The sequence below is a fragment of the Staurois parvus genome, unplaced genomic scaffold, assembly GCF_062004578.1.
Source record: "Staurois parvus isolate SC_StPar_1 unplaced genomic scaffold, SC_StPar_1.0 ptg000208l, whole genome shotgun sequence".
Taxonomy (NCBI): Eukaryota; Metazoa; Chordata; class Amphibia; order Anura; family Ranidae; genus Staurois; species Staurois parvus.
This window is the reverse complement of record NW_028318004.1, coordinates 889930-962018: the sequence shown is the minus strand read 5'-3', so window position 1 is coordinate 962018 and position 72089 is coordinate 889930.

The following is a 72089-nucleotide window of genomic DNA, read 5'->3' as shown; positions in this document are numbered from 1 at the left end:
ATATAGTAGTTGGGGAGTAAATTGTGTACATTTTAAGGATTTTTTTTTTCAACCAGCAAAAACTATAATAAGTACCTTTTTTCTTAATTGATAAACAGCTATCACATGACCCAGCTCTTTCACAGCCTGTCTGCAGGGAAACAGTGGCAGGAGAAGTTTCTAGTCCTCTGCTGCTGTCACATGTTCAAAATAAAAAAAAAAAAACAGCCTTTGAGATACAGAGTCGTAGAATACAGTCTTAGAATAACAAGTGGGTGAATCTTCCATCAATCAAGATGTAATTGGTAAATATTGGATAACTAGGTAGACAGTTTTGCAGACATAATTGGGGTTGTACCCAGTCCTGCTATTCTGAAAATCATCATTTTCCTTTCTATAAGCAGGTGCCCTTTAAATTACAATTCCTTTGTGAACCAAAAGAGAACAGGGTAATTAATGAGCATTTTTGATGGAAGCAGACAAGTACGGTATTACAGACCTGTAATAAATAAATAAAACGAATAAAACTAGTTATGTACACCGCGCTGTTTCATGCGTGATCTCACATGCCTCTCCTTGCTGCTGATGTTTATTCAAAAAATAAATTAAAAAATACGTAATATTTTGTACTTAAGAACATAGTTGTTTTGCAGTCCTTGTGGCTTCTAGGAAAGAATCTTCAAGAGTTAAAGTTCTCCGCACGAGCTGTCAGTCATCTTCACATTCTAGAACGTTATTTTCAGAGAAAACATTGAATGAATTAGTAATGAAAGATTGCAGGCCAAGTATAATATTTATTTGTATCTTTTTCAATGGAATCCAGGGCTCAGGCAGAAGACATGGCTTCAGCATCATGATGTAATGGCTGGAGTTTCCTGAGCGCCTACACTCCAGTTGTTCAGTAATGAAGTCACTTGTCTTGCCTAATTATTAAACAGGGAGAGCTTTGCTGCAAGAAAAAAAAATTGATTTCTGTTTCTTATGTTTGAAATGTTAGAGCCTTGTTTGTACCTCTGTCCTTCAGAATCTGGTGGGCGAGGGAAATTTACAGAAAAGATCTTTTCCAAGCAAAATTTAAAGCAGGTATTTCAAGCTTCAAGTTGAATTCCAGAGCACATACAATCATTGAAATGAATTCCTTAACCTCCCTGGCGGTCTAACTAATCAATATTTTTGAATGTCAAAGCGGTACATTGTTTTGCATGGAAATTTGTTGTTTTATATTGTAGGCCTGTAATTCTTAGGAATAACTCACTGAAATCTGTCCAAACAAGAGTCTAGTAAACATCCCGGGTATGATAAAGTTTAAAACACGAAATCATAAATTATAATATAATAAATAATTATAAAAAATAATAATATAAATTGAATTCGATAATGTGATCAAACGAAAAATACTGAAATTTGAAATAGAGCGTCAAGTTCACACATCACTGAGCAAAGTCGCAGAATCGTCGCTGTCGTCACTTGCAGTGTCTGATGACGAATTTCCCCCACGAATCATTATCATTCAAATCTGCAAGTGGTTCTGATTTACTATCGCTGTTCTCTAGCCGGTCTAAAACCACTTTTGACCTAAAGGGACGCTTTTTGGACGCCATGGACGTTTCTCAGTTTCCAGGAGGAAAGAATGGTAAAAATGCAGGCAGGGTGCAGGACAAAGCACTCGGGACAAAATGTATGTGAAATGGTTTGATACAATAATGTTTTACTATCAGATTACAATGTATTGTGTGCATGTCATGTTTTTACTTTTTTTAATCTCCCGCCAGCTCCACCCCCCTGCGTCGCGACGCTTGCAGGGAATGGAGCCCGGAAGACGGATGCCGGCATCGGCCGGAGGACATGGCCGGGGACACAGCGGGAGGATCTCGTGGGATCACAGGACAAGGTAAGGCTCGAGGGATCGCTGCAGTGTATTCCCGAGTGTAGCTCAGGGTTACCGCTTTTGGTACTGAAATTAACCCCGAGCTACACTCAGGATTACCGCCAGGGAGGTTAATAGCTACAAATGATATAAATCCACTTTGTGTGCACCAAATGCCTTTGTAAACCCAGATATTGCCATAAAAAAGTAGCAGTGTGTTGTACATGTGCCTGTGCAGAAAGCAAAGTTGTGGGAGGGGTCCAGAAGGCTCCACCCACTACAGGATGACTGTAGTAAACTACAGGAGGGGCGGAGACAAGACCAGTCATCCTTCACAAACAGAGGGAGCAGCAGTGAGCGGTCTTTATTACAGGAAGCTCTGCACAGAGGGAAAGTCTCACACTGGATTACTGCACAGATCTGGAAGAAATACACAAAGCATACCAGGACTCAAGGAAGAATACACAGGACTCTTGTGTTTAGACAATATCTACTTATCCTGGAGATCAGCTTTAAAACCCAACTTGAATGAACCTGTTCCTGACCTCCCTAGACATACAAACCTACATTTTTTTTACATGTTTTTAGCGGCTAAAATCTCCATATCGACTGCCTGGAGATCCCCATTGGTAGACATAGCTGTCATGAAGCGAAAACTCACATGGATCATGTTAAATGAGAAAATGGTAAGTCTGCTTCAGGACCCATGAGAAGGTTTGGGACCAATGGCTTGGCTATTTACAGGTATCACCATCATAACTGGGCGTGCAGTTCATGGGCCGGGGGGGGGGGGGGCTTCTGTTCTATCTCTTTATTCTTCTACTTACCTGTCAATGATTTTGCTTTGCATTGGATGTTTCTACCGCTTTGGTTGATTTTTGTTTTTATGACCCAGCGGGCTCTGAACAGGCTTTAGTACAAAAATACAACGTCTGCCATGATTGCCCTACATTTTCCTCTGAAGAGGGAATGGGACTTGTCCCCTTTTTTAATTAATGTTTTTCATATCTGCCATTTTTGGCATGTGATGGTTTATGTGTCACATTCACACATTTTGTCTTTGTATATATCTTTTTCTGAGCTTTAATTTGTTTATAGCCTCAATATATGTTTATGCACTGTGGATATATATATATATATATATCACATCTGTCTTCCTTTATGCTGGTTAATTCGAAAATCTTCAATAAAGAATTTCTAGAGAAAATTTAGCTCAACATGCGCTCTGTTGCTTCTCTCTGGCTTCGGCAGTCCACGTATGTGCCTTCTCCACTGTTCCCAAGCCTGGGGAGCACAACGGAATGTGCTGGCGCAAGGCGACTGAAGAGCAGGAGTGATAGCGACAAAAAGAGAGGGGCGCCGGACTAAGTGTAGCATTAGTAGTAGCAATTTATTTGTTACTACTAATGCTGCACTTAGTCCGGCGCCCCTCTCTTCTCTCTCTTTGCTCACAGAGTCCAGCTTTGAGGGTGCTGCCACTGATGCTGCTGCTTTTTGTCCATTGCCTTTGGGAACACTCACAGCTTGTTCCCCCCTCTCTCCTCTTCCCCCTCCCCTTTGGACTTTATTGATGTACTTTTTGGATTTTTCAGTAGATCCATTATACCCTCCAGCACCAAATAAATGTATAAATGTGATAGCGCCAAAGTGTCCCAGGAGACCTCTGGCAAACGGCTGGGCGGTACAGCCTATGCGGGATGTAGAATGGGGCTAGCTAGATGGGGGGGGGGGGTGGCGTCTCGGCGTTGCTTTGCTGTCGGAGGGGGCTGGATGCATGGCAAGCTTCTGTGGGACACAGAGAAGAAAGACAGCTGATTTTGTGTCCTTATGCACAGTGGATGTTTTTACAGCGGCTGTTTTTGGCTTTTGATATTTTTTTATGCAGCCAGTTAACTCCCCAGCATGTTATCCTATGTATCCATGCACACATAGACTGTAATCAACATTTTTTGGTTGGAAAAAAAACCCAGAACTAGTGGTTTTTTAGCTGTAAAAACACTCTAATGCTGAAAAATGCAGCAAAACGCTGTAAAACGCGGTAAATCATGACAAACCGGCGTTTTTGGACGTTTTCTTAAGTAAAAAAATGGTAAAACCCTGAATGCGAAAAAACCTGGCAAACTGCCACTAAACGCTAATGCAAAAACGCTAAAAAAAAGATGAAAAACTCACGTTTATAACGTTACTTTACACAGCTAATGGTACCAGCATTATTAAAACGCCCCCCAGTGTGCATGGAGCCTTAAAAGAATGGAACACAAATGGGCAAATAAAAGTAGAGGCTGGACTGGTGACTTTGGAGGAGCTAGGTTTGCCGGAGAGTTGCGGAGCTCTGTGGTAAAAGTGAATGGAAAAGAGCCATAGAGGAGAGTGACCCCTACTGGAGGAAAATCAAAAGCCTACAGCATCTTGTATTCCCAGGCGGTCTCCAATCCTAGTACTAAGCAGGCCCAACCGTGTTGAGCTTCCAAGATCAGGGGCATTCAGGGTGGTGTGGCCATAGGTACTACTCAGGCCAGGGGCAGACTGACAACTCATGGGGCCCCCGGGCAATAGGGGATCATGGGGCCCCTGTGTCCTTGCCCAAACTCAAAAAAGCCTATGAAAAAGGTACCAGGGGCATCTCATGGGGCCCCCTACTGACCCCGGGCCCTCGGGCAGTGCCCGAGTTTCCAAATGGTCAGTCCGCCCCTGGCCTTGAGGTTTTTTCAGGGGTGCCTTGAGGTTTCTTCAGGGGTGCCTTGGGAAATTGTCAGTCCGCCCCTGACTCAGGCTCCCCCTCAACCCTCTTCTACTTGCCATGGGCAGCCTGCCTTTCCTTCACTTGCCAGCTGCTGCCTTTTCACAAGCACTGCCGCACACCCGTCTCTCCTCCCTCGCTCACTCTCCTCAACCCCTGCCTCCTGCTGCTTTGCTCCTCTTTAACCTCCTTCCTGCCTGCACAGAGAAAGTTGATTAGGGGTATTTCATCGCGGACTGAAATAAAGAGAAAGCAAGAGAGGGCGCACCAGCCTAGCACATTAAATAAAGTCCATTTTATTGTTAAAATGTAAAATCTAATATACTCACAAGAGTGAAAGACCTGCAAGCATACATAAAATCAGTCCAGTCCCGATAATGAAACAATGCCCATCTCCCTGAGTTTTGCTTATGGGTTTCAAGGGCAGTTACATAGTTAGTCTGGCTGAAAAAAGACAAAAGTTTATCCAGTTCAACCAAAAAAAAAAAAGTTATAATCCTACACCCACAGTTGATCCAGAGGAAGGCAAAAACCCAGCAAAGCATGATCCAATTTGCTCCTGCTAGGAAAAAAAATCCTTCCTGATCCCTGAGAGGCAATCAGATAATCCCTGGATCAACTTTACCTATAAATGTTAGTGTCCAGTTATATTCTGTGTATCTAAGAAAGAATCCAGGACTTTTTTGAAGCAATCCACTGAGCTGGCCAGAACCAACTCTTGAGGGAGTCTATTCCACATTTTCACAGCTCTTACTGTGAAGAAACCTTTCCATATTTGCAGATTACATTTCTTTTCCTCCAGATGTAAAAAGTGCCCCCTTGTCTTCTGTGATGAACTCAGGTGAATAGCTCTACCCCGAGTTCACTATATGAACCACTGATGTATTTATACATGGAGATCATATCCCCCCTTATGTATTATACAGGGAGATCATATCCCCCCTTATGTATTATACATGGAGATCATATCCTCCCTTATGTATTATACAGGGAGATCATATCCCACCTTATGTATTATACATGGTGATCATATCCCCCCTTATGTATTATACATGGAGATCATACCCCCCCTTATGTATTATACATGGAGATCATATCCCCCCTTATGTATTATACAGGGAGATCATATCCCCCCTTATGTATTATACATGGAGATCATATCCCCCCTTATGTATTATACAGGGAGATCATATCCCCCCTTATGTATTATACATGGTGATCATATCCCCCCTTATGTATTATACAGGGAGATCATATCCCCCCTTATGTATTATACATGGAGATCATATCCCCCCTTATGTATTATACATGGAGATCATACCCCCCCCCCCTTATGTATTATACAGGGAGATCATATCCCCCCTTATGTATTATACATGGAGATCATATCCCCCTTATGTATTATACATGGTGATCATATCCCCCCTTATGTATTATACATGGAGATCATATCCCCCCTTATGTATTATACATGGTGATCATATCCCCCCTTATGTATTATACATGGAGATCATATCCCCCCTTATGTATTATACATGGTGATCATATCCCCTCTTATGTATTATACATGGAGATCATATCCCCCCCTTATGTATTATACATGGTGATCATATCCCCCCTTATGTATTATACATGGAGATCATATCCCCCCTTATGTATTATACATGGTGATCATATCCCCCCTTATGTATTATACATGGAGATCATATCCCCCCTTATGTATTATACATGGAGATCATATCCCCCCTTATGTATTATACATGGAGATCATATCCCCCCTTATGTATTATACATGGAGATCATATCCCCCCTTATGTATTATACATGGAGATCATATCCCCCCTTATGTATTATACATGGTGATCATATTCCCCCTTATGTATTATACATGGTGATCATATTCCCCCTTATGTATTATACATGGTGATCATATCCCCCCTTAATCTCTATTTTTCAGTGCTAACCACAACACCCTCCTTGCAGAGAATAAATAGCAGTTAGGGAAGACACCCCGATGTACTCCCCGGAGTCTGCCATAAGTACTATTTATACACTGCAAGGAGGGAGTTGTGGTTAGCACTGATGAAGAGGGCACTGCCCCTGAAACATGTAAGCCACACCTGTCTGGCTGGGCATCATTCCAGTATCGGGACTGGATTGATTTTATTTCTGCTCGCAGTTTTTTCAGTCTTGTGAGAATTTTGGATTTGACATTTTCTTACAATAAAATGATCTCTAGATAATGCCCTAGGCTGATGCTCCTCTCTTGTTTTGTCTTTCTTTCAGTTTGTACTAACCATTTCCCTGATTTGAAGTGGGAAGGAAGGCTGGCAGGGTGCTGAGTTCCTCAGGGTCAGTTCTACAGAAGAAGAGTAGAACCTGAGACCACCCTGTTAGCCTTAGAGACGGGAAACTCATACTCACTTGTAGCACTGATGGTTGTTATTTGCTGTAAAACAAATGAAGACAGGGGGTGCCTTGCCTAGGGTGATAGCTTTATTGATCCAAAACAACATATACTCACAAACATTGTAGAAACAAAATTTGTGAGGACCCTCTTAAGGCCGACGTGTTTCGCGGAGCGGTCTCCTCTTCCTCAGAGTGCACGCCAAAACGCGTCAGCCTTAAGAGGGTCCTCATGAATTTGGGGGCTGACCTGGTGTACTGGCCTCTTTGTATCTGACATGCTTTTGTTTCTACAATGTTTGTGAGTATATTTTATTTTGGATCAATAAAGCTATCACCCTAGGTCACGGGTGTCAGTTGTTGCCAAACTACAAGTCCCATGAGGCATTGCAAGATTGACAGTTACAAGCATAACTCCCAAAGATAGAGGCATGATGGGACTTGTAGTTTCGCAACAGCTGGAGGGCCGCCAGTTTGACACCCCTGCCCTAGGTAAAGCACAAGGCTGGTGCGCCTCCCATTTTCCTTTGTTTTTACAGTTGGTTCCTGCCGGTTTCCCCTAATCCCTAGAGGACAGCAAGGCCAGTGCTGATATTTGATACATGGAAGATGTGTCACAGCTTCATTTTTGTACACCACTTTTTGGCATAGGGGACTGATATATTTCTGCTACAGGTTGTTATTTGCTGTATTGTATTTCATCACTCCCCTTACCCCATGAACCAATCCTAACACCATAAAATATGTTAATTACTTGCGAGCCACTAATAAAGGTTGAAAAAGGATGGCTGACAATATCACATTCTCATACTGTGTATATAAAACATAACAAAAAACTCTACATGTTGCGCTCCCAATATACTACAAATATCAATTAAATCAAAATAAACCAAAAAAATATTTATATCAAAAATACCTAAATAATAACACCTTGATTAAATTATAACAATAATATAAAAAACGGGAATCTCAAAATAATCCCCAGAAAGAAATGTGTTATAAAACAAAAACATCCCTTTGATCATTCAAAAAAGAAAAAAGAAAAGAATTTTATATATATAAAAAGTCCCCCAAAAAAGTGATTGTGTGATCCAAAATGCAATAATTGTGACTTTTTGTCACAAAGCGATTAAAAAATGTTTTTAAAGGGACAGTGCAAAAAAAAAAGTTTAAAGTGCCTCCGTGTTCACCACTACGTGCTTGCACGTAGTGGTGAACACATCCATAGGCCATAGGTATCGCCACGAACATCAGAGCAAGAGCAATTATTCTCACACTAGACCTCCTCTGTAACTTCACACTGCTAACTTGTAGAGATTTTTAAAGCATCACTCATGGAGATTTTTAAGTACCGCAGTTTCACGCCATTCTACGAGCGTGCGCAATTTTAAAGTGTGATATGTTGGGTATCTATTTACTTGCCGTAACATCCTCTTTCATATTTTACAAAAAAATTGGGGTATATATGGTTTTTTTAATTCAAAGGGTATTTTTTTTCTAAACAATATATATTCATTTTTAAAAACTGCGCATTTCAGTTTTCCGCCAAATGCATTTTGAATTTTTGTTTTCGGTGCACCACTATGAGAAACTAAGGTCTGGTTCCCCCGTGCAATGAGTTTGACCATCCACCGAAAGAAAGATCTGCATATTCTCCACATAATGACAGGGTGTGTACAATCTCCATGGGTTACTGCAACTTATCCCGTTGCAGGGCTTTTTTTCGCGGGAACGTGGGGGTGACGCAGTTTCGGCATCTCAAGCACTGAATTGTATGTAATGGAGTGTGCTGCAGTTTCTATTGATGCTAGCTGCAGGGGGATCTATTGTTGCTGGAAGGAATCTGTTTCTGTGGGGGTGTCTATTGCTGCTGGGAAGATCTATTGTTACTGGGGTGGTCTTATTTTGCTGGGGGGGTCAATTGCTGCTGGAAGGGATCTACTCTTGAGCGAGGGGTCTGTGCTGCTTGCTACTGCAGGGTCTATTGGGGAGATCTGTTGTTGCTGTCAGGGGTCTGTTGTTGCTGGATGGGTATTTTGTTGCTGGTGGTCTATTGTTTCTGGGGGATCTATTGTTGCTGCAGGGGGTCTATTTTTACTGCTTTTCCTGTTATCAGTAAAAATTACATATATATTACTTAGCACCACAAAATGATACATGGTTCTATATTCTTTCAAAGGGATGGTACTAGGAGGTGGGTAGGGGATTAAACCAAGGAATGGTGCTCAGAGGTGGGTAGAGGCGGGCACAAGAGGTGACTCAAAAAGGGGGAGTTCCTGCACCTATTCTCTGAGAAAAAAAAAAAGCTCTGTACAGATGTAAGTAATATTATTCCATTATGCTACTTGTGGCCAGGACAGAGGCAAAAGAGGCCCCCCCCCATCAGCACCCTCTCCTGCTGTTGACTAAAATTTGCTCAAGCTTTCTCATTTTATTCTTTAATTGTTTACAAACTATTCTCACACTACAAAACATTCTGAGGCTCTGATTGGCTCCAGATTTAAATGCACCTTAACATCAAAACATACAGGTAGTTTTTGTCTTTTTGATAAACCGTTAATCCCCAGTGACAGGTCCATCTGACGTCTGTGTCTGCCGGCGGATTGTGAGAAAAAAAAAAAAATCTCTACAGTAAATTCCTATTAATGCAACAAGCAGGCAGATAGCATCTCATCACTGCGAGATCTCAAAGAAAGAGATTAGCTTCTTGCTGTTGTAATTCCCCAGCCAGTGATAAAGATATACACGGCCCAATTAAATTCAGGCAATAAAGAAAAACAACAAAAAAAAAAAGTCATGTTAATGAAAAGTATTTTAATCTAACCACAAGATAATCAGCTAACAGTGAAACCGTGCATTAAAATCATAAACATGAAATCATTAAAAGCGAATCGGCTTTGATCTATTTTTAGGATAATGGAATTCCTGTTCCCCTCGGGCGATATACCTGAGCTATTACTCACAACGACAAGCTCCTTGAAGTGTGTTGCAAGCAAGCAATGTCATTTTGCATGTCAGTAAATTCATCAGCACTGTAATTATAATGTGCAGCTTGTAATATATCGTCCCCGTTCCTCGCATGCCTTTTATTTCATTAATAGTATTGTTTCAAATAATAATTATTGGAGTGATAAACATGAAATCAAAGTCTGCGTTTATTCAGAAATGCGTATCATGTTAAAGGCGTTCTCATATAGAAAAAGTGTATTTGTATTTTTAAATAGGTTTACCGTAAATCTATCATTTATGAACTCTATTGAATGCACAGGTGTATTGGCAACTAACCACTTCAGCTCTTACACTTGTACACCCCTAATAACCACGGTACCACATTTCTGCTATGAGCCTGTGTATTGTCGTCAATAAATTGTCCATATTTAAGATAACAAAGTTATAGATATAAAATTTAATTTTAGACAAACTAGGTTTCTTTTCAAGCAAAAAAAATTTTTTTACGCAATCTAGAAAAAAACAAAAAACAAAACTAAAAAAGCATATATTGTATTTGTCTCATTATTATTATTTTATTTTATTATTGCTACTGTAGATACAAATTATTACTTGTATTCTTTCATTTTACTAGTTTAAAACAGGGTGGACAAAAATCAATGATTTTTTTTTTTAATTAAAAATTTTTTTATTTAACCTCCCTGGCGGTAAGGATTTTTCAACAGTTGTCTATGGCGCTAGCCCCCCAATTCCAGTGCCCCCAAAGTCAACTGACCAGTCCTTACTTTTTGAGATATAAGACTTTATGGGTGCTGGGCATGGTAGACAGGGGTCACTTAAAGAATACCTATGCAAGTGTCAAAGTACAATTATCCTTTAACCTCCCTGGCGGTATGATTATTTCAGATTTTTGGTGCTGAAAGTGGTACATTTTTTTGCATGGAAATATGTATTTTTTTTATTGTAGGCCTGTAATTTAGGAATAACTCCCTGAAATCTGTCCGAACAAGAGTCTAGTAAACATCCCGGGTATGATCAAACTTGAAACACAAAATCATAAATTATAATTTAATAAATAATCATAAAAAATAATAATATAATAATAAATGTAATTCAATAATATAATCAAACCAAATACACTGAAATTTGAAATATAGCGCCAAGTTCGGACATCACTGAGCAAAGTCGCAGAATCGTTTTCAGTGTCTGATGAGAAATTTCCCCCACGAATCATTATCACTCAATTCTGCAAGTGGTTCTGATTTACTATCGCTGTTCTCTAGCCGGTCTAAAACCGCTTTTGACATAAAGGGGGTTATTTACTGAAGATGGAGAGTGCAAAATCAGACTCACTTCTGCATAGAAACCAATCAGATTCCAGGTTTTATTGGCAAAACTTAATTGAACAAGCTGGGGTTAGAAGCTGATTGGTTTCTATGCAGAAGTGAGTCTGATTTTGCACTCCCCAGCTTTAGTAAATCAACCCCAAAGGGACGCTTTTTGGACACCAGTTTCCAGGCAGAAAGAACAGTCAAAATGCAGACAGGGGACAGGACAAAGCAGTAGGGACAAAATGTATGTGAAATGTTTTGAAACAGCAATGTTTTACTATGTAATAATTAGAGATGAGCGAATTATTCAAAAATTCGGTTCGGCTGATTCGCCGAATTCGCCGATTAAATTCGCTTCGTGCCGAATATATTCGCTGCGAATTTAACTTATAAAAAGGGTGTTTCTAGGCTTCAGAGAGCCTTTATATTAGTGCAGAACACTGTACCTTTAATTTAAATGCCCTTGGAGTCTGCTGGGGAAGAGAAATAATACTGTCAGTCAGTATGACATGCAGATGAGTGCCGTCGATCTTAGAATCACCGCACACTTCACTCATTTGGGCAGTCACGGGGCCAAAACCAGAGTGTGGAGCCACAGTGTGGCGGTGGAGGCAGCAGCAATGGGAGGCCATACAGCACCCTATGACAAAATGGAACCCACCAGCAGTGTGAGGAGACCTGAAAGTGGCACATGGCAGAGTGTGGCGATGGAGACAGCAGCAATGGGAGGCCGTACAGGGACCCATGACACACTCTGGACCTGGCAGCAGCATGAGGAGGCGGTACAGGGGCCCATGACAGATTACGGGCCTGGCAGCAGCATGAGGAGGCGGTACAGGGGCCCATGGCAGAGTGGCGGAGCGTAAGCAGCTAAAATTGAAGGCCATACAGAGGCCTATGTTAAAAAGTCCCCCCAGCAGCAGCGTGGGGAGACGACTATCAAGAGTCCAATGGCAGAGTGGCGGAGCAGAAGCAGCTTCAATTGAAGGCCATACACAGGCCTAGGTTAAAAAGCGGAAGCCGTCAGCAGCGTGAGCAGACGACAGAGGCACATGGCGCAGGGTGGCGGTGGAGGCAGCAGTATTCGGAAGCCAAACACAGGCCTCGGTTAAAAAGCGGAAGCCGTCAGCAGCGTGAGCAGACGACAGAGGCACATGGCGCAGGGTGGCGGTGGAGGCAGCAGCAATGGAAGGCCATACAGCACCCTATCACAAAATGGAACCCACCAACAGTGTAAGGAGACCTGAAAGTGGCACATGGCGCAGGGTGGCGGTGGAGGCAGCAGTATTCGGAAGACATACACAGGACTAGTTTAAAAAGCGGAAGCCGTCAGCAGCGTGAGCAGACGACAGAGGCACATGGTGCAGGGTGGCGGTGGATGCAGCAGTATTCGGAAGCCAAACACAGGCCTCGGTTAAAAAGTGGAAGCCGTCAGCAGCGTGAGCAGACGACAGAGGCACATGGCGCAGGGTGGCGGTGGAGGCAGCAGCAATGGAAGGCCATACAGCACTCTATCACAAAATGGAACCCACCAACAGTGTAAGGAGACCTGAAAGTGGCACATGGCGCAGGGTGGCGGTGGAGGCAGCAGTATTCGGAAGACATACACAGGACTAGTTTAAAAAGCGGAAGCCGTCAGCAGCGTGAGCAGACGACAGAGGCACATGGCGCAGGGTGGCGGTGGAGGCAGCAGTATTCGGAAGCCATACACAGGCCTAGGTTAAAAAGCAGAAGCCGTCAGCAGCGTGAGCAGACGACAGAGACACATGGCGCAGGGTGGCGGTGGAGGCAGCAGTATTCGGAAGCCATACACAGGCCTAGGTTTAAAACTGGAACCCAGCAGCGTGAGCAGACGACAAAGACGCACATGGCAGAGGATGGATCTGGCAGCAGTATGAGAAGGCGGTACAGGGGCCCGTGGCACAGTGTGGTGATGGGGGCTACAGCAACTGGATGCCAGAAAGTGGCCGATAGGGCTATATACTGCATGACTACATAGGTGGTTTTTATAGTACTTTATTTTGGCCTCCCTCTCAGCAGGTGTGAAAAAGGCCACCATTTTTGAACGGTAGCGAGGGTCCAACAAGGTGGACAGCCAAAAGTCATCCCTCTGTCTGATGGTTATTATTCGGCTGTCGCTACGCAAGCAAGCGAGCATGCTATGGGCCATTTGTGCCAAGGAATGCGAGGGACTCCCTGCCTCCATCTCCACAGCATACTGCCACGGTGCGTCTGGGTCCTCTGTCTCCTCCTCCTCCTCTACCAGATGCTCCTGCTCCTCCACTCCTGTCCGCTGAGTGGAAAAACCACCCATTTCACTCAATAATTCCTGAGCACCAATGTCCTCCTCTACCTCCTCCTCTTCTTCCTGTCCTGCCCCCACAGGGGTCATGTGGCGTTGAGATCTGTGCACCATGTCTACCGCACCCTGACCAGCCATTGTTAACAGCATTTGTTCCAGGACGTGCAACAGAGGAATGACGTCGTTCATCCCATAGTCCTGCCGACTCACGAATAGCGTGGCCTCCTCAAAGGGCCTGAGCAAGCGGCAGGTGTCACGCATGAGCTGCCAATGGCTGACATCGAAGTTACACAGGGGAGTACCTTTATCCGCTTGTAACATCAGGAAATCGGTGATGGCCTTTCGCTGTTCGTAAAGGCGGTCTAACATATGTAGGGATGAATTCCACCTTGTTGCAACGTCGCAGATCAGGCGATGCTGTGGAATTCCGTTCTGCCGCTGCAGCTCAAGGAGGGTGTGCTTTGCGGTGTAGGAATGGCTGAAATGCATGCAAAGTTTACGTGACATTTTAAGGATGTCTTGCAGTGGGATGGTGGATTTTAGGAACCGCTTGACAACCAGATTGAACACGTGAGCCATGCATGGCGCATGGCACAACCTTCCTTGACGCAGAGCAGACACCATGTTCTTTCCGTTGTCGGTCAACATGGTTCCGATTTTCAGTTTGCGCGGAGACAGCCATCTGTCGATTTCTCTGTTCATTACACTCAGAAGTTCCTCCCCTGTGTGACTACATTCGCCAAGGCATACCAGGTGCAGCACAGCGTGACACCGTTGCGCCCTGCACATGTGATATGCCGGTCGGGTAATGGGACTTGGCACGGGGGTGGCGGCTGAGGACACGGCGGAAGAAGAGGTGGTAGAGGCGGACATCTTTGCTGGACCAAGGACGTGCAAACGTGGAGGCAAAAGCGGCGTGACCTGTCCAAGTTGCTGGTGCGGCTGTGCCGGCACCACGTTCACCCAGTGGGCCGTAAATGACATGTACTGTCCCTGACCGTAGTTACAGCTCCACACGTCGGCGCTGCCGTTCACTTTGGCAGAGACCGACATGCTCAAAGACTGGCCCACCATCTCTTCTACATGTGAATGCAGGGCTGGCACTGCCTTTTTGGCGAAGAAATGCCGGCTTGGCACTCTCCACCGCGGCTCGGCACAAGCCATCATTTCTCGGAAAGGTGCTGAGTCCACCACTTGGAAAGGGAGGGACTGCAGCACCAGCAACTTGGACAGGAGGACGTTCAGCTTCTGCACCGTCGGGTGCGTGCTCGCAAACTGTTGTCTCTTGGAAACGGATTCCAAGAAAGACTGCTGACGGAATCCGTGAAGAGGAGTAGCAGGAGAAGGAGCATCTGAACGAGCGGAAGATGCCAACGAGCGACAACTCCCCTCAGCAGAGGTGTTGGAGCCTTGACTGGCTGATAGAGGGCGATTGACGTCGGGTGACGGAGCAAGTAACGGAGCGGGTGATGGAGCGGGGGCTGGGGCAGGCAGAACCGCCGTATCTTTATCACGGTTTTCCCAGGCCACCGAATGGCGACGCTGCATATGCTGACGCAACGCTGTAGTCCCAACATTGGCCCCCTGGCCACGCTTGACTTTCTGGCCACATAGTCGACATACGGCTACGTTTACTTCCTCGGGCGGCGTGACGAAAAATTGCCACACCGCCGAGTAGGAAACTTTGCCCCCGCTACTCCTCACTGGCTGACTGCTACTTCCTCCGTGCACACCGGCACCACTACTGGCCGTGGTGGTAGGCTGCAGTGGAGCTGGTGCTCTACTCCGTGGCCGTTTGGCTCCACTGACACTGCTGCGACCCTGCTGCCTCCTGGGCAACCCACCGACTGTTTTGCTCGCTGGCAAGCTGGCACCCTCTTCTCCTGATGATGCGGAAGCAATAGCCTGATGACGACGAGGCTGCCAAGTGCGATCAGCCTCATCATCATCAATTAGGGTCTCCGCGTCACTACTAGCCCCCTCGGCTGCGTGTGGGTCAGGAGACAGACCTGTCTCTAGACCGGCTACCGAGCCACTCTCCTCGCCAGTACTTCTTCGCCTGGCTGCTGAAGAGGCGGATGTCTCCCCCCGTTCCTGACCGCCCTCTGTTAGCTCTTCCTCACTGTACAGTGGGGCTGAGCCCACAGCATGCGATACATCGCTTGGTGAGGGAACACCAAAGGACAGGGGCAGGTCGAGGACACGTGATTTCAGTGGGCTTGCTCCCGGGCCATGCCAACTAACGGTTGTGTCTGACGTACCCACCGACCGTTGGCTGTAGGTGTCAGAGGTGACCTGGGAAGAGGAAGACGACCGAGTCAACCAATCGATGACGGCAGGGTTGTCGGTGGAGACACGACCGCTGGATGACACCGGGAGCACTGGCCTCTGGCTGCGACTAGTGCTGCCTCGACCCCTTCCTCTGCTGCCACGTCTGCTTGCTCCTGAAACATTGCCTCCTCTGCCACTCCTCTGCGTGTTGTCTGACATACTCTTTAATTCAATAAGCACCCCAAAAATAAAACCGGATTTAACTCTTTGAACGTACAATAGTGGTTGTGAAGCAGAAAGTCAGTTTATTTAGCACAATCGGTCAATTGCAGCTTGCCGTTGGCTGGAAACTGTACGTTTATGTCACTGGAATGCACTAATCACCCAAAAAATATTACCGCCACCCGGCGTGTAAATGAATCTAACTCTTTGAACGTACAATAGTGGTTGTGAAGCAGAAAGTCAGTTTATTGTACACAATCGGTCAATTGCAGCTTGCCGTTGGCTGGAAACTGTACGTTTGTGTCACTGGAATGCACTAATCACCCAAAAAATATTACCGCCAGCCGGCGTGTAAATGGATTTAACTCTTTGAACGTACAATAGTGGTTGTGAAGCAGAAAGTCAGTTTATTTTGCACAATCGGCAAACTGCAGCACCAACTGTGCACGACAGCCACCAAAAAAAAAAAGGGTGTATGTCACTTTAAATTTTCGATTCTTTGATAGCTGTGTCCCTGAGTAACGATTCTGTGTCCCTGAGTAACGATTCTGTGTCCCTGAGTAACGATTCTGTGGCCCTAAAGTCTCTGTGGCCCTAACTCTGTCCCTTAATACAGACAGGTCTGTCTCTCTTGAATGACCGGAGGCTAATGGAGAATTCTAAGATGGCCGCGATTTATAGCTCCACCATTACACAGTGCTGGCTGGCTGCTGATTGGCTAATGCGATCACATGTCATGATTCATGACTCATGAATGCATTATGGGTCAGCGCGCCTTGTCTGCGCGCCTTCCCAGAGATCCCCGCCCCATCTTCTCTGTCCATTTTCTCCTGTCGCCACACATGTCGCCGCCATTTTTGGGAAAATTCGATTCGTGCATCCGAAGTTTGCTAATCTTCGGATTCGTCGCGAATCGAATTTTTCCAAATCTTCGGAACGAATTCCACTTCGTCATGTTCAATTCGCTCATCTCTAGTAATAATCATTTTTTAAAAAATTAAATTTTTAAAAAAATTTCAAATTTGCCGCCGTTTCCGGCGCCCGTACGTCCCGACGTCACAGGGACCGGAACACGGAAGCCGGATGCCGGCATCGGCCGGAGGAGATGGCCGGGGACGCTGCAGGGGACACATCGCGGGAGCGAAGGACAAGGTAAGCGCTGCAGGGACTCCCTATGCAACGCTGCATGGTAAGCCCGAGTGTTACCGCTTTTGGCACTGACATTTTACCCCGAGCTACACTCAGGAATACCGCCAGGGAGGTTAAATCAAATTTTTTTGATTTTTAACAAATTTATTTTAATAAAATTATTATTATTATACAGGATTTATATAGCGCCAACAGTTATATGAGGGCCCTGTTCGTGGAGCTTACAATCTAAAATGTTTTGGGAGTAAAATACTATCTAAAGATAGTTTTCTATTTAAGATACATTAATAATTTAGTTAATTCAGTATGAAAAGGAGCTTAGTTTTGCAGCATGAGGTGTATATTCTGTAATATTTACATTTTCGGTAAACTCATTCAAGGAACCCAAGCTCTGCAAGCGGAGATAACATGCCCTGCATTGATGCATTCAGACAATTTCACAGTAACTATGAGAAAAAACTGAAATAAAAGAATTTGAGTTGTTCTCCAGCTCTGTGTGATGAACCTATTAACCTAAAATCGGTGCTGAGATCGCTGTTTTACTAACATGACAGCTTATTATTCTAAAAAGGAAACCTTCATTTGGTTTGCAGGTATTAAAGATTCTAACTACCAGCAAGAATGAGTCGGATTCCTTACATTTAAAGAGCACCTGTCATTTTAGATCCATCATGGCAGCACCTGTTAGAGGGCATCCACTCACCTGCTGCCACCACATCCCTCACCTTGTTGTGTCACTGCCGCATCACCAGCCGTTCCATTAAAGTGAATGAGACTGTCAGTAAGTCAACAGCGAGTCAGAGGAGGAGCCGCTGCGGGACAGAGATGACAGGTGCTCTTTAAAAAGTATTATTTAAATCGAGCCTTTTCACTAGTGATTTATATCATGATTTCAATCAACTTGATTTAAATCACATCCACCCTGGTTTAAAATGGCACTAAAGTTATGTTTCCAGGAAAAGTATTGCAAAGTTTTATTTACAAACGTAGTAAGGATTTTTCTCACAAATTAAATCAATTAATTTTTTTTTGTACTTTTTTTAATTGCAACGTTAAAAAATATTAAATAACAAAATGATTACAAATGAAAAAGTTTAAATATTATTATTAGAAAAATAAGTGAAAAGTGAAATTACTATTATTATACAGTATTTATATAGCGCCAAAAAGCGCTGTACATTATAGTGGGAGACAGTACATGAGACAATACAGTAACAATACAATACACGAGGGGTTCGAGGGCCCTGCTCCTTGGAGCTTACAATCTAGGAGATTAAAGGCAATTCAAACAAAAAATAAAAAAACATGATATAATTAACTGCTCTGTGCAGTGGTTTTGCACAGAGCAGCCCTGATCTTCCTCTTCTTGGGTCCCCCTCCAGCACCCCTGGCCCTTCCCTCCTGCCGAGTGCCCCCACAGCAAGCAGCTTGCTATGGGGGCACCCTAGCAGGCTCACTCTTCAGCAGCCGCTCTGTGTATCCATTAACACACAGCCGCAGCTCGGCCCCGCCCCCTCTCTTTACTCATTGGCTCACTGACTGTGATTTACAGCAGCGGGAGACATTGGCTCCCTGTTGCCTCATCCAATGAGGAGTGAGAATCCCCGGAGAACCAAGGCTCTCATGCACATCGATGGATCGCTATGGGGCTCAGGATAGTATTAGGGGGACTGGGTGAGCTGCTGCACACAGGTTTTTTACCTTCATACATAGAATACATGAAGGCAAAAACCATGAGCCTTTACGGACACTTTAATGAGGATTGTCACCAGTACAAATTATGAGGGAAAAAGTAATTGTAAAGAATTTTTTTTTTTAGTTAAAATAAAAAAGGGGTTATACTTACCTACTCTGTGCAACGATATTGCACAGAGCAACACCTTACCTTCTCTTCTGGAGTTCCCCGCTAGCTCTGTGCGGTCCATCTTCTTGGAGGTGGCCCCATAGCAAGCCATGTGCTATGGCACACTACTGAGCCAGGCTGTGTGCATCCATAGATAAGCACAGCTCAGCTTGGTCACTCCCCCTTCACAGGATTTGACTGACAGAAGCAGGAGCCTATAGCTCCCTCTGCTGCCTGTGTGTCCTGTGAAACTAGAAAGAGGGAAAAGTGCTGCCGCAGGTGGGACAGCATTGGATCGCTGGAGTCAGGTAAGTGTTTGGATGGAGGGGGGGGGGCTAGACTTTAATGTATAAAATCTTTTGATTTTTGAACCACTTTAATATTCCAATAGGAACACTTGTTCATATGATAACTGCCCAAGAGGGAAACACCCCTCACTTTGGAAAGATCCCCCTCCTATCTGTTGGATCTTTAGGAAAAGAAGTGAAGGGAGATGGGATACAGACAGGAAATATTTTCCTTCTTTTTCATAAGATAGTGAAAGGTTCAAATCCCATCAGTTACATTTTTGCTATTTATGATATTTCCTTCACTTCCTGTCCCTGAGAAGGAAATTGCTACAATGTGAGGCTGCAAAGCAAAATCATTGTACATCTTGGCGTTGACCATTAGAACAACTCAAACATGTTTACGTCCCATACATGGGGTAGCCACTGCCTGCTTCCCAAGGTCAAAGGATAAAAAAAAAACACAGTTTGTCCTTTGAATCTAGCTAAAGAGTGCAAGTACGTTTCTTATATCCGCTCTCCCCGGACCCTGCATTCACTATATCTGTTCTCCCCGGACCCAGCATTCACTATATCTGGTCTCCCCGGACCCTGCATTCACTATATCTGGTCTCCCCGGACCTTGCATTCACTATATCTGTTCTCCCTGGACCCTGCATTCACTATATCTGGTCTCCCTGGACCCTGCATTCACTATATCTGGTCTCCCTGGACCCTGCATTCACTATATCTGGTCTCCCTGGACCCTGCATTCACTATATCTGGTCTCCCTGGACCCTGCATTCACTATATCTGGTCTCCCCGGACCCTGCATTCACTTTATCTGGTCTTCCCGGACCCTGCATTCACTATATCCGGTCTCCCCGGACCCTGCATTCACTATATCCGGTCTTCCCGGACCCTGCATTCACTATATCCGGTCTCCACGGACCCTGCATTCACTATATCTGTTCTCCCTGGACCCTGCATCCACTATATCTGGTCTCCCAGTACCATTCATTCACTATATCTGGTCTCCCCGGACCTTGCATTCACTATATCTGGTCTCCCCGGACACTGCATTCACTATATCCGGTCTCCCCGGACCCTGCATTCACTATATCCGGTCTCCACGGACCCTGCATTCACTTTATCTGGTCTCCCCGGACCCTGCATTCACTTTATCTGGTCTCCCCGGACCCTGCATTCACTATATCTGGTCTCCCCGGACCCTGCATTCACTATATCTGGTCTCCCCGGACCCTGCATTCACTATATCCTGTCTCCCCGGACCCTGCATTCACTATATCTGGTCTCCCCGGACCCTGCATTCACTATATCTGGTCTCCCCGGACCCTGCATTCACTATATCTGGTCTCCCAGGACCCTGCATTCACTATATCTTCCCGGACCCTGCATTCACTATATCTGGTCTCCCCGGACCCTGCATTCACTATATCCGGTCTCCACGGACCCTGCATTCACTATATCTTCCCGGACCCTGCATTCACTATATCTGGTCTCCCCGGACCCTGCATTCACTATATCCGGTCTCCCCAGACCCTGCATTCACTATATCTGTTCTCCCTGGACCCTGCATTCACTATATCTGGTCTCCCAGTACCATTCATTCACTATATCTGGTCTCCCCGGACCTTGCATTCACTATATCTGGTCTCCCCGGACACTGCATTCACTATATCCGGTCTCCCCGGACCCTGCATTCACTATATCCGGTCACCACGGACCCTGCATTCACTATATCTGGTCTCCCCGGACCCTGCATTCACTTTATCTGGTCTCCCCGGACCCTGCATTCACTTTATCTGGTCTCCCCGGACCCTGCATTCACTATATCTGGTCTCCCCGGACCCTGCATTCACTATATCTGGTCTCCCCGGACCCTGCATTCACTATATCCGGTCTCCCCGGACCCTGCATTCACTATATCTGGTCTCCCCGGACCCTGCATTCACTATATCTGGTCTCCCAGGACCCTGCATTCACTATATCTTCCCGGACCCTGCATTCACTATATCTGGTCTCCCCGGACCCTGCATTCACTATATCTGGTCTCCCCGGACCCTGCATTCACTATATCTAGTCTCCCACAGTACACACAACATGGAAATGCAATTATTTTAGTAAATATAAACTGCTAAATACCTTTTCTCATCAGCAGTATAGAGCAGCCTTGTGACTTCTATCATTGTCCAGCTGACACTGGTTAAAGTTTGCAGGAGGAGTTTTATTTCTGCTCTAGGAGGATGAAGAACTCCTGACCTCTGTCTGGACAGTGCTTATTGGCCCTGTGCTGATCGTGTGCACTCTCTCAAGAAAAAGAAATAACTCTCTAGCAGTACACACCAAACTGAGCATGTGCAGAGTGCCCTCAAGGCTCTGTTGTATCAGGAGAATAAATGAGGAACATGGAAGAATGGGAAGATCAGATAAGACAGGATAAAACAGCCTTTTTACACAATGCAGAGAATTAACCCCTTAACTTAACCGTTACTAAACCCTGGACCCTGCATTCACTATATCTGGTCTCCCCGGACCCTGCATTCACTATATCCGGTCTCCCCGGACCCTGCATTCACTATATCTGGTCTCCCCGAACCCTGCATTCACTATATCTGGTCTCCCCAGACCCTGCATTCACTATATCTGGTCTCCCCAGACCCTGCATTCACTATCTCTGGTCTCCCCGAACCCTGCATTCACTATATCTGGTCTCCCCGGACCCTGCATTCACTATATCTGGTCTCCCTGGACCCTGCATTCTCTATATCTGGTCTCCCCGGACCCTGCATTCACTATATCTGGTCTCCACGGACCCTGCATTCACTATATCTGGTCTCCCCGGACCCTGCATTCATTATATCTGGTCTCCCACAGTACACAGAACATGGAAATGCATTTATTTTAGTAAATATAAACTGCTAAATACCTTTTCTCATCAGCAGTTACAGCAATCTTGTGACTTCTATCAGTGTCCATCAGAACACTAGTTAAAGCTTGCAGGAGGAGTTTTCTTTCTGCTCTAGGAGGATGCAGAACCCCTGACCTCTGTCCGGACAGTGCTGATTGGCCCTGTGATGATCGCATGCACTCTCCCAAATAAAAAAAAAACTCGCTAGCAATACACACTAAACTGAGCATGTGTCAAATAGCTATGGTTCAGTCTGTCTTATCAGGAGATAAGACGTTGTCATTTGAACAAGAGGAAGAGCAGAGAAGTCAGGAACAAAAGGCCTGATGATCGGCGTTGCTGATTGTGTGAACTCTCCCAAGTAAAAAAAAAAACCTCTCTAGCAATACACACTATACTGAGCATGTGCAGAATGGCTACAGTTCAGTCTGTCTTATCAGGGAAAAAGACGTAGACATTTGAACAAGAGGAAGAACAGAGAAGTCAGGATAAAAAGGCCTGATGATTGGCGTTGCTGATTGCATGAACTCTCCCAAGTAAAAAAAAAAAACCTCTCTAGCAATACACACTATACTGAGCATGTGCAGAATGGCTACGGTTCAGTTTGTCTTATCCGGGGAAAAGACATGGACATTTGAACAAGAGGAAGAGCAGAGAAGTCAGAATCAAACAACCTTTTTACACAATGCAGAGGATTAACCCCTTAGGTTCCACAGTGAGTATAACAAGCATGCTTTACTGCATATGCAGACTGATTGTACTGTTGTGGGTTTAGTAACACTTGAAGTTCACATGAAGGCGCACATTCCAAAATTCATGTGTCACTTTCCGAAGTATGCTAATTTTTTTACAGTTTTCACACCTCACCCGGCACCTTTTCACACCTCCAAGTGTGTCTGGCGACTAGCGATCTGAAGACTACAAAGCTTTGCATGTTGAGGAATGCCAGCGTGTCCATTCATATGACATTTGGGTCTTTGTGCTCTACTGATCTTTAACATGTAGGGGAATTATCCTGTAATGAGATGGATTTCTCGTGGTGCTCTTTTGTGTTCCAGTTTGATCTTGAGATGCCTTGTGGTAAGGCAGAGAGTAGATGTCTGAACTTGCTGAGGTATGTACAGCTCATCCTTTCATGATACTCTGTATCGGGGCAAACCATGCCTTTCAAGCTGAATACCGAAAATATCTCCAGCCTAATTCACAGATCAGGCAGGTAAACAACATAGCATGCTGCTGTATACATACCCTGCAATGGAATCAGCTGCTGAGAAGGTTCCTGAACCAGTCGGCACGGCTGGACACAGCAAACTGAATTCTCAATGGTCCCTCGAAGGAGCTGTCCCTCTTTTGAGCCCAGGTTGACATATATGCGGTGCGGCCAGGGGCGGACTGACAACTCATGGTGATCAGATATAGTGAATGCAGGGTCCGGGGAGACCAGATATAGTGAATGCAGAGTCCGGGGAGACCAGACAACTCATGGGGCCCCCGGGCAATAGGGGATCATGTGGCCCCTGTGTCCTTGCCCAAATTCAAAAAAGCCTATGAAAAAGGTACCAGGGGCATCTCATGGGGCCCCCTACTGACCCCGGGCCCTCGTGCGGTGCCCGAGTTTCCAAATGGTCAGTCCACCCCTGGGTGCGGCATATCGCATGTGATTTGCACAGGAACCGCACCACACAGCATTCCTGTGCAAATCACATGCAAATTGTGTGCGGTGCGATTGGAGCCATACATTTTGTATGGCTCTAATCACACCGCATCCGCACCAAAAAGGTGCAGGACCCTTTTTTTTGGTCCGCACTAGAATCAGATGGCATGGGTATTCACAGCCATACAATCCAATTCTGCACACTGTTTTGTGGACAGATTTCGGGGTGTTGTTAACTTAACACACACACCCACAGCGGTTCACATGAATGGGGTGCGATTGTGATACGGTGCGCAGGGGCGCACTGACAACTCATGGGGCCCCCGGGCAATAGGGGATCATGGGGCCCCTGTGTCCTCACCCACACTCAAACCACACCCAAAAAAGCCTATGAAAGGTACCAGGGGCATCTCATGGGTCCCCTACTGACCCTGGGTCCTCGGGCAGTGACCGAGTTCCCAAATGGTCAGTCCGCCTCTGACAGTGTGGAATTCACACAGAAAACACTGCGAATTCCACACCAGATCAGTGCGAACCCATGGGCAGCACAGTGGCTAAATGGTTAGCCCTTCCATCCAGCAGGGTCGTGGGTTCAAATCCCAGCCATGGCACCTCCTTCCTGGAGTTTGCATGTTCTCCCTGTGTGGGATTCCTCTAGGTACTCCAGTTTCCTCTCACACTCCAAAGACATGCTGGTAGGTGAATTGGCTCCTGTCTAAATTGGCCCTAGTATGTGTATGTATGAATGTGAGTTAGGGACCTTAGATTGTACGCCCCTTGAGGGTTAGGGACCGATGTGAATGTATAATATATACAGGTGAAACTTGAAAAATTAGAATATCGTGCAAAAGTTCATTTATTTCAGTAATGCAACTTAAAAGGTGAAATTAATATATGAGATGGACTCATTACATGCAAAGCAAGATAGGTCAAGCCGTGATTTGTCATCATTGTGATGATTATGGCTTACAGCTCATGAAAACCCCAAATCCACAATCTCAGAAAATGAGAATATTGTGAAAAGGTGCAATATTCTCGGCTCAAAGTGTCCCACTCTAATCAGCTAATTAAGCCATAACACCTGCAAAGGGTTCCTGAGCCTTTAAATGGTCTCTCAGTCTGGTTCAGTAGGAATCACAATCATGGGAAAGACTGCTGACCAGGGGCGGACTGACCATTTGGAAACTCGGGCACTGCCCGAGGGCCCGGGGTCAGTAGGGGGCCCCATGAGATTCCCCTGGAAGCTTTTTCATAGGCTTTTTTGAGTTTGGGCAAGGACACAGGGGCCCCATGATCCCCTATTGCCCGGGGGGCCCATGGGTTGTCAGTCCACCCCTGCTGCTGACCTGACAGTTGTGCAGAAAACCATCATTGACACCCTCCATAAGGAGGGAAAGCCTCAAAAGGTAATTGCAAAAGAAGTTGGATGTTCCCAAAGTGCTGTATCAAAGCACATTAATAGAAAGTTATGTGGAAGGGAAAAGTGTGGAAGAAAAAGGTGTACAAACAGCTGTCCTGTAGATATCCGTGAACATTAGATGACAGTCTAACAGTAGATCGGGTGACAGTCCAGTTTCTGGATGAGAGCTCCAAATGAACACTGGGCAGCACAGGGGCTAAATGGTTAGCACTTCCTCCTGGCAGTACTGGGTCATTGGTTCAAATCCCAACCACAGCACCACCTGCATGGAGTTTGCATGTTCTCCCTGTGCCTGCATGGGTTTCCTCCCACAACATGCTGATAGGTTAATTGGCTCCTGTCTAAATTGGCCTGTGTATGTATGAATGTAAGTTAGGGACCTTAGATTGTACACCCCTTGAGGGTTAGGGACTGATGTGAATGTACAATATATATGTAAAGCACTGTGTAAATTGATGGCGCTATATAAGTACCTGAAATAAAATAAACAAACGCTGAAACCACATTTCCATGTCCATCTTTCTTCACCAGTTGTCCCACTTTTTGGCTTGATGTACAGTATAGAAATGATAGGAAATTATCATTTAGGGCCAGTTCACACTACATGCGGTTCAATTGCTTTTTTTCTGCATCCAAAATGCGCAGAAAGTCAGTTATATGGTTGTCAATGTCATAGTTCACATCAGTGCTTGCAGTTCCAGTGCGTTCCAGATGTAGAAAAAAAAGTAGAACAGGCTGCATTTTTCCTGCACAGAACTGTACTGGAACGCGGTATGCAGTGGAACGCACATGTCCCTATTTAAATTGAAGAAAAATAGAGGGGAAAAAATGAGCTGAAATGGATAAAAAACACACTGGAACGCATCAAAAATGCACCAGAACGTGCCAAAAAACGCACATGCAAAAACACATCCAGAACGCATCTGGACTGCGTTTCTATAGTGTGAACCATCCTTAGCGTCAGTTCACACTACATGTATTTCAGTTGCTTTTTTTCTGCATCCAAAATGCACAGAAAGTAGGTGATATGGTAGTCAATATCATAGTTCACATCAGTACTTGCAGTTCTGGCACATTCCGGATGCAGAAAAAAAAGTAGAACAGGCTGCATTTTTCCTGCACAGAACTGTACTGGAACGTGGTAAAACGTGTAAAAAAAGCACCGGAGCACACCATAACGCACCAAAAATGCACTGAAATGCACATCCCTATTTATAATGAAGAAAAAGAGAGGGGAAAAAAATGAACTGCAATGCATAAAAAACACACCACAGCGTATCATAAACGCATAAAAAAATGCACCGGAACCGGACGAAAACGTGACTGTGTTTCTACAGTGTGAACTGGCCCTTAAAGTGTTACTAAACACACGACAGTAACATCAGTCTGTATATGCAGTAAAGCATGCTTGTTATACTCACTGTGGAACCTAAGGGGTTAATCCTCTGCATTGTGTAACAAAGCTGTTGATCCTATCCTCGCTGATTCTCCCCTTCTCCTACTGTCCCCAATCCATCTGCTGATAGAACAGAGCTTTGGGGGCAAGCATGCTCAATTTGGTGTGTATAGCTACAGAGTTGGGGTTTTTTTGGTGATCAGCACAGGGCCAATGAGCGCTGTCCAGACAATGGGTCAGGGGTCATGCAACCTCATAGGAGAATCAGAGGAGAATGAAAGCTCCTCCTACAAGCTTTAACCAGTGTTCAGCTGGACACTGATAGAAGTCACAAGACTGCTATATACTGCTGATGAGAAATGGTATTTAGCAGTTTATTTTTACTAAAATAATTGCATTTCCATGTACTGTGTACGACCAGATATAGTGAATGCAGGGTCCGGGGAGACCAGATATAGTGAACGCAGGGTCCGGGGAGACCAGATATAGTGAATGCAGGGTCCGGGGAGACCGGATATAGTGAATGCAGGGTCCGGGGAGACCGGATATAGTGAATGCAGGGTCCGGGGAGAGCAGATATAGTGAATGCAGGGTCTGGGGAGACCAGATATAGTGAATGCAGGGTCCGGGGAGACCGGATATAGTGAATGCAGGGTCTGGGGAGACCGGATATAGTGAACGCAGGGTCCGGGGAGACCAGATAAAGTGAATTCAGGGTCCGGGTAGACCAGATATAGTGAATGCAGGGTCCAGGGAGACCAGATATAGTGAATGCAGGGTCCGGGGAGACCAGATATATTGAATGCAGGGTCCTGGGAGACGGGATATAGCGAATGCAGGGTCCGGGGAGACCAGATATAGTGAATGTAGGGTCCAGGGAGACCAGATATAGTGAATGCAGGGTCCGGGGAGATCGGATATAGTGAATGCAGGGTCCGGGGAGACCAGATATAGTGAATGCAGGGTCCGGGGAGACCGGATATAGTGAATGCAGGGTCCGGGGAGACCAGATATAGTGAATGCAGGATCTGGGGGGACCAGATATAGTGAATGCAGGGACCAGGGAGACCAGATATAGTGAATGCAGGGACCAGGGAGACCAGATATATTGAATGCAGGGACCAGGGAGACCAGATATAGTGAATGCAGGGTCTGGGGAGACCAGATATAGTGAATGCAGGGTCCGGGGAGAGCAGATATAGTGAATGCAGGGTCCGGGGAGAGCAGATATAGTGAATGCAGGGTCCGGGGAGACCAGATATAGTGAATGCAGGCTCTGGGGAGACCAGATATAGTGAATGCAGGGTCCGGAGAGACCAGATATAGTGAATGCGGGGTACTGGGAGACCAGATATAGTGAATGCAGGGACCAGATTCTGGGTTTAGTATCACTTTAAAGTACATCCAAAGCCTTTAGTTGTTTTCCCCAGAGTGATAGATACTTTCAAGGTAAGTTAAATGTCTTAGCCCTGGTTCACACTGCTCCAGTGTGATTTCTATGTGTGTTCAAGTGCAATTTCAAGAAGCAGTTGTAGTGCGATTCTGCTGTGATTCTGATGCGATTTTAGACAGCTGCAATTTCCAATCTGGATAATCTTGTGACATTAGAAATAGGTGTATTTCGCACTGAAGTCGCATTACATTTGAACACCTATGTATTTTCACTGCTGTTTCCAATCAAGTCTGTGGGGCTCAAAAACGCACAGGACCCTTTTGGAAATTACATTTTGCTTTGAACGCACTTTAGAAAGTCATGTTACCTCCCTTGACCTGCAAATCAGTGCATTCTGGAATTAATCCAAAATCGTATCAGTGTGAACCAGGGCCTAAAGTAACATTTAATGTAGAATTCCAGCTAAAGCTTAAAGCAGAATTCCGGGCCACCACCGTAAGCTGCAAGCACACAATAGGATCCTTGCGGTTGAAGAGTGGGGGAAGGGTCCAGTAAATATGTCACATTTACTGGCCTCTTCCTTTCCTGAATGAACACAATGAGTGATCTGTACCAATCATTCACGGTGTTCATTCATAACTGAAGCTTTGTAAACTGGGGTCTTTTTTTGGGGGAGGGGCTGTGAGGTTGGCTGTATGGGGCCCCGTGGCTTCTAACAGCAGCCTACTGGAGGAAACCCACACAGGCACAAGGAGAACATGCAAACTCCAGGCAGTTGGTGCCATGGTTGGGATTCAAACCAACAACCCTAGTACTGCCAGGTAGAAGTGCTAACCACTTAGCCACTGTCCTGCCCATTTGAAAAAAAAATAAAAAGAGGGTGACTTATAATCGCTTTAGCCTATTCACTTAGTAAGTGTTGCCCGAATAACCAAGCATTGCAAACAAAAAATAAATATCCTCACCAGATGGTAAAGCCCTCTGGGTAGGCAAAAGAGGTTACACTACAGGCAAACAAGGCTCATCAAAAGAGTCAATTTATTGTACAAAAATACAGTCATAAATAGTATATTTATAAACATTCAGTGCTCCAAACTGCAGCTAAACATACCTGGCTTTAGATGCTAAGTGTAACAAGGTGTCACCTACAACTGAAGTCAGGCTTGAAAATTGTTGAGAATTGATTCCAAAGCCTGTACTCTGCTACTTTTACTATGAAAAAAATGCCAGCCTGTGATCTTTCTTATGAATTACATTTGCACCAAGTCCCATTCTCCTTAGTTGTACATTATAGTATTTAGAAACACATTTATTATTATTATTATTATTATTATAATGCCACCTTCAGGAGAATTGGACACTGGCAAAGTAAAACTAAGGCAAGCCCAGTATAACCCCTCCTACTCCAAGCATGCCTCTTTTTTTCTTGCTAGTGTCCTTAGGAGAACGGACACCTTCTCTCCGCTCTGAGAGATGCAAATCCTTTTCAATTTTTATTTAGACATTTATTCTTCTAACAAGATTCTTCAGTAGATTTACCTGCTCAACAAAAGTTGATCCAATCAGCTGCAGTCACTGATCAGTGTATTCTGAGAGTGGCAAGTCCTGCTGTCAGAATACAATGTCACGACAAGTTGAATTCCTTCTTCTGGTTTGATTGTGTGGAGAGAAGAATATGTTAGTCTTTTTTTTGTTCTAGCTGAATGAAAAGAAAAAAGTGAATGTATATGGCCAACTTCAAAGATTTTACATATATTGTACATTATTATTATTATTATTATACAGTATTTATAAAGCGCCAATAGTTCGCTCAGCGCTGTACATTACAAAGGGGGACAGAACATGTGACAGAACAATACCAATACAATGCAAAACATGAGGGGATCGAGGGCCCTGCTCTTTCGAGCTTACAATCTAGGAATACAACCATTTTAATTGTCCTGGGACTTTAAATGAGATACAACACACACGACCAATGAATAACTAGTTTCCAACATTAATTCTTAATAAATGAATAAACTTCTCATTGCTTACAAAAAGAGGATAAAATGGTAACAAGTTGATTTGTAATAAATCCATATTAATGCATTTCATACAAAATTGGATATACAATTGACCATATACAATCCAGATGTCAATACATAATTTCATTAAAATTGCATCCAAAAAACTCAACGCGGTTTGTGACTCTTAATTCCCTTCTTCAGGAGTAGATGCATGTATAATATCAGTAAGGTAAAACATCAAGTATATAACAACCTATTGGTATCGTATAATATAAAGGTTCCACAGTGAGTATACCAAGCATGCTTTACTGCATCTACAGACTGATTGTAGTGTTGTGGGTTTAGTAACACTTTAACCGCATGCCGCCCAGCCACTGTACATATACGGCGGCAGGGCGGCACTCACAGGCAAAACCACGTTTTAAGACGCCGCCACCCTATTTGTCCTGCGGTTCTCTGCTGCAGATGTCAGTCGCCGGGTCACAGCCGCTCCTTAGCGGCTATGTCCCGGCGATCGGCAGCAAACAGTGACAGAGAGCACAGCTGCAGTAGCTGTGCTGTCTGTCACTTCCCTGACAGCTCGAGGATGAGCTGATCGAGAAAGAACAGTTTTTCTTTCTCGATCAGCCTTGTCCCGCCCAGCACACACCCCCGCCCCTAGTAAAACACTCCCCTCACTCCTATTAACCCTTCCCTGCTAAATAAAGTTAACCCCTTCCTCCCCATTGCCATTAGTACAGTGTCAGTTTTTTCTTTTGCACTGATCACTGTATTAGTGTTTTTAGGGATGTCAGTGACCCCAAGTCAGTACCCCCCAATGTTAAAATGTCCGCCGCAGTCCCGCCATAAGTCGCTGGTCGCTGTCACAAGTCCCTGATCGCCGCCATAATTCGCTGATCGCCGCCATTATCAGTATAAAAAAAACCCTAAAAATCCCAGTATCTTTCCCGCCATTTGTAAACGCTATAACTTTCACGTAAAAAGTCCAAAATATTGTTTTTTTTCCTCAAAATTGTCAGACTTTTTTTTTTATAGCGCAAAAAATAAAAACCGCACAGGCGATCAAATACCACCGAAAGAAAGCTCAATTTGTGGGGAAAAAAAGGATGTAAATTTCATTTATGTACCGTATTGCATGACCGCGCAATTGTCCGTTAAACTAGCGCACCGCTGTATAGCAGAAAAATGGCGTAAATTGCAGTATTTATACCATAGTTTGTAGACGCTATAACTTCCACAAAAAGCAATCAATATACACTTATTGGGATTTTTTTGACCAAAAACATGTAGCAGAATACATTTTGGCCTAAATTTATAACCAACTTTGAGTTTACTATATATTTTTTATAGCTGAAAATAAAAAATATTGTTTTTCTTCAAAATTTTTGGCCTTTTTTTGTTTATAGCGTGAAAAATAAAAAGCGCACAGATGATCAAATACCACCGAAAGAAAGCTCTATTTGTGTGAAAAAAGGACGTAAATTTTGTTTGGGTGCAGCATTGCATGACCGCGCAATTATCAGTTGAATTAGTGCAGCGCCAAGTAGCAAAAAGAGGCCTGGTCATTAAGGGGGGTAAATCCTCTGGAGCTCAAGTGGTTAAAGTCAGCAAAGTATCCCTATATTCCAAAATGTCCCGTTTGCAGCTCCTAACACTGATTTCCTGCCCAAACCCGTTGACTGAACCCTAAAATATTGGCCTAACTGTAAATGTATATCTAAAGCCAAATCTTTTTCTTTTTTAATGGAACATCATTGCAGAGCGTTGATTATTTTAGCTGCACCATACACAAAAAACTTCACTCGCTGTTTAGAACTCAAATGTTCTACAGTGTTACAAATTATTTGGGAAAGCACACTGAGAGCAAACGTGACCTCTCTTGTCACGATAGTCAGAGGTTTCAAAGTCAGGTTCTGTATTATCATTGATCAGAGTTCAAAGTTCTCGGAAGCAGGTAAAAGTGTTTTCAACCGAACTGAAAACCTGTCTTCCCAATGCCAAAATAATTATTTGATCTTCTGTATTTGCATTATTTGAATATCTTTCCTGTACTTTAACCAGACTCTAATGAGTAGTTTGGAAGTAAAAAAAAAAACAAGTCTGCAAGTCATAAGAGAATATTTACTGTGCATGAACATACACATTGCTGGCAGGAGAGTAGATTGATACACCGGGGCCTCTGAGTTTCTATCCTTCAACCACTGTTCTAGACTTAACATCTCCAACCCCAACAACTCTTGAAACCAGTCTGTACACCCCATTACCTTCTGTACCTTAAACCTCCCAACATCATACTGCCTCCTATATACCATACCCAGGGGCAGACTGACAACTCATGGGGCCCCCGGGCAATAGGGGATCATGGGGCCCCTGTGTCCTTGCCCAAACTCAAAAAAGCCTATGAAAAAGGTACCAGGGGCATATCATGGGGCCCCCTACTGACCCCGGGCCCTCGGGCAGTGCCCAGATTTCCAAATGGTTAGTCCGTCCCTGACCGTACCTAACCTCCTAAATTCCCATTCAATTTACACATTATGTACCCCTTCATCAAGGTGATGGCTATGTAGAATAGGGGTGTCAAACTTTATTTCATTGCAGGCTGCATCAGCATTTTGGTGGCCTCCAAAGGGGCCATTTTTATCTGTAAGCGTAGATGTCAACAGCACCCTATCTCCCCCTCCATCAGAAGTCAAGAGTCCCCCCACCCTCCCTTACATCACAGTGCACTCCTTACCTTTTGCTGCTGCCTGGTGCCTGAGCCGGAAAGCAGAAAGTGCAGGGTCTGGAGGAGGACCAGAAGAAGGCTGGAATCAGCTACTAAAGTCTGCTGAATTCTGAGATCAGGGGAGGCAGAGGCAAAGGGGTGCAGTGGCTGCACAGAGAGGGGAAGGATCTGGAGGAAGAATTCTGTCCTTTTCTCTGCTGCCGAATGCCGAGAAAAGGTGAGGCGGAGAAGATGGAGGTGCAGCAGCTTCCAGAGAAGTGCAAGGGCCACATGAAATGACCTGGTGGGCCGGATTTGGCCCCCTGGCCTTGTGTTTGACACATGTGATGTATAAGGTGTTGAGGTTTGCACACAGAACTGATAGCCTTGACTTCCTTCCCCCTACCTACAAAGTTTCAATCATTGAGACACAGGCGGAGGATAAACAGTCCCTGCTCTTCTCCCTAGGGTGTGTATTCAAATTTTGGCCATAGGACTGGGATAGGTTCAGCCAATGCCTAGGACAGGGCTGCAGAACTATACACCCTCCCCATCTCAAAATGCATGCCTTAGAATGGGGGTACCACCCTGCATCCATTCTTTTCCCCCTTGCTCAAACTGTCAATGGTTGCCATGGAGTATACACTGCACATGGAGTATACACTGCAGATGCATGGACAATTGCTTGCTAGGAGATCCTTGCACATGCATTGTGTGGAGCAAGAGATGTCCCACTCTACGACTGAAGGAAATCATCAGAAATGGTGCTGAGTACTTAAAGTCATTCTATGGAGGCAGTCGATAAATGAACACTTTGTATTCCATCAGAGGTCCCCAATATCATTGCTGATGTAGCACTCTCCTAGGGTGAGCTCTGGTTCAATTGTTAGTTAGGAAGAGTAGCAGTAGCAGCCTGGGTGTGATAGCTAGCAGGGTCAAATTTGGATCAGAGCTGAGAGGCCCTGTAGACCAGCACTCTGGAATTTCCCCCTGCTCTAGAAATTTGGAGACATGTGTAGAAGCAGTGGGTGGATCTGAGGAGTGGCTAGTCTATACTCTTGGAGGATCCTGGCCAATCCCCAACAGAAGGCTTTATAAGTGGCCAGCCTTTAAGAGTAAGGGAGCCTGCTCAGTGGCAGGAGAGTGGGAAGAGAGTTTGGGTGGAAGAGAGAGAGAGAGAGAGAAGGATGTGAGGCTGGAAGGCAGCAGCCTGTGGATGGGGCCCAGATGGAGAGGCAGTGGAGCTTGGAAGGTGGAAAACTCAAACACTCACTGGCCCCCAGAGCGAGGACCATCTGTGAGGCAAGGAAGGAGCAGCCCAGCTAGAAGGCCTGGTAGCAGCCACCAATCCACCAGCAGCACAGGAAAAGGACTGAGTGAGTAGACTGGCACCCTCTGGGCGGATAGGGGAAGGAGTACTCTGGCTGGAAACCAGATTAGCTACCACCTGGGAGTGTCTTATTGTCTTAAAGGGACAGGCACTGGATTCCCTGCTCAGGGATTCCTCCAGGCACCCAGATAGAGGAGCATCTCCAGTCTAGGTTGGTGCTACAGGAGATGCTGGCTAGCTCTCCGAAAGAGGCTGTTGCTGTAACCATTTGTATAAAGTTCAGGAAGTTGTTCTCGGTTGTTCAGTTTTTTTGGGCATCCCGTACACCCCTTAGCCCATCCAAGTTCTAAAATCCCCCAATAAAACATCAAAACAAGCTCAAGGTCTGGTTACTGACTCCCAAATGCAGATGGATGTGAAAATTTGTGCAAGGCTATAGGGGGACCGAAACCTTTTGCAACTCCTAAGGGGGTAGTGCTACACTGAGACACTCTTGGAGAGAAGGAATGCTACATGGTTACAGATGTATCAACAAAATTATTACTGTTTAACTGAGTTCTTGATTGAAGGATCAAGATGTTGAGTCCCACGTTGAGAACACATGACGTATGGATCAACTGTACCTAGCAGCAGTGGCAAAGAATTTGTGCTATGGGAAGTGAAGTGAGTTCCATTTGAGGGATGGAAGTTGGGCAAGTAATAGAACAAAAAGAAGATACGCAGATATGGCTCCACTGAGAGAGGATAGAACACATGTGAGGCCTGGTGACCAATGTGAGGAGTCAGAATGGAAAAAACTCTCAGAGAAAGAGGTAGGATACTTCTTTTCATCTTGGATTGACTACTGTATAAGGAGGAGAACATCAGACACATTATATAAAGTCCAGAAGTTGTATTTATTAAAGGTCACATTCAATATTTAGCAGTCTACTCTGTATATTGTTTTATTCAGCATCTATCAAGCCCTGATGAAGGGGGTCCCTTTGAACCCCAAAATCCATTGGATTTAACATAATTTGACTTGTGTTAATACAATTTTTGGACTTTTCTCAGAGTATCTGGTGCTTTCTTCCTTGTACACCAATCATGACAATCATGACAGAGATTCTAACCCTTCGTTATTCTATTCGAAGCTAAAAGAAACCTTTTGGAACAGAAAATAAAAATGACCCAAAATCTAACAGTTTCCCTTCAAGCTGTCATTGTGACCTAAAGAAGGGATACATCAGAAAGGACTCTATGGGGTTTATTTACTAAAGCTGGAGAGTCCAAAATCAGACTCCCTTCTGCATAGAAACCAATCAGCTTCTAACCTCAGCTTATTCAATGAAGCTTTGGCAATGAAACCTGGAAGCTGATTGGTTTCTATGCAGAAGGCAGTCTGATTTTGGACTCTCTAGCTTTAGTAAATAAACCCCTATGAGTCCTTTCTGACTATCAGGCTTTTGATTCTAGTTTGTAGGTCTTAAATTTAGTTTGAAGGAGAAATAAGTGAGCAGTAGGATACACTATTATAAGTTTAACAATAAAGTGAGGTGAACGGAATGGAGTATACAGTCTCATAAAGTGATGTAAGTCAGGACTCGGGTATATGGTGCTATTTGAATGCGGCAAAGGGTCTGATACCCAAGTTCTGGTATAGACCAGAGGTGCCTAAGATAGAGGATTGGGTGGAGAGAACGAATCAGATATGTAGGATGGAGAAATTGTATTACATGCAAGAAGACAAGATGGGGTTATTCTCTAAGAAGTGGAGAAAATGGGAAGAATTTATGGAGAAATATATGAAGTAGTAGTGTGAGAGAGATGGAAGTATTTATATATTCTATATTCTAGTTCAGAAAAGAGGAAATAGAACAATGCAGAGTGGGTGGGTTTATTTGGGGGGAGGGAGGTCTTATTTGGGGAGGAGGGAAAAGATAGGGGGGGAGTGGTAATGGGAATAAAGATAGTAAGAAATGTAATTAATGATCTGGAAATGGTTTTTCTATGAGTATAACGATGAAATAGGTACTATATATGTAAAATAAACAAATATTTAAATATAAAAAAAAAATAAAGTGATGTAAGTCAATAGAGTACTGAGACAGACTCATCCAGGCCTAGGGTAAGGATGCAGAACTATGCACCCCCCCCCCTCGCTCAAAATGCATGCTGTACCACCCATGCGTCCATTCTTTGCCCCCTTGCTCCGACTGTCCATGGTTGCCCTGGAGTGTGCACTGCACATGCATGGCCAATTGGGTGCTAGAAGGTAGTTGCAGGATAATAGCAGGTTCTTTGTGTCAGCTGTGGGTAGACAGGGTGGAGAGTAGGCATGTTGGAGCACAGTGTGACAGCAGCTATCAGACATCAAGCTGTGGCCTGCTAGTTGTTAGCCACTGATCTGGAGCTTGATTGTGGAGAGGAGGTACCTTGCCAATCATAGGCCCTGGGCGGCTGTCCCTCCTGTCCACCCCTTGTCCCAGCCCTGAATCAACAAATAACATCTATTGAACAATCTGATACTGAGGTAAAGGGTTTAAAATGAATTGTAGAGCACAAGAAAGGTTTTATGCTAAAATGGGGAAGTAAGAGGATGATTATGAAGGATGACAGAAGCAGATCAATCTCAGATGTCAGACAATAAACACCAGACTTTAAACAGGGGCAAGTTATTCTACTTGTAACCAAAATTCCACACTGGGGTGCTTGACCAAGTATAACAACTTCCCCTGCTGTCTGTTTCTTTAGTAGCTTACATGAAATAACGAGCCTTGTTTTCCATGTCTTTCCCCAGGGGAGAATAAAGAAATAAAGAAAACAGTACCTTTAAAGTACAAAGCCTTTATTATGATTGATTCAGAAGTAGCAGAGAGCGGTAGTGAGATATCGAAGAGAACCTGTTCTCCCTCGGGCTCATTGTGTTACATGCCTTTAGTGTACATAAATAATTATACACTCTGGGAACTGCTAGAAATACGATCAGATCTTTAATTAGAATGTGACCAGTACTCATTATTACTACAGACTTCATTGGGGAAATCTGAGTAATTTATTAGCGTTTGCCGGATTTTGTTTCCTGGCAATACATGGGAAACAATATGGTTCTGAAATTACCTCTGTAAACAAAAGGTGAAATGGATAGAAAGACACAAAAAGAGGGAAAGAGAGAAAGATAATCAGATAGATAGACAGATAGATAGATAGATAGATAGATAGATAGATAGATAGATAGATATGGATTAATGAATTGATAGAAGGATAGATAGATAGATAGATAGATAGATAGATAGATAGATATGGATTAATGAATTGATAGAAGGATAGAACTAGTAGCTAGCCTTGCAGATAATGTGTTAAATTGAGATTTACATCAAAATAATAGCAGACTATTCACTGGGGTCTTTCATTTATAATTATAAATAAAAACAGTGAAATATCAAATGTTTTCCGTTTCCGTAAATTTTTATTGAACATATTATGTAATGCGCAACTACAAAACAGTTATTACAAATTAATTACAGAACAGTTGTTCCATCTCACAGAGATACACATTGTAACATATTTATGTTAGGTACTTATATAGTGTCATCAATTTATGCAGTGCTTTACTTATACAGTGCATCCGGAAAGTATTCACAGCGCTTAACTTTTGCCACATTTTGTTATTTTACAGCCTTATTCCAAAATGGATTGAATTGATTTTTTCCCTCAACATTCTACAAACAATACCCCATAATGACAATGTGAAAAAAGTTTGTTTTCAAATCTTTGCAATTTATTAAAAATAAAAAAACGATAAAAACCACATGTACATAAGTATTCACAGCCTTTGCCATGACACTCAAAATTGAGCTTTGGTGCATCCTGTTCCCACTCATCATCCTTGAGATGTTTCCACAACTTGATTGGAGTCCACCTGTGGGAAATTCAGTTGATTGGACATGTTAAGGAAAGGCATAAACCTGTCTATATAAGGTCCCAGAGTTAACAGTGCATGTCAGAGCACAAACCAGGCCATGAAGTCCAAGGAATTGTCAGTAGACCTCCGAGACAGGATTGTATCAAGGCACAGATCTGGGAAAGGGTACAGAAAAATTTCTGCAGCATTGAAGGTCCCAATGAGCACAGTGGCCTCCATCATCCATACATGGAAGAAGTTTGGAACCACTAGGAATCTTCCTAGAGTGGGCTGCCTGGCCAAAATGAGCAATCGAGGGAGAAGGGTCTTAGCCAGGGAGGTAACCAAGAACCCGATGGTCACTCTGAAAGAGCTCCAGCATTTCTCTGTGGAGAGAGGAGAACCTTTCAGAAGAACAACCATCTCTGCAGCACTCCACCAATCAGGCCTGTATAGTAGAGTACATAAACATATATATATAAAGACCATATATAAGGTGCAGCGCTATAATAACATATAAAACACAAAAGTGCCAATATCAAATCACACTGCGGTGAAGTTAGATGAGATGAATAATAGTCTTAAAATAAATCAGAAGTGGGGATCCAAACGATCCTAATAGGTGCGTGGGATAAGATTCTGTGCAGCACACGGTGACTCTGAGGTAAGAATTACGCACTCACCAGAAGTGCGTCAAAAAAAACGCATGTGGGTTTTATCCTGTAATATCAGAAAACGATCATCCGTTGCCAAGATAGAATCCTACACCTTCCAGATCGCCCCTTGGGTATGTGCTTCAAGTTTCATAAGCGCATCTCAGGCATATCACCATCCGGGGTCCCCTTTTAAGGCAGATTCTGCAAGTGGGGACTCAGATACTGTAAAGGATGACCACCAGCGGTGGTCAGACGTCCAGATAATGCAGCCCACTGACGCGTTTCGTGCAGTGCACGTTATCAAAGGGTCCTGGGCTTGCATCATGCAAGCCCAGGACCCTTTGATAACGTGCACTGCACGAAACGCGTCAGTGGGCTGCATTATCTGGACGTCTGACCACCGCTGGTGCTCATCCTTTACAGTATCTGAGTCCCCACTTGCAGAATCTGCCTTAAAAGGGGACCCCGGATGGTGATATGCCTGAGATGCGCTTATGAAACTTGAAGCACATACCCAAGGGGCGATCTGGAAGGTGTAGGATTCTATCTTGGCAACGGATGATCGTTTTCTGATATTACAGGATAAAACCCACATGCGTTTTTTTGACGCACTTCTGGTGAGTGCGTAATTCTTACCTCAGAGTCACCGTGTGCTGCACAGAATCTTATCCCACGCACCTATTAGGATCGTTTGGATCCCCACTTCTGATTTATTTTAAGACTATTATTCATCTCATCTAACTTCACCGCAGTGTGATTTGATATTGGCACTTTTGTGTTTTATATGTTATTATAGCGCTGCACCTTATATATGGTCTTTATATATATATGTTTATGTACTTTATTTGAAGGTTTTCTCTTGGTTACCTTTTGGTGTTCTAGCCGCTTTCAGATTTCCGGATAGCGCTCGCTTTTATTTAATTATTTTGTATTTCTGTATGGTAGAGTGGCCAGACAGAAGCCACTCCTCAGTAAAAGGCAAATGGCAGCCCACCTGGAGTTTGCCAAAAAGCACCTGAGGGACTCTCAGACCATGAGAAACAAAACTCTAGTCTGATGAAACAAAAATTGAACTCTTCGGCCTGAATGCCAAGCGTCATGTCTGGAGGAAACCAGGCACTGCTCACCACCTGGCCAATACCATCCCTACAGTGAAGCATGGTGGTGGCAGCATCATGCTGTGGGGATGTTTTTTAGTGGCAGGAACTGGAGACTAGTCAGGATCAAAGGAAAGATGAATGCAGCAATGTGCAGAGACATCCTTGATGAAAACCTGTTCCAGAGCACTCTGGACCTTAGGACTGGGGCGACGGTTCATCTTTCAAAAGGACAACGACCCTAAGCACACAACAGCCCACATAACAAAGGAGTGGCTATGGGCCAACTCTGTGAATGTCCTAGAGTGGCCCAGCCAGAGCCCAGACTTGAACCCGATTGAACCCAGACTTGAACATCTGTGGAGAGATCTGAAAATGGCTGTGCACCGACGCTCCGCATCCAACCTGATGGAGCTTGAGAGGTACTGCAAAGAAGAATGGGAGAAATTGCCCAAAAATAGGTGTACCAAGCTTGTAGCATTATACTCAAAACGACTTGAGGCTGTAATTGGTGCTAAAGGGGCTTCAACAAAGTATTGCGCAAAAGCTGTGAATACTTATGTACATGGGTTTTTTTTTTCATTTTTTATTTTTAATAAATTGCAAAGATTTCAAAATGAACTTCTTTCACATTGTCATTATGGGGTATTGTTTATAGAATGTTGAGGAAAAAACGCAATTAATTTATTTTGGAATAAGGCTGTAACATAATGTGGCAAAAATTAATCGCTGTGAATACTTTCTGGATGCACTGTATATATTGTACATTCACATCAGTCCCTAACCTTCAAGTGTACAATCTAAGGTCCCTAAGTCACTTTAATACATACACAGGCCAGTTTAGAAAGAATCCTATTAACCTACTAGCATGTCTTTGGAGTGTGGGAGGAAACCCACACAGGCACAGGGAAAGCATGGAAACTGCAGGCAGGTAGTGCCATGGTTGGGATTCAAACCAATGATCCAAGCATTGCTAGGCAGAAGTGCTAACCATTTAGCTACTGTGCTGCCCCAATTAGCCACTGTGCTGCTCCTTATACAATATGTATAATAAATTTACAAATAATAAAACAATAAGCATTTCTGGCAAAGCAACTAATGGTTCTTAGAAACATGCAAAGGCTACCCTTCCCCACGAAGTTGGGTAATCGAGGTGTGAGACACACTCAGGGGGTTATGATAGTTAATGGGACATGTCCTCTCAAAGTCATAAGTCAGGGGTGTCAAACTCAGCATTATGTTTGGACTCAAAGGGTCAGTTGTAGTTGTAAGACTAGATGTCCAGAGCACCCCACCCCCCTCACATCAGATATCAAGAGCCCCCCACCTTCAGAATTCAAGAGTCCCCCACCCTCCCTTATATCACAGTGCACCTTGAGCTGCCGCTGGGAAGAAGCTGGGGTGCAGCTGGACAGCAGAAAGTGCAGGGTTTTGAGGAGGACTAGAGGAGGGCTGCAGTCAGCAGCTAGAGTCTGCTGAATGCTGAGACCAGGGGAGGCGGTGACGAAGGGGTACTGCCACTGCACAGAGAGGGGCAGGATCTGTAGGAGGAGTTCTGTTCTTCTCTTTGCTGCCAACTGCCAAGATGGGGCTGAGATGAGCCTCTTCGTAGATGCACCAAGGAACACAGGATCTGTCAGAGGAGTTCTGTCCTCCTCTCTGATGCTGACTGCTGAGCAGGGGCGGACTGACAACTCATGGGGCCCCCGGGCAATAGGGGATCATGGGGCCCCTGTGTCCTTGCCCATACTCAAAAAAGCCTATGAAAAAGGTACCACTACCTCTACTTACCCTGGGCCCTCGGGCAGTGCCCGAGTTTCCAAATGGTCAGTCCGCCCCTGCTGCTGAGACAAGGTAGGGGTGGAGATGCGGGAGGGGGGCTGCCACTGCTGCAGGAGAGGTGTGAGGACCACATGTAAAGGCCCAAGGGCCTTTCAGTTTGACAAATGTGATATAAGTAATCTAGTTCATCTTTAAGGGGGGAGTCCATATATCCTTAGGATGCTAGTAGAAAAAAAACCATAGTGTGTGGGTTCCCACTGTGAAATCAGAAGTTTTAGCATATAAAATTGTATGAAAAAGTACAGAAAGCAGGAAATCAAGGAACATGAGAGGGGAGTGGGGTAAATGGTTGGAGTTGGGCCAGGGCAGACTCTCACGCTCAGAGTGAACCCAGACTGGTAGACTTGAGTGAGTTGAAGTGACCATAATGAGACATTGAGGTTTCCCCCTAGGTAGTTACAGTAGATATACAAGAGTTCCATGTTTTTTAAATGTAATTTTCTCATGTAGCATAGTAGGTAGAAATATAAATTTAACCCCCCTGGGGAGTTGACTCTCATGAAGGAAATGAAATAGAGATTTTGGTCATAAGGATTTGCCAGTTCTGCAGGTCAATATACTAACAAGTATATCTGTAAAATCTTTCAATTTTATTCAATGTTTAAAATGTATAAAAAAATAATAAAAATACACACTAGCCAACATTAATGTGGTACTGGGCATTTTCCGGGCATCACCCTCACAGCTTTTACTGTAAAGAATCCTTGCAAAAGGAAGGTAAATTTCCATTATTCAACCATAGGTGAAGTATTTGTGTGTTGTGTGTCTTAGCACATTTTCTAATTATATATGGTGTGGTGATTATATTGTCTCTTAAAGTAGAACTTAAATCAATTTTTTTTCTCATTTTGGTTAGAGTAGGGGAAGGCTATAACCCGTCAGGTTTTATCTTGCAATCTGTGTCCCATTGGAGAGATTTCTCTTCACTTCCTGTCCCATAGTCAAAACAGGAAGTGAGAAGAAACTCCTCCAAAGTGAGGAAATCTCTGGTTGTTGTCAGGATCACCAGAACTAAAGTCCCTATTGAATGATTTCTCCTCTATTACTGTTGTGGTCACAATCCTAAAATTGAGATTTTCTTTCACTTTCTATGGTAAATGAGACATATAGAGAGGGCGAATCTCCCTGATTTGACAGGTGTTCTAATCCCATTCCTCTCTGTCCAGAATGAAAAGAAAGTTTTGCCTTTAGTTATACTTTATTTGTCTTCCCTTCAATGTACCTCAACCAATCTCTCCTCCTAAACCCTCATGCACACAGGACATTTTGGTAACGCTGGTAACGTTAGCTGTGTAAAGTCACGTTAAAAACATGAGTTTTTCATCTTTTTTAAGCGGTTTTGCATTAGCGTTTAGTGGCGGTTTCCCACGTTTGTGGTTTTTAATTTAACAGATAATTTAAAAAAAATTGGGGGGGGGTCAAAAAAAGTAAAAAACCACCGGTTTGCGGCATTTTTCAGCATTTTTCAGCATTAGAGCGTTTTTACAGCTAAATAACTCCTCTAGAAACCCACTAGTTCTGGCTTTTTTTTCTAGCCAATAAACTTGCCTGCCAAAAAACGTTGATTAGAATCTGTGTGTGCATGGACACATAGGATAACATGCTGGGAGCTTTACTAGCTGTAGAAAAAAACATCAAAAGCTAAAAACAGCCGCTGTAAAAACATCCAGAGTACATAAGGGCTTACGGAGGCCCTCCATGCCCCATTTTAATTCAGCTTCCTTTCTTTCAACTTTTTTGATTGCCAGGACATATTCCTTGTATACTGCCCTCTGAAATTGGACAGCAGGTTCAAGATTAGGCCTAGCTTGGAGCTTTATTTATCATGATGAACCTCGTGGGCAGTGCCTAAGGCAGCAGGATTATGTACACAAGCCTACCCTGACGGGAAAATGCAAAACCGCGATTTTGCAGCAGTTTTGCCACGGTTTGCATTTTCCCACAGTCGTTGGCAGGGGCGAACTGACAACTCATGGGGCCCCCGGGCAATAGGGGATTATGGGGCCCCTGTGTCCTTGCCCAAACTCAAAAAAGCCTATGAAAAAGGTACCAAGGGCATCTCATGGGGCCCGCTACTGACCCCAGGCCCTCGGGCAGTGCCAGAGTTTCCAAATGGTCAGTCTGCCCCTGGTCATTGGTGAAAAGGTTCCTATCCTGAATGCGGTTCTTCGACCCACATGTGTGACTGTCCCGTACCTTGGTGGGAGGTCGAGTAGACGAGAGGGCTTCCCTTGCGGCTCTGGTCCGAGCACCCCTGAATGTGGTGATGGAGGTGCAAGGCTCAAAGAAGCATGGGTGTCAGTAGCTTGATAGCGGGTGACTGCCATGGTCAGGGATGTAGTCAAGGTGAGCCAGGGTCATACACAGTGAGACAGCAGCTTGGTCAAGAGGCAGGCTGGGGTCAGTAACAGATTAGCAATCAGAGCAAGGTCCAGGAGCAAGCAGAGGTCAGCACCAGGAGATCAGGCAGAGAGTAGTCAGAGGCAAGCCGAGATCAGAATCCAGAATCCACAGAGCGAGGTCAGGAAGAAGCTGAAGAACATCTGGTGATTAGTACACAGCAGAGTCTCCTTTACATAGGTAGCTTCGTACCAATGTATGAAGTCGTGCGCACCGATGCGCACTGGATCACGGAAATGCACCCACATGTCAGTGCACGCTGGATATTAGCCTGAGCTCCTCTGTTTGCTGGTACATGTGCACGAGCATTAGCTACATGGGAATGAGCATGCGCTGTAGAAGAATTAGCATTAGCTGTACAAATTTCCTAACAGTGACTCTATATATGTGGGTAGCACATATAGGAAAAAGGAGGTAATGAAGAGCTAAGAAGGGAACTGAAATATATGCATGCTCAGTAGAGGACACCAGCTGGTCTACACAATCTCAGGCTGTAGTGTTGACACAGAAAAGATGGGAGGAACAGCTGAAGGCAGGATCAACCAGGTATATTTCACTCTACATAAAACAAATGTTTTAGTGGCTTTGTGAGTATGAACCCTCTGTTATATAGCATGAAATTAGAGTTTTTATAGTCTGGGTTTAGTGACACTTTAACCCCTCCTTGTCTGCCCTGGTGTTTCTTTAAACAGTTCTGAACGCTCATGGGGGTTAAAGTAGAAAAGGCAATAATGTGGCCATTGTCACGGTGATCACATGATGAGAAGCCAGTCCTGCTGGGTACCAATCTATAATCCCGATCAAGAGCTGTCCTTGAGAGCTCAGTCTTTGTGCTGGGAGCGTGCAGTGAGCACGCTCTCAGCAGATAAATATCGGCCCACCTAGAGACACAAATGTGCATCATCTGGGTTTTAAAGCCCACCTTTTAGCCCCTGCATATATGTGTTAGGCAGTCGCAAAGTTTTAGAACGTTTTATAAGAATACACAAAGTTACATACATTTAAAGAACAAAACAATGTACATAATGCTGCTTTCGCACTGATGCATTTTTGCTACTTTTTTACCATGCTAAAAATGCAATCCCTTTAAATCCTATAGGATGCTTCACACCACTGCACTCTGGGTGTTGTGCATTTTGAAAATTCCTGCATGCTACAACTTTGATGCAGTTTTCAAAACTGCAATAAAAACACAGGTTCCCACTTAAATCAATAGAAAACACAGCAAAAAAAGCATTAAAAATTCAGCTGTTACATTTTTGGTACATTTTTCAGGTCACGTGTCACAGGTGCATGCTCAATAATAGGCGACCAGAAAATGCACCGGAACCGCGGCTAAAACGTATATAAGCAATACAGCAGTGTGAAAGTAGGATAAAACAAGCAATAAAAAAATATTTTAAAAGCGCTTAGGGGTAATAATTGTCTAGCCTAGTGGACTGACAGCTAGCTCAGTGTGCTGGAGAGTGAGCTAAAACCCTGATGCCCAACCTGGGACCCAGGGGCCACATGCGTCCATTTGGCACTTGCACACAGCATTCTGTGTTTTGATGTTTACACAATTCAGTCAAATAAAAAATATCTTCTACTAGCTAAATAGCTTGGATTTAACCTTCTGTACTTTTTATGTGCTGTCCATCCCTTTCTATTTTTCTGCTTCTTTTTCCTGTGATCATTTTAATGGATCTTGCAGAAAGAAATATCAATAGTGGTGCATGAGAAAAAAATGGACTGCACAGAGCACAAATATGGTAGCATTGATTTGAAAAAGAGCTGAAATAGCATTGATCTCATGCAGTTTTATGCAATGTGTCTCCGGACTATGAATGTCTCTGGAAGCAGGTCCTCCAACAACTCCTATAGCCAGGGGCGGACTGACTATTTGGAAACTCGGGCACTGCCCGAGGGCCCAGGGTCAGTAGGGGGCCCCATGAGATGCCCCTGATACCTTTTTCATAGGCTTTTTTGAGTTTGGGCAAGGACACAGGGGCCCCATGATCCCCTATTGCCCGGGGGCCCCATGAGTTGTCAGTCCTCCAACAACTCCTATAGCATGCTTGTAGTCTCTGACAATCTCTTGTCATTTGTATGCAGTCTTTGACATCTTTCTGTAGCATTACACTCCCTGAATATGTTTGTGCATTTCTTTGGTGAACTCAAAGGTCGCACTTGAGGTCCCTTATATTAAAGTGATTGTAAAGGATCAAATTGTATTTTGTTTTTAAAATAACAAACATGTCCTCCTTACCTGCTCTGTGTAATGGTTTTGCACAGAACAGCCCTGATCCTAATCATCTGGGGTCCCCCACAGGTGCTCCTGACTCCTCCCCCTGCCAAGTGCCCACCAAAGCAAGTCTCTTCCTTTGGGGGCACTCCCAAGCTGGTTTTGTGTGTCCATTGACACACAGAGATCAGCTAGGCCCCATGCTCCGCTCCCTCGCCACTGGTGTTGATTGACAGCTGTCTCTGAGCCAATGAGGAGGGAGAGAGCAGTGAGCCTCTACTCTTGGGATTGAGATTGGGCTCAGGTAAGTATGGAGGGGGGGGCTGCAAACATAAGGGTTTTTACCTTAATGCAATACATTATGGCAAAAAAACCTTCAGTTCTTACAACCACTATGTATGTTGACCATCACTGCTCTAAAAACTATAAAATATAGACCAGACTACTGACTAAGACTGGGTGTCACTAGGAGCAAAGCTGGTCACTCTTCTGAAAAGTGATCCACCATGGAATGGTGGAGGAGATGATCTGTCACCTCCTCACTGTCTGTTTTAACCATAAACATGTCAACCTACCGTACAACAATAACATGCATTGAACAATGGCTATGGCACATCACAGTTTGCTTGAATGAGTAACATTTGACCACAGTACTGCCCGTTGAATACAATAGGAGGGAATCAGTTTTGCACAACTGGGAAGCATTGTGGCCACAGTATGTATACACCCCTGCCTCAGCTGCTTGTTTTTACTGCCCTCTAACAACAAGTGTTAATGAGTCCTAAAGCACAGGCACATCAGATGACTGCTAAAGAGTAACATTCCCCTCTAGGTGATCTATGTACATTGCATTTCCTATTGGTAGTATCTCACCAAAAAAGGCATTTTTGTTGCAGGGGAAGCCTGAAAACTGACTTGTATCTTACACAGTTACATAGTTAGTCTGGCTGAAAAAAAGACAAAAGCCCATCTAGTCTATCTTAGTGTAGACTTCTGTGAAAAATCAGAGAGCCAATCACACAAGCAGGAAATTATGTTTCTGGGGGCATTCTGTACACATCCTGTGTACAGAACAGCTTCAGGTGGCCATATTGCACTTTACAGAAAATTACAGCCCTGCAGATTGAAAAGGAAAGATGATTTCTAATAACATTCAACTTGTGACTTGTGTCGCAATTGTATATGCTACACTATATTGCCAAAAGTATTAGGCCGCCTGGTTTTACTTTAATGGCCTCCCAGTCTTAGTCCGTAGGGTTCAATATTGAGTTGGCCCCGCCCTTTGCAGCTATAACAGCTTCAACTCTTCTGGGAAGGTTGTCCACAAGGTTTAGGAGGGTGTCTATGGGAAGGTTGGACCATTCTTCCAGAAGCACATTTGTGAGGTCAGGCACTGATGTCGGACGAGAAGGCCTGGATCGCAGTCTCTGCTTTAATTCATCCCAAAGGTGTTCTATCATTCAAAAAAGTTCCTGATCCTTTCCAAAAAACTCATCAGATGAAAACGTGGAGATGTAAATGTGTCCCATAGGAAATCATGATAAATGGACTGTAGTGCATTTCTGCAAAACGCTGCGGAAAACACTTAGGTGTGAACCTAGGGTGAACTGAAGAAATAGGAAGGGGAAAAATGAACTGGAATGCATATAAAATGTGCTGGAATGTGCCAAAAACGCATCAAAAATTAACCGGAACACATCAAAAAACGCGCATGCGGAAACACATCCGGAACACATCTGGACTGCAGTTCTATAGTGTGAACCGGCCCTTAAAGCCCAATTCAAGGGTATACAAATGTAATGTAATTCTGGATGGAGCAGAATGGTTCAGCTCTGTCAGGTTTTTATTGCCCTGTTGGTGAGATTTCCCTTCACTTCCTGTCGCTGGAGGAAGTCATAGAAAATATCTCCAATAGAAAAACAGATAAAAACAAAAACAATTTTTGGAGGGGGTGGAGAAGGGTTAGTGCCTCTGCGTTCATAGATATGTTATAATGTGATGTTTGTGGTCCTAGATGCTGCTCACCAGCTATTATGGGGTCCTGCTGGATCCTCGGAGGAGTTTACTAAAGTTCTGAAAGTATGGGAGCCAGGGCTAACTTAATAGCATCATGGGCTCCTGGGCAAAGTAATGCATTGGGGCCCCTACCAGCCTTCTCCAATTTATGCATCTATTCTCAAGAATCAAAGTTGATAGAATTAAACATAATTTTATTAGTACTTTCAATAAAATTGATTTTAAACAATAAAAGAAATGCCATAAATCAAAGACTAATAAACACAAAGGGCACAGTATAGGGGAAGGGGGATCGGAAAGGCACAATACGGGGGGTGGGGGGGTACATTACGGGGGGGGGATCAGGAGGGAACAATACTGGGATCAGAAGGGCATAGTACAGGTTCCAGGACACTGTCTGAGACATGGTAATCCTGGAACAGCTTAATAAAAAGTGTGACTGTCCCAGAAAATCCAGGACATCTATTGCTTAGTTTTTAGCCCTGATGAAGGAGGGATGCTGAGGCCCTCAAAATGTGTTGGCTGTTGCAAATTAAAATCTTTCAAAGAAATATACAAGCTGGTTTTGCCATTCTTTCAAAACATTCATGTCCTGGTGAGGGCAACTGAGTCCTGAATGGACAGGAAGTAAAAGGGAGTTTCCCTATTGAGGTCAGGAAAAAATGTGTTTCACAGCAAACTATCATGTCAAAAATATAGGGGTTCCCATAGCTGACATCCTAAAAAAAAAACCCAGATCATACGACATTGGGGACTTTTAGACTTGCAGGTATAGTCAGATGAAGGAAAACTTCAAACAAGCTCAATAGCTCTAGCGAGTCATTTCCCACACAGAATGGCTTCCCTCCATGGGCACTCAACAGTAGCTCCAACCATAGAAATTCAGAAAGAAGCACCAGACCAAAATCAGATGAAAAAGTCCAAGATACAGTAATTTTAATTATAAAACAGCCAACACATTTCGGAGGACAACAGCACTCCCCCTTCATCAGGACTCAACACACGAAAAGCTAGGATGGACTCAGAGAAAACAGTGTCTTCACAGCCCTATGTTAGATTCAGTATTGAACTCTCAACATAGAGTTACAATTCTTAATGCTTGAAGAACTCCACACTCCCAACACACTCCAGTTGGGTCGGGAGTTCGGAGTTCTTCAAGTATTAAGATTCTGTCATTGTTGGAAAAGTGAGTTTGTATGCCGCCATCCCTATTTCTGAGGAACGGGGGAATGAACTTTCTCCTTGCTAAGAGTGGCACTACAAGCTCCATCCAAGGTCACAAAGAGTTACAACTTGACAGCAGTTGCTGAGCAGCAACAGAGTTGAAAAGACTAGTTGCCTGACTGTCAGACAGAAAGAAAGAAATATTATAACTATATTTATCTCAGCAAATATTGTATATATACAAGAGTCAGGTGTATTTTTCCTTGAGTCCTGGTGCACTTTGTGTATTTCTTCCAGATCTGTGCAGTAATCCAGTGTGAGACTTTCCCTCTGTACAGAGCTTCCTGTAATAAAGACCGCTCACTGCTGCTCCCTCTCTTTGTGCAGGGTGACTGGTCTTGTCTCCGCCCCCTCCTGTAGTTCTCTACAGGCAGCCTATAGTGGTTTGGGCCTGCTGGGTTCCTCCCACAGCTCTGCTCCCTGCACAGGCTATGTGATGGTTTCACTGCTAATTATACAAGGTAGTACCTGGGCTTGCAAATGCATTTGGTGCTTACAAGTTGTTTTAAAAACTTTGTGTCCAGAGATCAGCATTAAAGGATAAGTTCACCTTTATACAAAAAAATAATAAATGCAAATTAATTTTGCAGGTTAAAAAATGTACATTTATTATTTTTTGTTACAGGAGCCTGGAAAGTATTGCACCAGCAATCAGCAGATCACTGGTGCCATGCAGGTCTCCTGCAGACCTATCAGTATATCTACTTGCCTGTATGGGATGTACAAGCAAGCAGATATACTAACAGGAAGACTCAATGAACTACCATGGCGTTCCACAGTAGAGGGAGCAGGGGCTAGTGCATTCATAATATGTTACACCCTGAATATTGGTGTAACATGTAACAGGTTATGAAAGGTGAACTTATCCTTTAATTCCCAAGGTTTTAAAATAAGATGCCCAGCAAACACATATACTGTAGATGTGACGGTCAAGTGTTTCCATGTTCCCATACCTCTGGCTACAAAGAATATATATATTCACAGCAGGTGCCGGTCGGGGGGAGGCAGACACGAAATCCCCGAAAGCAGGCGGCATACAGGTACGTTACTTTGCCTACAGTGGCTGCCCGTCTGCAGTAAACTGGGGGCAGGCAGGCACTAAATGGAGATATATATATATTGCAAAAAGTATTTGGACATCCCTTAAAATCATTGGATTCAGGTGTTCCAATCATTTCCATGGCCACAGGTGTATAACATCAAGCACCTAGGCATTCAGACTGCTTCTACAAACATTTGTGAAAGAATGGGTCGCTCTCAGGAGCTCAGTTACTCCAAGCGTGGTCCTGTGATAGGTGGTCACCTGTGCAATAAGTCCATCCGTGACATTTCCTGGCTACTAAATATTCCACGCTCAACTGTTAGTGGTATTATAACAAAGTGCAAGCAACTGGGAACAACAGCAACTCAGCCACCAAGTGGTAGGCCACGTCACATGACAGAGCGGGGTCAGCGCATGCTGAAGTGCACAGTGCGCAGGAGTCGCCAACTGTCTGCAGAGTCAATAGCCAAAGACCTCCAAACTTCATGTGGCCTTCAGATTAGCACAACAACAGTGCATAGAGAGCTTCATGGAATGGGTTTCTACCTGACCTTGGCTTGGTATCAAGAGATCCCCAAACTTTCCACTTCTTAATAGGTGATTTAACAGTACTGATTGGCATAGTCAAGGCTTTAGACATCTTTTTATGTCCTTTTCCATCTTTATAAAGTTCCATTACCTTGTTACGCAGGACTTTTGACAGTTCTTTTCTGATCCCCATAACTCAGTATCTAGCCCATTCAGTGCTTCCACATAAGAGCTAACAAACGCATTGACTATTTATACACTGACACTAATTGCAATTTAAAAAGCCGCAGATGTGGGACATTAACCTCCAATTGGCATTTTAGCCCATGTGTGTCACCTTGTTTGTCTGTACCAAGGACAAAAATTCCAGGGTATGTAAACTTTTGATCCGGGCCATTTGGGTGATTTCTGTTATCATTATCATTTAAAAAGCAGCCAAAAAACTATTTGATAATAAACGGCTTCATAGGATCATCATCCTTCAATAAAAGAGCATTTTTGGGCATGATCAGTCATATTTTCAATATCAATGCCAAAATTTCACAATTTCTGCCAGGGTATGCAAACTTTTGAGCACAACTATATATATTTATTTATTTTCTTAATTACTGTAACATGGAAGTTAAGGAATTAAAGACTGCTGACAGCTATTCATGGTGTGAAGTTTACAAGGACCCCTCATGGATACAAACCCGCTACTCTTACAAAAAAATAATAAACACAGAAATAAATAATATACCAGTAACAATCAGAATGCTAATCCTTCGTATCGGCAACCTGAAGACTACAAGGCATTATTGCATGTTAAATGCAAGCCACGGGCCGCAGGTTGAATACAATAAAAGTGTTTTATTGTGTGAATGTTTAGTCTCCCCATGCCACAAGCAAGCTAAAAAAGACATTGCATTAACAACGTACGTACTGCACGGCCCTAATAAAATTCTCACCCACTTCATAACAATTAATTAAAGATGAAGGAGTCTATTAACCGACAATAAAAATGTCATACAGTTCATTAATTGCTATCCCTTAAAACCAAACCGAAAAGGAACCAGAGCTGTAAGTTTTATTGTTTACACAATTCTTCCCAACAAATCATCTCATTACACAGCTCAGCTCTTTCCATCTCTTGTTTCTTTTTCCACAAGAAAAGAAAAAATCCAAAAGAAAAAAAAAGGTATGAATAGCTCTACACTTTCTGTATTCCCTTTTGCTATTTATTTTTATTTTTTTTTACTTTTTTCAATTAAATTTTTTGGGACATAGAATAAGAGTAACAGTAAACAGGAGACAATTATTTTGGATACTTTGTATGAAAAAAAATATTTTTTTTCCTGAGAATTTATTTTATAGGTGCTGTGCTTATTTAATTTATTTTTTTCAGGAACATTTCATGTTTTACAAAAATTATTTTTTAAGCAGCATTACATATTACATACCGTATATTAAATTAAAAAGAATTTAAAATTTGAAACAAAAAATGCTTGAGGTGGTTTAAAACAAATCAAATTTTAATTTTTAGATAAAAAAGTTTAATTTTTAGTGATACGTTGCACAAAACTTAATTGCTAATGCCTTTACACCTAAAATCGAGACTGATATTAAAATATAGTGACAACTCTTTCTGCGCCAATTAAAAACTACAAAGTCTAAACTGCCGCTGTGCAATGTGAAAAACACAAATAATACCAGATATACAAAAACAGCGCAAAAATAGACCTTTAAATGAAATAAAAACTTTTTTACATAAAGTGAATATTACTAATAAATATATCATAAACCATAAATTAATAGTGAATGTCCGCAATAATAATAAACACCAAAAGTCCGTGTATGATGAAAATAGAAATTTCCAAAAATTCTTCAAATGTAAAGAAGCTTCCACCTTCCACCCGTACAAACCAACATCAAATACGATCACCAGATATTGGTGAATGGGAAACCTTTAGGGATTTTAAAGGGATCCTAAACCCTCTTTAGCATCCACTCTATGGAATTCTTCACCCTCAGAATAGGCTCCACCGTTCAACCGGGAGAAAAAAATCTCAAATAGTGTAATATTGCCAATCAACAGTATAATTTAAAAGCAAAGATTAAGGCCGCTCACATGTCAGCAACCTTAAAAAGCACATTTATTGAAACCATGGCTTCCAGATAAAAAACAAGCACTTTACAGACTCCTAATTCAGGAATCCCACATCACAGTGTCAGGGCAGGGCTGTGGAACGGACAGGTAGGCCTAGTGGCAGGGTAACGCACTGGCTGACGACAACCACCACCAACAGACCGAAGTCCCTCAGGGCGCGGAGTCTAAGTCCCAGGCTGCCCTTCACCAGGGCCCCTGATGGTGGGGATGGACTTGACACAGCCAGGAACCAGGTCGCGGCCCCCGAGACACCCCGGCTGCGGTAATGGCCGCCGCCAATAGCGTGTAGCTGGTGAGAATGACAATAGCGTAGTCAGGCAAGCCGGGTCGACAACAACGGGACAAAACGGTACAGAACAGTAGACAGAGAATAACAGGTCACGGCCCGGGTTCAGCAACGGAGGGTCAGATCGAAGGAAAACACAGAGAATGGTCAGGTCACAAGCCGAGTCAAATACCAGAAGAGTCACGAGCATATACACAGAGCTGTAGCAAGACAAAGACACAAGACACAAGTGCAAAGAGCATGTGCGGGCCACAGGCTTATATGTCATCAGCCACACCCCTCTGGGGGATGGACGTCAGAGACCTGAAGGCATAAAAGGATTCCCACCATGCACAGCAGAATCCAAGATGGACGCCAGCACATGGAGTAACATAACCTCAGGGAAAAGGTAGGACCTTGACACACAGCCACAGGATACAGCAGAGGATCCACACAGAGACCAGCACAGTTCCCAAAAATGGCCACTGGAACGCACCGCTCGGCGTGCGCTCCACTCTCTGGAAATGACGTCAGACGCACGGAGTGCAGACCGGAAATACGTCAACGCGTTTCGCCCCTCCCATCGGGCGTTCTCAAGACCCTCAAGTGGAGCCTCAAGTTCTCTCAAGACCCTCAAGTGGAGCCTATTCTGAGGGTGAAGAATTCCATAGAGTGGATGCTAAAGAGGGTTTAGGATCCCTTTAAAATCCCTAAAGGCTTCTCATTCACCAATATCTGGTGAGTGTATTTGATGTTGGTTTGCACAGGTGGAAGGTAGAAGCTTCTTTACATTTGAAGAATTTTTGGAAATTTCTATTTTCATCATACACGGACTTTTGGTGTTTATTATTATTGGGGACATTCACTATTAATTTATGGTTTATGATATATTTATTAGTATTATTCACTTTATGTAAAAAAGTTTTTATTTCATTTAAAGGTCTATTTTTGCGCTGTTTTTGTATATCTAATATTAAAATATACCTAGAGGCAAAACTTTTTTAGCTTTGGATAGAGTGGAGAGGGATTAGGAAAACTGTCATTTTTTATTGCTGTCTGTGTCCTCCATTAAGGAGATTCGACCTCTTTTTTTGTTCAGTTTACTGTTATTATTGAAAGTAAAATTAAAAATTTTGGGTTATGACAACAGTAATGTAAGGGAGATCTTCCAATGGGGACCCTAGTTCTGGTGATGCCCCAGGATTCATTCACTTTGGAGGGATTTCCTTTCATTTCCTGTTTTGGCTATGGGACAGGAAGTAAAGGAAAATTTCCACAGATGGCAAAAGAAAAAAAAAAGCCTGACAAGGGTTATAACCCTCCTTTACTCCAATCAAAATAAAAGTTCTACTTTAAAGCTGCACCAAGCTAACCAAGTAATAGGGATGAGGTTGGGGTTCACCACCACCATGGGTCTGGGGCAAATTCTGCACGCTCAAAAATAGTCCCAGTGAATTTATGTGCAGTTCCAAAGCTATGGCCAGCAGGCTTAGAAGGGCCAATAAAGGGGATTTTGGATAAGTCAGTTTCTTCACTATAAAAGGAGGGGGGCACAGAGCAGCCATAGTGTCAAGGTATTGAAAACTGTTGTGGGTAAAGGACAGGGAAAGCTGAAAAACTGCATAGGGTGGGATTAGCGTTAGTTAGAAAAGTGTACTGTAATTCTCATTGCTACCTCTTTGCTTCCTTGGGAAGAAACCCATTTGCTATATTTTCTTTCTTATTATTGGGGGATTTTTTATCTTTCATTTTATTTTATGGTTGAGTTGGAGTTATTGGTCACTTTTAACTGCTGTCCTGTCCATTATTTTAATTTTTTTTTGCTGTTGTTGCTGCAAATCTTCCCTTTAATTACTATTTTCACCCCTTCCTGCCCAAGCCAATTTTCTGTTTTCATCTCTGTCACGTTTTGAAAGGCAATTGCGCAGTCACTGTACTCAAATTAAAGTTTTATTTTTTTTTTCACACAAATAGAGCTTTCATTTGGTGGTATTTAATTTTTTATATTTTGCAAAAGAAATTAAAAAAGACGGAAAATTAAAAAGACCCCTGTTTTTCTTTGTTTCTGTTATAAAAAGTTTGCAAATAAATAATCTTTTTTCATAAATTTACGGCAAAATGTATTCTGCTACATTCCTTTGGTGAAAATAACCCAGAACAGTTTTTATTATTTACTCTGTAGGAAAGTTATAAAGTCCACAACTATGGTATATATATTTGAAAATTTATAAATCCTGATGTACTGATGGCCTATCTAATTTCTTAAAGCCCAAAAATGCCAGGACATACAAATACCCCCCAAATGACCCCTTTTTTTTAAATAGACAGTCTAAGGTGTTTAGTAAGAGGCATGGCGAGTTTTTGTAGTTAAAGTTTTTGTCACTTTTTTTGAAAATTAAGAAATTTACAAAAAGTTTTTTTCTCCTATTTTTTTTTACATACTGTCACCTGTGCGGTACAGCATCATCATATAATTTATGTGGTTGTGATCAGGGACACTGAGTGGTGACAGTATGTAAAAAAAAAAAAGCAAAAGCAAATTTGTAATAATTTTTCTTCAGTTTTTTAAAAAAAATTTCTTTTTTATTACTATTTTTGTATGATTTTTTTTTTTTACATACTGTGACCAGAGCAATACAGTGTTACCATAGTAACACTGTACTACACTGGGGAGGTGATCAGGATTTTTTTGTACACATTATGATCACTTATAACAGTGATAATCACTGTTATAAGCAACCATTTTTTCTGAATGGAATTCATTCATTCAGTGTGTACTATTGTGATTGTTGTGATGGTACCTCCTGTCCAGCTTTGAGTGGTGACACAAGCTTGTTACCAGGACTACTATTGTGATTAGCAGTGATTGGCCACAGCTAATCACATGGTACAGATGGGCTGTGGTTGGCCCTGTCTGTACCATGTGATCACTGTGGCCAATCACTGAGATCAGCACAGTAGTACACAATGAATGGTATGAATGGAAGCCATCCATTGTGTACAATTGTCATGTGATCTGCTGTGATTGATTACAGAGATCACATGGTACCGGCAGGGGCACGGTACACTGATCTGTCGGGTGTGTGAGAGGCACAATCCTGGGATTGGCCACAGCTAATCACATGGTACAGATGAGCTGTTATTGGCCCTGTCTGTACCAGGGGCACGGTACACTGATCTGTCATCCGTGGGGTGTGTGAGAGGACGTCATATGATGTCAACCCAGGACAGGAGAGCTCCCACCTGGATGTCATATTCCAATAGGCCAGGCAGGAAGCAGTTAAAGAACATGGGTTTTTGCTTGGGGGGAGGGAAGGGGGAAGAATTTTGGGGGCCCTGGTTAATTTTTGGATTTTATTTTATGTTCATAGGGCTTTTTTCCTATTAAGTCTGAGGTGCTCAAAGCACAACTTTCACTTATTACTAACAACTTGTCTTTTCAGCTGCCTTTTGTTCACAGCACATTGCTGCATAGTTTGAAAGGAAGAAAAAAAACCTGTTCAAGAACAATGTGCACCTTAGGTCTGGTTCACACTAGTGCGATTTCATTCATTTTCAGTAGTGCCTGTTCAAATCAATGCAGTGCAATTTTGGAAAAGGGTTCTGTGCTACTTTGGTGCGATTCCAGCACAACTCTGGCCCCATAGAATATGCAAACCACATCCAAGTATAATCCAAAGTCAGTTTAAAATCTGATTTCAGCAGTGTGAACCTAGTCACATTAGATCACTCACACCCCTAATTTCTATAGGTAAAATAAAAGTTAGGCATACCCTGATTAGGCTTATTATCGCTGAATAAAACTGTCCTGTCGCTGGTCAATTTACACTGCTGCATCTTCTACAATATTTTTATTCTTGCAGTAAAAAAAAGGTTGAGAAACACAATCCTAACCTGCACTAATAACCTTGCAAGAAAAAGACCTTTGCTAAGGTAAACCTCTCCCCCCATGTAAATGAGATCCCCTATGGCAGTCTTTCTCAACTTTTTTAACACAGAGGCGCCCTTGAAATAACTTTCCAGTCCCAAGGAACCCCTGCTAATAACTCATTAGTGTGATGTTCATTGGGAAGAATGCTCTTTACACTTGTGGTCATTGGGAAGAATGACTCCCTTACAGATAGCTACATTGATCAATGGTGTCAGTGGGAACTTATCTGAGAGACAGAAATTGCTCTTTGCCCCAGGAACCACTAGCAACCTCTGGAGGGACCCTAGCATTCCATGGAAGGCTGGTTGAGAAACCTTGCTTTATAACACAGTTGTCAAACTGGTGGCCTTCCAGTTGTCGCCAAACTACAAGTCCCATGAGACATTGCAAGATTGACAGTTACAAGCATGACTCCCAAAGGCAGAGGCATGATGGGACTTGTAGTTTTGCAACAGCTGGAGGGCCGCCAGTTTGACACCCCTGCTTTATAATGAACAAGGGTGCGTTCGTATACCCAGGACGCACCATCGACATTGCATACACTTATTTTCTGACTGTGCTCCCGATGAAGAAGGTTTTGCTTTCAGGAAATAACACCTGTGCATAGATGCCCTTGGAGAGCTCCTGCCTCACACCCAACATGGAAACCAAAAAGAAGGAAATCTAAGACTCCCTACACTCCATACACAACAGTGACACCTACAGGCCAACACATAAAACCACACTCCAGAAAATAAAAACGTTTCCAGGTCTCCTGTCATTTTGTACAAAACATCTTCCCATTATAGAAAGTCCCACCTTATCCCACCACGGGACCAGAAGGGTTTAGCAACAGCTGGAGGCCCTAAGCTTTCTTAGCACTCTATAGACATATCCATTTACATTCTGTCTTGGCAGTACAGACAGCATGACCCGTGAGCTGATAGGGCAGTGCCGTGTCAGACATGTTTACCTGGTTCTTAAGCCTCGGGGGGTTTAATATTTGAAAGAAACCTCTTAGCAATAGATTTATCCTTTAATTCCCACGCAAAATCTAAAAAAGGTATGTCTGAAATCTCTTAAGCTCATGATAACCTCAAGCCACGATGTCTAATCTTCAAAAACTCGCAGCTCTTGAGATCCCAGTAAAAGCGGCACTGGGTGCATCCAGCATGAGGTTAGATCAGCGGTCGCCTTTCAGTAAAAAAGCGTGCCTCGACAGCGAATTCCAAAAAGTCTTGATTGCATTCTTCTCCCCCGGCCGGAGCTGCTCTGCTTGTCCGGTTACGTCTTTGAACAGATAGGTGCAAAAAAACATAGAGGTTACCTGGCTACACGTGAGAATAACAGAGCAAGGTGTCGCCTTTGCCCGTCTAGTCGCAGCTTAACTTCAATCGGCTGCATTTTTCTCATTCATTTCAGTTAACAAGTTTTTAGCTGCCCTTCAAGAAAGAGTGGCGTCACTTCGCAGGAAAGTTTTTCAAGGCTGCGTGTTTGAAATGTTAAGTATTTTACAATTAACTGGAACAGAAAAAGGAAAAATACGTCTTTTCATTGTATTTTATTTTTTCAGACAGCTTCCTATAAATTTTTTTTAAGAAAGTAGAACTGAAGATATTTTTTTTAAATGTTGGATGGGAGGGTTAGAACCCTTGTAAGCTTTTTTTCTTTTTTTCAAGGATTTTGTTGGAGTTTTCAGAAAAAAAGAAAAGTCATAACAACTGTTACGCCCACGGAGAGGCTATGGCGTTGGAAGGAGTTAAAGTGTCACTAAGCCTAAAACAGTAAAATCAGTCTGTATATGCAGTAAAGCAGGCTTGTTATACTTACTGTGGAACCTAAAGGGATAATTCTCTGCATCGTGTAAAAAGGCTGTTTGATCCTGTCTTCTCTGATACTCCCCTTCTTCTACTGTCTCAAATCTGCTGATAGTACAGAGCCCTATGAGTCACTCTGCACATGCTCTGTTTGATGTGTATTGCTAGAGAGTTTTTTTTTTTTTCTTTGGGCAGGTGCATGCGATCAGCACAGGGTCAATCAGCACTGTCCAGACAGAGGGTCAGGGGTCATGCAGCCTCATAGGACAGTCAGAGGAGAATGAAAACTCCTCCTTCAAGATTAACCAGTGCTCAGCCAGATACTGATAGAAGTCACAAAACTGATATATGCTGCTGATTATAAAATGTAATTAGCAGTTTATATTTACTAAAATAATTGCATTTCCATGTTCTGTGTACTGTGGGAGACTGGATATAGTGGATGTAGGATCCTGGGTTTAGTAACTCTTTAATGTTTTTTTTTTTTTTCCCTCATCTGTGTCCCACTGGAGAGAATGCCCTTCATTTCCAGAACAGGAAGTGAGAGAAAATCTCTCAAAAGTGAGGGAAATCCCTGGTAGTCACCAGAGCTAGTGTCCCCATTGGACAATTTCCTCTCTATTCCCTGTTCTGGTGTCCACCCAAAATGTGGGCCACCAGGACAAATAGAGAGGGTGAATCTCCCTAACAAGCAAATAGACGGCAATTAAGTCTGAGTTCACATTATGAATTGCTTGGCGCGGTTCAAGCACAAGATCCATTACCGGCCAGGAAAGCTCAACAGGCATGCTGAGGCTCTGTCCCAGTTTCTGGCAGAGCGTCCTGGGGAGAATATGGAGCCCCCTGACTTACAGGCAAAGGCTGCTGAACTCTACGGTCGAGAGGAATGGGCGCTGATTCAGCAAAAGGACCCAGACCTTATGCAGGCGCAGCGCTACCTCTCCCATCAACACAGGCCCACCTCCCGGAAGTACCAGACGTTGTTCTGCATTGCCCGGGCAATCCTGCAGAAGTGGAATCGGCTGGAGATGCGAGACAAGGTATTCTACTGTCGGGCACACATTATCACTGAACGGCAGGATTTCCTCCAAGCTGTGGTCCCCCAGTGACATATTTTACAAATCTATCAAATGGCCATTTCGAGGCAGTTTGGACTGAGTCACTGGTTCGGAGATATTGCTTCTGCCCCTGATTATCGGACTGGGTAAACAAAGTTTGCCAGGAGTTTGAGAGCTATAAAGTGCAAAAGGCTTCCTCTGTTAGAACAACACCCATGACTGTCACCATCTCCAAGCCTTTCGAATTGGTAACCATGAACTTTCTAACGATCTCCAGCATGCCCTCTGGCTATAAGTACGCACTGGTCTTCATCAACCATTTTACTAAATTCACAGTGGTAGTGCCCACCAAGGACTAGACAGCTGCCACCACTGCCAGGCTTTTCTGGGAGCACATCGTTCAGCCCTATGGTTGTCCAAAAAGGATTTTCTTGGAACAGGGCCCGAACTTTGAGTTGGTGATTATGACAGGACTCCTTAGTGGCATACGGAAGTTCCACACCACACCATATCACCCTCAGGGTAATGGAGGCTGTGAACGGTTCAACTGCACTCTGTTGGGAATGCTACGAAACCTTGAACTGAGTTATCGGAACATATGGTATCAACATGTGGGGTACCGTAGTGTGGGCCTACAACAAACTTGTCTACCGATCCACCAGCCATACACCCTTCTTCCTAATGCTTGGGCCATACTGCCAAAGGCCTGTGCACCTTCTGTTAGGAACCCCAGAACACCTTCCTCCCCAGATGCCCAGTTCTATTCGTGGCCTTGGCTGTCAATCATCAAGTCCTGGCTGGTGATTACTCGCTGGCACCTGGTGATCAAGGAGCATTACCGATGGAGCGAGAGAACTGTATGGAAACAATACAGCTTTCTCCCCTGTCAGCTCCTGCACACTGCTTTGTATGGCTGTGCATAGCAAAGACATGCAAAGCAGTGTACTTATAGTGAAGCACAAACACACAGCCCCCATAGTAAAACAACACACAGTAACCTTTTGATCCTCCCACATGTTAACCCCTTCCTGCCCAGTGCCATTAGTACAGTGTCATTGCTTTTTATTATCAAAGTCAGTTCCCCCCAGTGTCAGAATGTCTGCCACAGTCCCGCTATAAGTCACCGATCGCCGCCATTACTAGTAAAAATTTAAAAACAAAAAAAATTCCAGTATATATACCGCCATTTGTAGACACTATAACTTTCAGGCAAACCAATTAATTTACACGTATTGGGATGTTTTTAGCAAAGACATTGAGCAGAATACATTTTGGCAGAAATTTATGATGAAATCTGATTTTAAATTTTTTTTTACTGGACGTTTAATAGCAAAAAGTCAAAATATTGTTTTTTTCTCAAAATTGTCCGCCTTTTTTTTTTTATCGCAAAAAATAAAAACGGCAGAGGCGATCAAATACCACTGAAAGAAAGCTTCTATTTGTGGGAAAAAAGGACATAAATTCAATTTGGGTGCAACGTTGCATGACCGTGCAATTGTCAGTTAAAATAACACAGCGCCATAATGCAAAAAATGGCCTTGTCAGGAAGGGGGGTAAATCCTGTGGAGGGCAATTGTTTACTATACACAGATTAGCGCAGTATTTCTCAACCTCTTTTCAGTCAAGGCACCCTTTAAAATTATGGAAGTCCCGAGGCACCCTTTAAAATGACAGAAAAGTCTTGAGGCACCCCATTCTAAAACGGGGTGCCTCTAGACTGTCCATAATTTTAGAAGGGCGCCCCATTCTAAAATGTGAAAAACTATTCTAATAGTTTTATATAATGCAGCAACATCCACACATGTAGGGCACCCAACATTAGAGGTGATTTATTCTTCCAAAGCAAATACACTTTTGCACACTGGTACTGACTAGTATTCCCATTTTTCTCTTCTCCCTCAGTTTTTCTCTATCACTGATCTAATGTGACCCCACCACTGATGGAGAGGGGCAGGGAAGGGTCAAACTAGGATGCTGTGCAGGCAGCTGACATCCTCATCAACTGATGATGTCATTGGTTGTCAGGACCAGGGGTGGACTGACCATTTGGAAACTCAGGGACTGCCCGAGGGCCCGGGGTCAGTAGGGGGCACCATGAGATGCCCCTGATACCTTTTTTATAGGCTTTTTTGAGTTTGGGCAAGGACACAGGGGCCCCATGATCCCCTATTGCCCGAGGGCCCCATGAGTTGTCAGGCCGCCCCTGGTCAGGACGCCGATGGCTAGAAGGTTGTAATGGTGCACAATGAAAACCAGTGGCTTTGTGTAACTAAAAGGCTCGCTTGTTCCACCCGCTGGCTTGTATACAAGTTTTGGGCAATTTTTAGACAATTTACCAAGGCATCCCTGAAGAAACATCAAGGCACCCCTGAAGAAACCTCAAGGCCAGGGGCGGACTGACCATTTGGAAGCTCGGGCACTGCCCGAGGGCCCGGGGTCAGTAGGGGGCCCCATGAGATGCCCCTGGTACCTTTTTCATAGGCTTTTTTGAGTTTGGGCAAGGACACAGGTGCCCCATGATCCCCTATTGCCCGGGGGCCCCATGAGTTGTCAGTCTGCCCCTGCTCAAGGCACCCCTGAAGAAACCTCAAGGCACCCCTGAAGAAACCTCAAGGCACCCCTGAAGAAACCTCAAGGCACCCTGGTTGAGAAAGGCTGGTTTAACAAATGTCATTCAAGTAGGGTTTACATCTGCTTTGAATTAGTTCCCCCTCTAGTGGCTGCAAGTGTGTATATTAACAATGATCATGACAAATATGACACAAGTGGCATCCAAAATAAGATAAAAAAAATAGAAAACACAGAGAAATGCAACATAAAAAGAATACTTAGATAATAACACAACCGTTTTCCTTGAAGGAGAGGTGTTTCTAAGCTGACACCAATTTAATGGGTAAAGTAAGAATCGTATCAAGATTCACTGGAATCTTTTGCAAACATATCCTACGGAATGCCCATTATATGTACACAATGCACCTCTGATGTAAATACAGGAATTAAAATAATGCATTTTCATGTGTACTGATAAATGGTTTAAATATGAACAGCAATTGACATTTGAGAGTGATAGATCTAGCAAAGCATTAGCATCGCTATTATTGCATTTGTGAAGTATACGCATTATCCTTATTGCCGGCAATAAGTGTGCCTCGTGCCTCTGTCAGGATGATTGACAACTGTAAAATCTACGCGCTTGTACACGGGTCACTAGCCCCTGCAGCAGCCACTATTTTACAAATAACAAATCTTGTAGAAATTATTTTCAGCTTGTCTGTGAAAAAGATAGAAATAACTAATGGTACTGCCATTCCATAGGTGATATCACAAACACTATATTTTTTTATAATGGAAATTTAAGCAAATCAGCACTGGTCCCCTTTAAGATGGCCTGACTAAAACGATGGTACGAAAATATATTCAAATTACTATACAGGATTTATATAGCATCAACAGATTGAGCAGCACTTTCAAACATGAGGGCAGACAGTACAGTTACATAACAATTCAATACAAGAAGAATCAGAAGGCTATTGGAGCTTACAATCGAAGAAGGAGGGTCAAGTGAAACAAAAGGTAATAACTGTGGAGAATGAGTTACATAGTTACATAGTTAGACTCAGTTCACACTAGCTTTGTCAGCAGGCATCAGACAGGCGTTTGGGAAGTGTTTTTAACCTCCCTAGCAGTCTGATTATGTCCATATTTCTGTGCTCAAAGCGGTACATTTTTTTGCATGGAAAAATGTTGTTTTTTTTTTATTATAAATATTTATTAATTTTCATCCAGATACAAATTACAAACACCTATTTCTCTAAAAAAACGTTAAATCGAAATATTCTTATTGACATAATTTATCTATATCCCACTTCCCCTACCCTCCCTTCCCCCCTCCCCCCCCCTCCCACTCTGCAATTCTCTTCTCTAAAAACCATTTCTAAAATCCACTTTTATTTCGAGGGGTATAAATCATCATCATCATATATTTCACTTTTTCTCTATATATGTTGTTTTTTTATTGTAGGCCTGTAATTTTTAGGAATAACTCACTGAAATCTGTCCGAGCAAGAGTCTAGTCATCCTGGGTATGATAAAATTTGAAACACGAAATCATAAATTATAATTTAATAAATAATCATAAAAATAATAATATAATAATAATAAATTTAATTCAATAATATAATCAAACCAAAAACACTGAAATTTGAAATATAGCGCCAAGTTTGCACATCGCTGAGCAAAGTCGCAGAATTGTTTTCAGTGTCTGATGACGAATTTCCCCCACGAATCATTATCACTCAATTCTGCAAGTGGTTCTGATTTACTATCGCTGTTCTCTAGCCGGTCTAAAACCGCTTTTGACCTAAAGGGACGCTTTTTGGACGCCATGGACGTTTCTCAGTTTCCAGGCAGAAAGAACAGTAAAAATGCAGGCAGGGCGCAGGACAAAGCACTCGGGACAAAATGTATGTGAAATGGTTTGATACAGGAATGTTATACTATGTGATTTTAGTGTATTTAGTGATTGTCACTTTTAAAATTTTCAAATTTCCCGCCGTTCCGTCCCCGTACGTCCCGACGTCGCAGGGGACGGAACCCAGATGACAGATGCCGGCATCGGCCGGAGGACATTGCCGGGGACACTGCAGGAGGGACATCGCGGGAGCGAAGGACAAGGTAAATGAAGAAGAGATCCCGGAGCAATGCTGCAGTGTATTCCCGAGTGTAGCTCAGGGTTACCGCCTGTGGTGCTGAAACTTTACCCCGAGCAACACTCAGGAATACCTCCAGGGAGGTTAAGGCTTCTCAAACGCCTATGAAAATTCTGCACATGGCAGCACACAGTGCTGTTCACAGTGAAGCGTTAGCGTCGCGTCACATTGCATCGTGGCAAAACTGACGCCTCGTGTCGAGTCAGGAGGAGTTGAAGCCTCCCGTTCAAGTCTATGGTGCCGCTCCGCAAACGCCTGGCAGGCATTTGCGGGGCTGTTGCGATGCAATTGCGAGGCGGTTGCGGAACGTTAATGCCATTTAACTTCATTATAGGCATTTGTGGTGCGGTTTTAACGCTTCGCAAATGCCTATCAACCGCGCATGGGGCGTTTGGGGAGTGTTTGAGGAGTGTTAAAAATGCTTCCCAAACGTCTGTCTAACCCCTGTCAAACGTTATAGGGGCGTTTGGCAAGAGTTAGAAATAAAGTCAAGTGTGAACGAGCCCTTAGTCTGGCTGAAAAAAGACAAAAATCCATCCAGTTCAACCATAAAAAAAAAGGTTATAATCCTACACCCCCAATTGATCCAGAGGAAGGCAAAAAACCCAGCAAAACATGATCCAATTTGCTCCTGCAGGGGAAAAAATTCCTTCCTGATCCCCCGAGAGGCAATCGGATATTCCCTGGATCAACTTTACCTATAAATGTTATATCCAGTTATATTCTGTGTATCTAAGAAAGAATCCAGGACTTTTTTAAAGCAATCCACTGAGCTGGCCAGAACCAACTTTTGAGGGAGTCTATTCCACATTTTCACAGCTCTCAAATTGATGGAGAAAATAAAAGTATGGTTATTAAATGGAGGCAGGATAAGCTTCTCTGAAGAGAAGGTTTTTCAGGGATCACTCAAAAGTGGATAGAGTAGTAGATAGACAGATTGGGGTAGAGAGTTCCATATTTCATAGGATGGGAGAGGCTCGGAAGGAGTCCTGGAGGCGAGCGTGGGAAGAGGAGACAAGGGAGCTACAGAGCGCGAGGTCTTGGAAGGAATGAAGAGAACGATTTGGATGGTATTTAGAAACTAGGTTAGTGACATAGCTGGTAGGAGAGTTGTGGATGGCTTTATGGTATTGTTAGTATTTTGAATTTAATTTGTTGGGTGATCAGAAGCTAGTAGAGGGATTGGCTGAGAGGAGTAGCAGACACAGAACGGTTGGTAAGGTGGGTGAGTCTGGCAGCAGTATTTATGATACAGTGGGGCAAAAAAGTATTTAGTCAGCCACCAATTGTGCAAGTTCTCCCACTTCAAAAGATGATAGAGGCCTGTAATTGGCATCATAGGTAGACCTCAACTCTGAGAGACAAAATGAGAAAAAAAATCCAGACAATCACATTGGCTGATTTGGAAAGAATTTATTTGCAAATTATGGAGGAAAATAAGTATTTGGTCACCTACAAACAAGCAAGATTTCTGGCTCTCACAGACCTGTACCTTCTTCTTTAAGAGGCTTCTCTGTCCTGCACTCATTACCTGTATCAATGGCACCTGTTTGAACTTGTTATCAGTATAAAAGACACCTGTCCACAACCTCAAACAATCACACTCCAAACTCCACTATGGTGAAGACCAAAGAGCTGTCGAAGGACACCAGAAACAAAATTGTAGACCTGCACCAGGCTGGGAAGACTGAATCTGCAATAGGCAAGCAGCTTGGTGTGAAATCAACTGTGGGAGCAATAATTAGAAAAAGAAGACATACAAGACCACTGATAATCTCCCTCGATCTGGGGCTCCACGCAAGATCTCACCCCGTGGGGTCAAAATGATCACAAGGACCTAGTGAATGACCTGCAGAGAGCTGGGACCAACATAACAAAGGCTACCATCAGTAACACACTACGCCGCCAGGGACTCAGATCCTGCAGTGCCAGACGTGTCCCCCTGCTTAAGCCAGTACATGTCCGGACCCGTCTGAAGTTTGCTAGAGAGCATTTGGATGATCCAGAAGAGGACTGGGAGAATGTCATATGGTCAGATGAAACCAAAATAGAACTGTTTGGTAGAAACACAACTCCTCGTGTTTGGAGGAGAGAGAATGCTGAGTTGCATCCAAAGAACACCTTACCTACTGTGAAGCATGGGGGTGGCAACATCATGCTTTGGGGCTGTTTCTCCGCAAAGGGACCAGGACGACTGATCCATGTACAGGACAGAATGAATGGGGCCATATATCGTGAGATTTTGAGTGCAAACCTCCTTCCATCAGCAAGGGCTTGAAGATGAAACGTGGCTGGGTCTTCCAACATGACAATGATCCCAAACCTACCACCCGGGCAATGAAGGAGTGGCTTCGTAAGAAGCATTTCAAGGTCCTGGAGTGGCCTAGCCAGTCTCCAGATCTCAACCCCATAGAAAACCTTTGGAGGGAGTTGAAAGTCCGTATTGCCCAGCGACAGCCCCAAAACATCACTGCTCTAGAGGAGATCTGCATGGAGGAATGGGCCAACATACCAGCAACAGTGTGTGCCAACCTTGTGAAGACTTACAGGAAACGTTTGACCTCTGTCATTGCCAACAAAGGATTTATAACAAAGTATTGAGATGAACTTTTGATATTGACCAAATACTTATTTTCCACCATAATTTGCAAATAAATTCTTTCCAAATCAGCCAATGTGATTGTCTGGATTTGTTTTCTCATTTTGTCTCTCATAGTTGAGGTCTACCTATGATGCCAATTACAGGCCTCTATCATCTTTTGAAGTGGGAGAACTTACACAATTGGTGGCTGACTAAATACTTTTTTGCCCCACTGTATACTGAAAGGGGGATGGCCTTTGTAAAGGTAAACCAATGAGGAGGGAGTTATAGTAAATAAACATAATTGTTTTTTAATTAATATATTATTTGTGTTTCATTTAGAGCATTTGTTGAGTCCTCCTGATAAAGTATGTAGATGGTGTACAATGAACCAAGCTAGAGGCATTGTGATTCCATGTAATCGGTGCCCTCATAATACTAGTTAAATCTACAGAATTGTTATCCAAAGAAGGTCTGAAGGACTTTCAGCTTATGGAACAATGTTCTATATCAGGGGATCTCAATCTTTTTGAGACCAGGTCCTGGTATATTCTTCCAAAACCTTCCATGCCTCAACCGTAAAGTATAACGTTTTTATTAACATAATCAAAGTATGGGAATGCAAAACATGTATTAAAATGCTGAAAGGCTCTGGATGGAGCTGAGCATCACTGGGCCGTGGAGTGGGCTAAGGAGACTCTGCAGTTGACCCCGTAGGTGAGGAAGTTTCTGGAGGGGTCTAAGAAGCACTGTGGGAGGTTGAGCGCCTAACAGAGGGCTGGAGGTTCAGTAGCAGGCTTTGGGAGGATACTGAGGGTGATTGTGCAGCACTATGAGAGATTTGGGGGTACTGTGGGCACCTATGAGAGGATGGGGGGCACTATGGGAACTGAAAGGCACTGTGGGAAGTTAGGGTATCTGCTGCTGGTTGGAGGCCTTCTTAAAGGAAAATTGCGGCCCAGCCAAGTACAATGGAGGACCAGCAGTCGTTCAGTGAGAATACCAAGGGCTCGTTCACAAGCTCGAGTATTGAAGAGTGGAGATAAGTGCCAGATATTGGGGGAGCAAGGAATAACGTAAGTAATGTTGCTTTTTCTGTTCCCCCTTGCAGTGCAGTGAGAGCCCTACTGCAATGATCTGTCATTTTCAGCTTTGGAGTATATCTAAACCCAAAACTTTTCTTTTTTGTTTTGCATAGATTTGGGAGAAATTGATTCCTATTTTTATTGACTTCTATGGGGCTCTACTGCCCAGGCAGATAGAGAACATGCAGTGTGGGATATAAACAATCCCCAGATGCTTCGGCGGTCATATCGAGATGTGAACAAGCTGTAACAAGTTAATTCCCAGAATGGACTGTAAAAAAAAAAATGTTTACTTACCTATATCCTAGTGGCTCTTGTCACCTTCAACATAGTCCGTCTGTGAAGCGACACTTGTTTCTAACAATTCCTGGAATTTGTTTCCCAAAATGCTGCACAGTATCTTTGTTTTGGCATGGTAGATATCCAGAATGTCATCAAATCTGTTTCCGATTTAGGCATTTTTAATTAACAGCCAAAAATCGCAAGGTGCATAGTCAGGGAAATAGGGTAGGTGGTCATGTTTCAGAATGGATTTCTGGGCCAGAAACTTGCGAACAAATAACGCATCACATGCAGGAGCATTGTCATGGTGGAGAATCCACTTGTCAGGCCAGAGTTCCTCTTGTCAGGCCTTTTCCTCTGAACAGATTCCCATAACCTTTTTAATTTCCACATTTAGATCCATCCTTTGCATTTTTGGATGCCCACTTCTTGCGTCATCGTGGACTTCCTGCCCCTCCTTAAACCACCTATGCCATTCAAAAACACTTGATTTCTTCATGGAATGTTCACCATAAGCCTGTTGTAACAGAGCACTTGCACTTTCATGTGCTCTTTTGACAATTTTCACACAAAATCTGATGTTAATCCGCCGTTTCAGAGTAATTCCTAGTACACACGATGAGAAAATCAGATGAAAGTTATCACTGGGCTGTGGAGTGGGCTAAGGGGACCCTGCAGTTGACTTGGTGGCCCTGTAGGTGAGGAGGTTTCTGGAGGGGTCTAAGGAGCACTGTTGGAGGTTGGAGGCCTAACAGAAGGCTGGAGGTTCAGCAGCAGGCTTCTACACATGACGAGAAAATCGGATGAAAAACACCATTTTCAAAGCGATTGTCAGATAATCTGATCGAGAGCCGATCACGACAGTTCATTTGAAATTATCTGAAGGACAAGCACAAAAATGTTTCTCAAACGATACCAGAACAAACAATTTTAAAGTGGTAGTAAATTCTTGGGAAAAAAAAGAAAAAAGTTTTGCCCTGCAAGGCAAAACCATAATGTGATAGTATGCATTGCATACTATCTCATTATAAAGGACTTACCTCAACCCTCAAGTGATGCGCTGTCCCCGCTGCAGAGGCTTCCATCTTCACCCGGTCTTCCTTATTGCCTTGCGCGCTGCAGGCGTGATGACGTCTCTCCCATGCGGGAGTCTCGGCTGCTGTTCCTTCAGAGCGCATGTGCTGGTGATGTCACTGACTGCTGTTTGCTAGAATATCTAAAAGGTGCACATGTAGGAGATATTCATGTTACTTACAGGTGAGACTCTTTCTCTTACTTTGTGAAGACACCCACACATTTGCTTCCATGAACTCAGTGACATGTATTCACTATGTTACGTAGGTAGGAACCGCTGTGTAACACATTTCTCAGAACTTGCCTTCTGGCCTACAGAGGTGCTGAGAGGAGGAGTTTCAGGAGGCGGAGTCAATACAGGAATCACTGCTTGCAAGCTGCAAGGTACCATGGGGTGTGTAGTCCTAATAAATTGAGTAGAAGCTGGAAAGAATGCATGAAATCCAGAAAGTTGTGGAAAGAGTTGTGGGTTTAGTAACACTTTAAAGCTAAATTCTTCTATGGACAAAAAAATTACAGCTCCGAAAAAGTTGCTGTACAGAACTCCCCCAGAAATGTAATTTCTTGCTTGTGTGATTGGCTCACTGATGTTCCCGGAAGCCTACACTAAGATACAAGTCTGATTTTAGGCATCCTTTGCAACATGGGGAGATACTCCCAAAGGGTTAATCACTTCTAAAGGGATGCAAAACCTGCTACTTTCCTCATTAGAGCACTGTAAGTGCATTAGCTCATTAATAATGAAAAAGTCACTGTCATTCATATTCACTTTGTACATTGACATAATATAACAAACAGCTTTTTCTTTGTAGCAGAAACAGGTAGGAATCTGCAACAAAGTTTGTTAAAATCCTTGCAATGTTCATAGATCACCCAGAGGGGAGGGGTTTTTTTTCAACAAAAGTGGAGTTACTCTTTAAAGTGTTCCTAAACCCAGGACCCTGCATTCACTATATCTGGTCTCCCCGGACCCTGCATTCACTATATCTGGTCTCCCCGGACCCTGCATTCACTATATCTGGTCTCCCCAGACCCTGCATTCACTATATCTGGTCTCCCAGGACCCTGCATTCACTATATCTGGTCTCCCCAGACCCTGCATTCACTATATCTGGTCTCCCCAGACCCCGCATTCACTATATCCGGTCTCCCAGGACCTTGCATTCACTATATCTGGTCTCCCCGGACCCTGCATTCACTATATCTGGTCTCCCAGGACCCTGCATTCACTATATCTGGTCTCCCTGGATCCTGCATTCACTATGTCTGGTCTCCCAGGACCCTGCATTCACTATATCTGGTCTCCCCGGATCCTACATTCACTATATCTGGTCTCCCACAGTACACAGAACATGGAAGTGCAATTATTTTAGTAAATATAAACTGCTTAATACCTTCTATCATCAGCAGTTAGAGCAGTCTTGTGACTCCAGCGGAGCACTGGTTAAAGCTTGTAGGAGGAGTTTTCTTTCTGTTCTAAGAGGATGCAGAACCCCTGACCTCTGTCTGGACAGTGCTGATTGGCCCTGTGCTGATCACATGCACCCTCCCAAAAAAAAAAAAAAACCTCTCTAGCAATACACACCAAATTGAGCGTGTGCAGAGTGATTCCACATGATATGTCTTATCAGGAGATAAGAGGAGGACATTGGAAGAAGAGGAGGATCATAGAAGACAAGATCAAACAGCCTTTTTACACAATGCAGATGATTAACCCCTTAGGTTCCACAGCAAGTATAACAAGCATGCTTTACTGCATATACAGACTGATTTTACTGTTGTGGCTTTAGTAACACTTTAAGGAGAGCTCCTGCCTTTTGCTTGCCAGGTAACAGGCTTTTCACTTTGGGCCCTCTTGGCATCAGATATTGTCTGCCCCATCCTAGGAAAAGATAAAAGTGAGTATCATGTTTTATTGTTTTATACTTTTTGGCTCTGCCTGGACAACTGGATGCTAGAAGTTGCCATACACTGTTAGATTCCTTGCGTTCAGCCTGAGGACTGAGGAAGAAGAGGATGAAGTCGACCTTTGATGTCACTTGACCAGACTGAAGTCACATGAAAAAAAGCAATTTATATTGATTTTTTCT